Source organism: Erpetoichthys calabaricus, chromosome 13 (genome assembly GCF_900747795.2).
Source record: "Erpetoichthys calabaricus chromosome 13, fErpCal1.3, whole genome shotgun sequence".
NCBI lineage: Eukaryota > Metazoa > Chordata > Cladistia > Polypteriformes > Polypteridae > Erpetoichthys > Erpetoichthys calabaricus.
Window position 1 is genome coordinate 79,946,913 of NC_041406.2, and position 72,089 is coordinate 80,019,001.

Here is a 72,089-nt window from a genome sequence, read left to right on the forward strand (position 1 = left end):
TACTGATTCCAACAGATCCGCACAAATTCCTAGCGAAATGGCAGGGCCCTGCCATTATTGAGGAATGTATGGGGCCAGTAAATTACAAGGTTAGAATACTGGGCTGGCGCAAACCATTCCAGATTTTACATGTTAATCTCTTGAGGAATGGCATGACCCACAGGGGGGTGCACTTCTTTGGCTGCTGTCTCTCAGACCTATGTTGCCATTGGTGACAATTTGACTGACTTGCAAAAGACAGAGTTGTTATCTTTGATTGAATGGAACACTGATGTTTTTTCAGATTTGCCAGGCGTGACTAATCTTGCAGAACATAAAATAACTACTGAACCCGGTGTTAGGGTGCAGATGCGCCCGTATCGGATTCCAGAAGCATGACGGAATATTGTGCGCAAGGAAGTCAGAAAGATGCTGGCATTGGATGTAAATCGCGAAAGTAAAAGTGACTGGTGCAGTCCGGTTGTACTAGTCCCAAAGCAAGAAGGCTCGGTTTGCTTCTGTATCGATTTCAGGCGCTTGAGAATAAAGTCTCAAAATTTGATGCTTATCCAATGTTGACGAACTGTTGGAAAAACTGGGTCAGGAGTCCTATATCTCCACACTGGATCTCATGAAAGGTTACTGGCAGGTGCCTCTTGAGGCTGACAGTTGCAAAAAAACAGCATTTGCGACTCCTGACGGACTTTATGAATTTACTAGACTCCCATTTGGTCTTCATGGCGCGCCTCTAACTTTCCAGCGTATGATGGACCAGATCTTGCGTCCTCATTCCGAGTATTCCGGGGTGTATCTCGATGATGTCGTGATTTTCAGTAATGATTGGCAAACACATTTAGAATGTCTCCAGACTGTCCTTGAGAGCCTAAGACAGGCTGGTTTGACAACTAACCCCAAGAAGTGTAAATTGGGTATGTCAGAGACTCATTATCTGGGCTACTCCATGGGCAAGGGTTTACTCCGACCTCAATTCAGAAAAGTAGAAGAGATGCTTGCTTATCCACATCCAGAAACGCAGAAACAAGTACGAGCCTTTTTGGGGCTTGCAGGTTATTACAGAAGATTCATCCTTGATTTTGCAAATAGGGCTGCTCCTCTTTCAAATCTTACTAGAGGCAGAAAAAAACACCCTGTTGTATGGACAGACGTTTGTGAACATGCCTTTTGTGATTTGTCTTCTTATCCAGTTCTGCGGAATCCCGACTTCTCCAAGGATTTTGTTCTACAGATGGACGCAAGTGTATTTGGTGTTGGCGCCATCCTGTCCCAGGTTTTTGATGGGGAAGAGCACCCTATCACATTTTTGAGTATGAAATTGCTTCCTAGGGAGTGTAATTATTCGACTATTGAAAAAGAATGATTCGCAATAAAATGGGCTGTGGAAGCGCTTTGCTATTATTTATGGGGACGAAATTTCACATTAGTGACAGATCACGCTCCACTTCAGTGGTTATACCGTCAGAAAGAAACGAACTCTCATCTCATGAGATGGTTTTTGGGTTTGCAACCTTACAGTTTGACAGTGAGGTATCAACCCGGCTCTGAACATATTAATGCTGATGTCCTGTCACGCTTGCTTGAGCCTGGTTTGGAATGTCGCTTGATTCACAAAAAAGTGAATAAAGAGCTGAGGGAGGGAATGTGAGCTGGGGAGCTGTTCGCACCCCTACAGGTTAAAAAAGATGCTGAAAGACTACCACATTGCACCCTTGCTTGCTGCGCTTACTTGCGGCTGATCTATCACGCGATCCACACGGTACTTTGCAGACTTAAAAGTCCGAACAGCACCTATCAGTTTTTGATTGTTTGCTTGCTTCTCTTTCTCTCTCAGACCTTCCCTGCTCCTGATGCGCACTCCTTTGAAGAGGAAGATATGTTTGCATTCTTTTAAATTGTGAGAAGGAACTGTCATCCCCATCTTGCCAAGGAGCACGTTTAAACTTTTGAAAAAGAGACATGTTTGTTTGCAAATCTGTGACCCAAGCGTGACATTATACATGTCCATGAAGCTCATATAAAGCATGTGTTTCCCATAATGAACATCTAAATACAATGCACCCCTTGTGTCTCACGTAGGCACCACCTTTATCTCTTGTTTCGGTTACGTCCAAAATGTATGTTTAAGGTATATACACCCCTGGGTCTGGTTAGTTGTAGTACACAGCAATTTGAATCTCTGTCTTTGTGCATCTGTTGTCATGATCCAACCCTGGAAATCACTTGCTTTGTAAGTGTTTTATATCTTAAAGCTTTATTGATTAATGTATACTATCTGCTATGTACTCCTTTGTAAATCATTACTTCTTATTTATTGTCTTTGATTGTACATCTGTAAATACCTGTATGTTTCCTTTGTATATATTTCAAAAAACCAACCATCCAACCCACTATATCCTAACTACAGGGTCACGGGGGTCTGCTGGAGCCAATCCCAGCCAACACAGGGCGCAAGGCAGGAAACAAACTCCGGGCAGGGTACCAACCCACCGCAGTGTATATATTTCAGTTTGCAGCAAAGTATGTCCAGTAAAAACCTTCAAGAAAGCTCAACCTTGTCGTTTTCATGTGCATGTGTCAAATTGTTTAAGCTCTCTGCAGTTGCGCTGCACAAATGCCGCAGAAAAAATGGAATGGTTTAAAAATGGACTGATCTGATTGACTCAAAAAATTAAATGATGTGAGTAGCTTAAAAAAACACAAAGACTGAACTGAACATGAAATTAAACATTCCAACTAGAATACAGACCTGAATGACCATAGCTGATAAAAACTGAGCAACTAAAATGACCAAAGGTGGTATGCTGGCTTAGTACTGACACCCCACATTGTTGTGTTGGCACACAATTTCTCTCTTGTTTCTATATGTTTTTTCTGTGGATACTTTTGCTGCCACGTCCTAAGGGTGAGCTGTTTAATTTAACCAGAAACTGTAAAATGGCCTGATAAATGTGAAGATAAATTTGTGTTTTGTGTATCATAGCCTGGTGCCATATCTACTGTTGTCTCCTACTTTATGCCCAATACTACCAGTGTTTGTTGTGAATTCCAATGATGCACAATTTAATAATGGATGGATAACTTAAAAAGATGAGCCCCTGAGCTGGCCATTGGTGGCATAATGTTTCAGTGGTTATTGCTGCTTCCTAATAACTACAAAGACCAATTTCCTTTCACGTTTCAAAGAACCATTGGATAAGTTTAATAACAACTGTAAACTGGACCTGCATGAGTTACTATGCATTGTGTGAGTGGGTGCTCCCTGCATTGAACTTGTTTTCTCTCTAGGGCTGGTTCCTGCATTGTACCCTATACTACTGGGGTAATACCATGACTCTTTAAGAAAACAGTTTAATAGCTGTCTGATTGGTGAAAAAGAGAGTCGTCTAATTAAATTGATCCATTTCATTTGCCTGAAAAAAGAAGTGATTGGACAATTGAAAAAAAATTAAATAATCAAATGAGTGGAAACGTTTATAAAATCTGATCATTAAAAAAGGACCTTAAAAAAGGTTGGTTTGTTAATAACTATGTACATACAATCAATACAATCAACCAACCAATCAATCAATAAACAGAGTCATGACATCAACTATATAGAGCAATCCACAGTTTGAAAATATAAAAGGAAATAATTTAACAGTTACTTACAAAAGTTATTTTACAGTCTGTGATAATAACCCACAGATGAAGACCAAAATTAAAAGAATTAATAAAAAATTTAAATAAAAATCAAAACAGAAAGAGTGGAGGAGGCCTACCTATAAACATACAAAGTGCCAGTTACTTGCAGAGTTTGCAAAAATACAGTATCTTAAGCAGGCCTCTTTGTAAACATTCATAAACAAGTCCCATTCTTAACAACAAGTCCTTGATATAAAAAAAAATATATATATATACAGTATAATATATATATATATATATATATATATATATATATATATATATATATACAGTGCATCCAGAAAGTATTCACAGCGCATCACTTTTTGCACATTTTGTTATGTTGCAACCTTATTCCAAAATGGATTAAATTCATTTTTTTCCTCAGAATTCTACACACAACACCCCATAATGACAACGTGAAAAAAGTTTACTTAAGGTTTTTGTAAATTTATTAAAAATAAAAAAACTGAGAAATCACATGTACATAAGTATTCACAGCCTTTGCTCAATACTTTGTCGATGCACCTTTGGCAGCAATTACAGCCTCAAGTCTTTTTGAATATGATGCCACAAGCTTGGCACACCTTTCCTTGGCCAGTTTCCCCCATTCCTCTTTGCAGCACCTCTCAAGCTCCATCAGGTTGGATGGGAAGCGTCAGTGCACAGCCATTTTAAGATCTCTCCAGAGATGTTCAATCGGATTCAAGTCTGGGCTCTGGCTGGGCCACTCAAGGACATTCACGGAGTTGTCCTGAAGCCACTCCTTTGATATCTTGGCTGTGTGCTTAGGGTCGTTGTCCTGCTGAAAGATGAACCGTTGCCCCAGTCTGAGGTCAAGAGCGCTCTGGAGCAGGTTTTCATCCAGGATGTCTCTGTACATTGCTGCAATCATCTTTCCCTTTATCCTGAATAGTCTCCCAGTCCCTGCCGTCGAACAACATCCCCACAGCATGATTCTGCCACCACCATGCTTCACTGTAGGGATGGTATTGGCCTGGTGATGAGCGGTGCCTGGTTTCCTCCAAATGTGATGCCTGGCATTCACACCAAAGAGTTCAATCTTTGTCTCATCAGACCAGAGAATTTTCTTTCTCATGGTTTGAGAGTCCTTCAGGTGCCTTTTGGCAAACTCCAGGGGCCTCATGTATAAACGGTGCGTACGCACAGAAATGTTGCGTACTCCTGTTTCCACGCTCAAATCGCGATGTATAAAACCTAAACTTGGCATAAAGCCACGCACATTTCCACGGTAACTCATACCTTGGCGTACGCAATTTCTTCGATCGGTTTTGTAGACTGGCGGCACCCAGCGTCAAAGCAGTGCTACTGTTCCTGTGTGATCACCTTTCTTTCTTAGATCCACATTCCTGACGCTGCTTTATAAATACACTGAATGCATATTGTTTATTAGTGTAATGCATCTGATTGTAATTAACCTGCAGCAATATAATGGTCCAGGGAATAGCCATAGTATTCCAAATACCATAACTGCTTTAGCGTTGTAACTCTCACTGCATCTTCTTCTTCTTTCAGCTGCTCCCGTTAAGGGTTGCCACAGCAGATCATCTTTTTCCATATTACTCTCGCTGCACCACTCGGAGTATTTATATCACTGTATCTGAGTGGGGAATCACAGCAGCAGCTGATCGGAAAGAGAAATATCGGTATAAAGCATGAAGCAGACGCTGCCTGAGCCACGGCAAAACACTTTATAGAGACTTCCCAGTACGGACTTCGCGGTTTAGAAAAGGTTTCATCCCAAGAACTCTAAACGCACTCAATCAGTCCATCAAGTGCTCCTTGTAGAACTGTTTACTTATAAGTACAATCACCTCACTGTAAACTTGCACTACAGTTATAATATTGCACAACTTGCGCCACTTTATAAAGCGCGTATTTACATATGATGACGGTATTCATTTTTAAGATGAAATGCAGCAAAATATGCTGATTATATTATACAGATAAAACTTTAACTTCATTTAAATAATCTGTATTGTTTATAATTAAACATGTGAGGACACGGTGCCGCAGCGCTAGCTAGTTCAGGGATTGTTCCTGCATTGCCTTGTATTCTTGCTGGTGCTGACGCGACACTGGAAGGATAGACGGATAGAATAATTAAACATGTACTACGAAGATATTTCAATGTTCCTTAAAAGTTTGAAGAATCGGCGTTCTAAGCTTACAGATGGCTTAACGTCTATTACAGAGCTGATTGTGTGGCGATTGGGTATTTGGAGAAAAAAAAGTAAGGACAGGAATTGGAGGTTAGTACGTTTGAAAGAGACAGTACTTCTGTAATAAATTATTTCATCGAAGGTCACACATGGCACAGCAAGACTCTTGCGTGAGATATGAACAATCACTGCGCCACCGTGTTCCCATGTTTAATAACATGCTTTCATTCCTATCATCATGAAAATGATATCACATATACATCTCAGTATTTTAATTATTCAGAGAGCTGTAATATTACGAATGTAATGGACTCTGTGTCCTGTCGGAGAAAGAGAAAGAACGGCAGCACGTAGTTATTCACACACATAGAGCACATAGAAGATCAAATACAGAACAAAGCATTTAACGTGCTACTTGAGAAACTAGTAAAATAAACGATTTTAAGATGAAGTTTATGATGTTCTACTTTAATGGCAAAATAAACTACGTGATTAAAGTGGAAATTTTGAGATTAAAGTTGACATTTCGTGCTTTTTTCCCACTGTGTGCCTATTTGTTTTGTCTGTACCCTAATAAGCTTTCTCATATGACACTCAGACGGTGGGCTACGACTCGCCTTTTCACGGCAACTTTGATATGTGATTTCTTTTTTATTTCGGGCACTGTGCGACTTTGTGAACTTGGATCTTTCAAGTTTCTCCGACACTCTGTCACTCGATCAGCTTCCTTTTGTTGATTATACCACTGTTTAAACCAACAAATAGTACGTTTTTCCTTTGCCTCCACTTGGTATTCGCTGAAATTCTTATATTTTCCCCTGTGCTTTTCCCATTGTCTTTTCACAGAAGGCCATTTATATTGATTTGCATATTCAAAGAGGCGTAATTCTGGGAGGAGTTGGGGCGGGACAGAAGGCGCGTGCACGTGCGTTACTTTTCATGCTGATCGGGATTTATGTAGTGGAAGAATGTGAAAGTATGCGTGCGCACAGATTCCTGCATCTGGATTTTTCTGTGCGTACGCACAATCCCGCTTTTGTGCTTATGCCAGGTTATAGTGTGAGTTCTACGCACGGCGTTATACATGAGGCCCCAAGTGAGCTGCCATGTGCCTTTTACTAAGGAGTGGCTTCCGTCTGGCCACTCTACCATACAGGCCTGATTGGTGGATTGCTGCAGAGATGGTTGTCCTTCTGGAAGGTTCTCCTCTCTACACAGAGGACCTCTGGAGCTCTGACAGAGTGACCATCGGGTTCTTGGTCACCTCCCTGACTAAGGCCCTTCTCCCCCGATCGCTCAGTTTAGATGGCCGGCCAGCTCTAGGAAGAGTCCTGGTGGTTTCGAACTTCTTCCATTTACGGATGATGGAGGCCACTGTGCTCATTGGGACCTTAAAAGCAGCAGACATTTTTCTGTAACCTTCCCCATATTTGTGCCTCGAGACAATCCTGTCTCGGAGGTCTACAGACAATTCCTTTGACTTCATGCTTGGTTTGTGCTCGGACATGAATTGTCAACTGTGGGACCTTATATAGACAGGTGTGTGCCTTTCCAAATCATGTCCAATGAACTGAATTTACCACAGGTGGACTCCAATTAAGCTGCAGAAACATCTCAAGGATGATCAGGGGAAACAGGATGCACCTGAGCTCAATTTTGAGCTTCATAGCAAAGGCTGTGAATACTTATGTACATGTGCTTTCTCAATTTTTTTATTTTTAATAAATTTGCAAAAATCTCAAGTAAACTTTTTTCACATTGTCATTATGGGGTGTTGTGTGTAGAATTCTGAGGAAAAAAAATAATTTAATCCATTTTGGAATAAGGCTGTAACATAACAAAATATGGAAAAAGTGATGCGCTATGAATACTTTCCGGATGCACTGTATATATATATACTGTATATAGTATTGGCCAATCTGCAGATTCAAAGTTAAAAAAACAAAAAAACACCCTATTGTGCCCCTTTAATGGGAATCCCCACCTAGGGCCACCATGTTTCTCTCTCCTTTTTTTCCTCCAGCCACTCCTGTACACTTTTGTTAGCCACAATGGAGCAAAGGGATTCCACTCAAAGTGGATGTGGCAGACTTCTTTAGTTTTTGGATGGCCACAGCGCTAACAGATGAAGACCACCTCTACCTTCTTCCTTTGTTTGGGAGGAATCCCTTGCTGGCACACCAGCTCCTCTGCCTCCTGTTTTTTTCCTGTACCACCAGGCCGTGATGTTGGGCACAGGAGGTTCTGCCGGCAGTGGCAGTGACGTTGGAGGACCGACAGTGTTGGCTGGCAGGGGAGTGGCTGAGTGCTGCCACAATGGCCGGTGCCACTTCTGCAGGGCCAAGAGCCTGACAGGTAGCCTGACCAGACAGATCTGGTGGGACAGGGAGCTGGGAGTATTGGGACCTGCTGGTCATGGGCATGGCGGGTTGGGCTCTGAAGCCAGGGTCGAGGTGCTTTACAGGAGCACGATCTGTTCCAGGTCCCTGGTGCGAGCGTATTGTTTGCGGGGACACAAAGCAAAGGAAGGAAATCAGAGGGGGAGAAGAGAGGCACAGTGGACCCTGTCACCTCGTCTGTACCTACCACTGTGCCAGCCTGCACTGATTTAGGGAGAAAAGCTGATTAAAGGTCTGGGCCAGGAATTGCTGAGGATTTTCTTCCAGATGAATATGTAGTCCCTCATGAAGGCTGCTCAGCAGTTCACCCTTACACTGCAGATGGTGGTTCCCTTGGGGTAAATCCTGGACAGCTGGATGCAAACGGCCTCTACAAGGCAGCTGACATCAGGCATCTGTCCAGCTTGGCCGCCTTGGTCAACAATGCACCTGCAGAAGGGGAGAGAACAGAGTCAGTCCTGCAGTTGACGCCTCTGACCAAAAGGAAGGAGGTTGCCGAAAAGGTTGAGCACCTACTGTTGCAAGCTCTTAACTCCTGGGGTGACACTAGTGTGCGAGTACTTATGCCAGAACCTCCCCTTCACCAGTCTTTTCTGGTGGTGTGGCGGGAACTGAACAGGGACCCTGTCGCCTTCCGTCAATTATTCCCAGATGATATCCGCCACTTGGCACTGCATCATGTAGTGGTGGTGATGCAGCTTCATGAGACTACAGGCCAGGTTGACCACATACTGATAACCTGGGGTGCTGTCTGGTCCCAAACTATCCTGTTGGGGGAGAGGGAGATATAACGTGAGTGAAAAAGGAGTACTCATCAGATACTTCACGGGTGTATTGTGGTTCCCCAGTTACTCCATAGGGGAGACTTACCGGCTCATGCCACATCCTGAGAATGGCCTGGTTTCCAGGGGAGATCTCCTGGTTGGCTGGTCTGGAGTATGAGGTGCCAGTGGCAGGGTACGACTGGAACATTTGATGACGTGGGTTTGGCGGTTGACAGGGTAAAATCCTCCTCCAGACCAAAGATGGTCCCTCTACCACCTCCTCCTGGAAGTCCTCATTGATGCTGTCATTGTAGTCATCGGTCTTGGTCCCATCCGATCCCTGCCGATTACTTCCTCCAGCACCCAACTAGTCTGAGAAAACAGATACTGGATGCTGATGAGCTCCCCACTGGAAAAAAGGGAAATGGTTAAAAGGTGGGAGGGACAAACCGAATGGATGGACAGATAGACAGACAAAAAAAGACCAGCACAAGATGGAGCCAGATCGCCCTCTTCGTCAGTATATTTCACAGGCCAGGTGTAATCCTGAATCACCTTCATGCCAAGCAGACCTTCGCTCATCTGATTGAGGGGCTGCTGGAGTTGGCCAGTGTAGCAGACAAGTTGATGGTCTGCTGCCTCCACAGCCTGTGTTGCATGGTCCTCGTTCCACTGTGCCAGGCCTTCCAGGAGATAGGCCTGAAAATGGGCTTCACTGGCTGAAATGCCTGAAAGACAGGGTGAGACAGAGAAAGAAAGAGAATACAATGTTACCCCATACCTCACATAATACAGGACACATAGGACAGGTTTGCAGGTCCTTACCAGGTATGAAGTGGTCCAGGTGCAGGATGAACGACTGCAACGAAGTTGAGCCCCGCGCACACCTGAACAATGGCAGCGTGATCCCCCCTTTGACCAGCTGCCTGGTCAGTATGTACAAGTGCATGCCGGCTGGGTCCTGGATGCAGTGGAAGTGGTGCCTCTGCATCTTCCAGATGTCCTGTATTTTGTCATGGTCCAACAGCGGGATGCTGATGGTGTCTCTGGCATCCCTGAAGGCCTCCAGCATCTAATCGATGAGCCGGCCAGTCTACTCCAGCCCCCGCGTGTGGCGGTGGTAGTAGTGACAGCCTAGCTCCTTGAGAGGAATGTTTCTAACGTTAGAGCCCTGGGGTCCCATCACCACCTAGCCAGCCTTGGTCTGTCGCAACCAGGCAACATCTCCCCGGTCCAACTCAAACATACAAAAGGAGAGACATGCCATGAATAGGCTGTACAGAGAGGATGGCTCTCCGTGGTGACACACATCATAAAGTGTCGCACCAGGTGCCACATGTCAAGCAACACCACCAGCTGATCCTAGCGGAACATGAGGAACACTTTAGATGGCTCCCTGTGGGAACAGCAATCTTGGTCCACATAAAGGGCCAAAGGTGTGGACATGCCCAAATCCCAGTACCGCTGCGTCAGCATGGCAGCCATGGAGAGCAGGCTGGTGCCCTCAGTGGCAGTGAGGATGCTAATGAGGTTCTGGTCATGCTCATTCCCCATGTTGGTCACTCAGGCCACCATGCCGGTGGCGGCACCAGTGAGTATCTTGGTCACCTGGAAGATGGAAGGCAGAGTGACTGTGAGCTTGGAAAGAGGGAGGGAATAGAGGGGAGGATGTCAGTCTTGCTCTCCTTCTTGGTTGAGTCTATCTTCAAGACTGAGCCAAAGATAGAGGTGATCTGGGCCTTGGTCTCTTCTAGTTGTGAAGCCACCGCCCTGATGTAGGTAGACAACAACCACTTTGTGCCTGGCACTGGTGTCATTGGTGGTGGTGGAGTGAGTGTCATGGGTGGTTGGGTGCCCGGTGCCAGGAACTTGGCACATACCAAAATGAACTTTCTGGACTCTGACATCCAGGATTTGGTGTGCCCAGCGCTCACACATCTGCCGATGAGCTTCTTGTTGCAGTATATCCTGTGTTTGGGAGAGAGAAAGACATGAGGGCTGCCCATGGCTTGCACAGAGTTGCCCTGGCCGTCAGAGACCCCCATCTGACCTGTAAGTGAGGATGGCTGGAAACTCGCCTCGGCTGGTTGGGTCAAGTTGCTCCAGGACATCCTCTGACCAGCCTGCCACCTTCTTCCTGCAGCGCTGGCACTCCAGATACTCCATGGCCATGAAGTACCATCTGTCTGTGTCCAGGACCCTCCAGACGGTCCTGCAGAGTGTGGCCCCTGGCAACCTGTGGACCTTTCCTGCTGTTCTTTTGGTAGGGAGGTCCTCTAGCCCTCGGGGAAGAAGCAGCTGCGAGAGAGAGGGAGAGACAGAAAGAATCAGACAGGGCCTGTTCCTTTCCCGCAAAAAGCAGAGCCTTTTGACTCAACACCTCTCCTGGCTGCAGACAGCATTTGTGTTGGCTTCTGTGCCAGATCAGCCGTCGGTTGGGAGAACTGTGGTGGCATGGGCACTCCACTGGTTGCAGACTGGGAGGTGAAGGCTGGAAGGGAGAGGCAACAACAGACAGAAACCTGAGATCATCACAGGTCTTAAGAAAACCAAAGGTCTGAATAGCCGGCAAAGTCAGCGTGCATGTGTCTGTGGGCCACCGCAAGGTATTGGGGTTAGCTCCAGCAACAAAATGTGGATTGCAAAGCTCAACTACTGTGCCACAATCTAAAAGACGGGTGATGCATGTACACACACACACACACTCACACATACAAACACAAACACACACACACAGTCTTACACCACCTCAAACTATTGTGTCATGATTACAGATGGTGCCCAGTCAAGACCGTTAATTGTGCCAAACCACTACATGCACCACTCGTTTCATAGTTTTGAAAAATCCATCACTGCATGAAAAAGTCTAGAATCCACCACATGCCATGGGTGGCTGTCACTTACTGGCCTCAAACTACATGCTGGCAGACAGCAGGAGGCTGGCACAGAGGCAGAAGTGGTGGGGGCAATGTTGCTGGTGGTGGTCCTTTATCTGGTCTTGGTGGGATGATGGTTCTGAGAAGAGAGGAGGAGGAGGGAGGAAGCTGCTGTCCTTATTTGGTCTCTCCATCAAACATAGAGCTGGTTGAAGTGCCTCCATCATGATCCTGGTTTTAATAATAATAATAATTCTTTGCATTTATATAGCGCTTTTCTCACTACTCAAAGCGCTCAGCAATTGCAGGTTAAGGGCCCTGGATTTGTTCCTGCCTTGCGCCCTGTGTTGGCTGGGATTGGCTCCAGCAGAACCCGTGACCCTGTGTTAGGCTATAGCGGGTTGGATGATAGCTGGCTGGATAATGATTTACTGAAGTTGTACGTCAATAAGTAGCATAAGTAAAATTTGTCAGTTTCAGAACACAAATAAAAATAAATTTAGCTTGATTTGAAATATTGCTGCTTTAAGGTCTGGCGAAAACTATTAACCTCATATAGGTAGTGCAGCTGAGTTTGCTTTTTATAGTCTGAGTCACTCAATGTAATCTACTCCGTAGTAATCTGCCTACTACCATTGTTTCTTTTTATAGTTGTTTAAATCACTAATAACGCCTCATTGCGTGTGTCTTTGAGCAAATATTTATCACAAGATAATGATAAAACAAATCCAACTACAAACACAACGCCCAACGGTTAACTCCTGGAAACCTTAATCCTCAGAACTGCTGATAAAACAAGCTTTGTCTCGGGAATCACCCAGGCTCCGTTAAGAGGGCGGGGCGCGGGATTACGTCATCTTGTGTTTTGCATATGATTCGCGTGGAGGATAGGAAGAAAACTCGAGTGGGTAAACTGAAAGGGAGCTCCAGGAAAGTGTCGTGCAAGGACTGCATTTAGACAGCAGTTTGGGGTAAGAATATTATAGCTTACTGATCAGTATGTCGTTGGAAGACTAGAATGAGAAATGGTTGTTTACGAAGCTGAACTATTTTCTGCTTCAGTAACCCAAATGCCATTGGCAGAACCACGAAGGGTCTATGCAACCCTTTCTGACAGCCGTGCGGCCTGGCAGAGCTGCGACTTACTGCTATTGTTTTCTTGTGTGTTTGTGTTAAATGTTTTATAATGGAAACGTGGCGCTTAGTACAGTACATGTCAGGATATCAAATAGGGCACCCAGAACATCCTTTTTACGTATAATAAATGCGTGGTAATAAGGGTAGGAACAAAAGTGGGCATATTTGAATGACAGTACCCGGTTATGTAAATCGAGGAGGACACAGTGCATTTTGTTTGAGGCCGATTGTTTACATTTGGTATTACATAGTGTTATTTTTCAAAAATATATTGTGGCATATTTAAAATGGCAGCAGTTTCAATATACAGTAGTAAACATAATCTGCGGCATGTTCGATAGCTGGTGGTGCCGATTTAAGTGATTTAAATGTTGTGTACACCTAACAGTTTATTAAATTGTTCCATAAAATTTGTTTTTAAACGAGACAAGACGAGACAGCCTCGCGATTGAGTATTTTAATGTTCATGTCTTCTGCTTTTTCTTCTGCATTTACGTGCTTTGCGTGCAGACTCGGCTTATCTTGAAGGAATGGATTTGGCCTGTGGATACTGTGCGGTGGAGTAATTTCAAGAAGAAAAATCAGCTTTTCCTTTAGAATTACCTTAAAATGATCATCTCATTAGTTTCATCGCTCTCTTTTTCACACTCACTTTTTTGATTTTTTTTTTTTTGTTACTAACGTTACTTAATAGTATCGACACATTGAATATTTTGACTACCTCAAACGGAGCTGTTAAAATTATTTTCAACCTACTTTTGTTTTAAATAAAGTGATAGTGCCCAGTACAAGTGACGTCTAGTTTTCCTAAATAATTATTTGAGGAAGAGGGTTCAGAACATGGATGGCAAGAGTACAGACATCGAAATTGTATATCTTGTTTTTTTGTGGTGCATGATGTCCTATCATGTTCGGACACAGTTACATATAAACATACCGTACACACCGGCTCCTGTGCGAAATCAACGTTATTCAGGTAAGTGCTTGAGCGTTGCTCATTCAATACAGGGTCAATCCACGTGGAAACATCAGTCATTCCGGTTAAGTACCTCCAATTTTCTTCATACTTTATGGAAATAATGTTGTAACCTAAAAGTAGTGTGCACAATTTTAGTTCGTATCTTTGTTAGTGTCAATGTATGGAGGCTTTAAAAAGTTAATGTAGCACTAATACAGTATATAAAAAGAAAAAAAAAAACTACTAATAAATCACAATGTCCAATAAGGTTGTAAACTGTCAAGGCTAGATGCATGGAATGGTCAGGGTTTATTCTTTAATATTACTTGACATTAAATTTTAAAATAGTTGGTTCACAGTTAAGTATCTGCCTATTTATGGCTTGCTGAAATTTGTATAAAAAGTTTTATTCATGCTGTAGAGAAACTTTAGCCCTCTATATCTCAACACTAAACCACATAAGATCTTTCAGATTTTGTTAGATATTATTCCTGTTATAGTTCTTCTTTAGCAACAAGGTGCCCATCTGAAGAAGTCAAACGTTTTGATTTATGAGGCATTAAAAATGGAAAAAATTATTTCATGTTTATATTTCTATGTATATTGGCCAAGTATGGCAAAGTCTGCCCTAAAAAGAATTATACTACTGGAAAGGACTTGCTTTACTTAGCAAATATACAAAAGCTAAAGTTGGTACTGTACCTTGAACCAAACTGTATTTACTAAGGTATCAAACATGCGATATTGGAATACAAAGAAGTATGCAAGGAACAGTGAGGCATACTACTTATAGTCGCAGACCCATGTAATACAATTTTAAAAAAATGTATCCCTGTGTTGGCTGGGATTGGCTCCAGCAGACCCCCGTGACCCTGTGTTAGGATATAGCGGGTTGGATAATGGATGGATGGATGAATTCATGTGTGTGTTTTATGAATAAATAGTCAGTGTTTATATTCTGCCATATTCTGCTGAAACCAGTTCTATAGTTTAATCAAGCTGCAAAGAAGTGTCTAATGTACTTTAGGACTGCACAGATGTCCTTTTCCACATCATTTGGAAGTTTAAAATATGAAATTGAGGATATGCAGAAGAGGAAACCAACAAATATCCTCTCTCATGGGCCAACTGTAAGCCTTAGAGGGACCATGAAGATTCATAAATTGTGCATCTTATTTCTCCTCTGATGTTGCACAAATTTTGCCAAGTCTACTGTTGGTCATAGACATACACAGCATATTTCCCAGGAATTGTATCAGTTTGGCGTGAGTGGTTGTGTCATGTTCCAGGAATGGTGGCTGACATTTTTTTCTACTCTGTGACACTACATCCTTACCCACCCAGATGAAATGCATGTTATTGATAATTTGCTGTAAGGTACCAAGTTCATAATTTGTGCATTTACTAATTAAACCATGCTGTTTCCAGTACTGTGTTTCTTTCTGTGGTAGAATTTGCATATATGGGTAATGTGCATTTGAAATATAGATGTAAAATTATTTTTTCTATTTTTAATGCCTTGTGAATCAGAAAGTTTGATTTCTTTGGGACAGGCATGTATTTGCTAAATAAGAATTATAACATGAGTAATACCCATCAAAATTTGAAAGATCTAAAGTTGCTGTAAAGTATGGAAAATGTTACTTTTTTTTATACAATATTCCACATGCCATAAATTGGCAGATATGCAACAATGGACAGACTATTTTAGATGTTACAGACATCTAATACTATATAACAAACCCTGAAAATGTAATGCATCTAGCATTAACAGTTCAAAAGTTACAAGTTATGGAACATTGCCACTTTTAGTAGCATTCATTTTACAGTAAAATGGGGGCCATACTCCCTTTTTAAAGCCTCCATATCTCAGAAACTAGTGAACATACAAGCCTAAAATTTAGCACACTGGTTATTAGGCATGAGTACATAATTTTCATCAAGTATGAAGCAAACTGGAGATGGTTGGGAGCATTTTCTAAAATTTGTTGATTTGCCATGTATTAACTCGTACATGTTAAATGAAGGGCATTCATAAAAAGGTGAGAGTAGGGACATCAAGGTTGTTTTCATTCTTCAAAAGTAAATGAAAATTCAGGAACAAACAGTAACAAGTAATCTTGGGATGGATACTTTTTGAATGTACACTTATATGTAATGTTGAATCTTTTATACTAAATTTCTGTTTTAAGGATTTGTGTTTTATGTAGACCGATATAAAGATATTTTACATTGTTCCACCAAAGTGAAAAGTAGCAGAAAATATGAACACTTTTGCATATTCACTTTTGAAAATTGAAAACTGTTTATTTAATATTATGTCAATAACTGAGACAACATTGTAAAGACTGACGTGTAGTACTTGTAGTTTGCTACTCATCTCACTAGTGGCTAATTGAGTTTTCTTTTATCAATAGCTTAACAGAAATTAAAAAGAAGGAAAAACCTGTTACTGGTTTCTACTGAACTATTTAAAAATCCTTTGATACTACTTAGTTGTTTGCATTAAACTATCCTATTTTGTGCCATTTTTTGTGACCTATGCAGATGGCTATTTTAGTTTAAATTAGATGTATTTGGCCTTTATGATTTACTTTGTATTTTACATGTTAGTAAAATTAATGTAACAACAAATGTCATTTAACATACTGTATATACATACTGTACCTGCAGATTTCTTGTACTTTTTAGTTTAATATCAAAAGACACTTTGATAAATTAGCAGCCAAATATCAGATTAGTAGATGGGATAAACATACTTCTGATGCATTGGTTAGGACTCCTTCTGGTTCAGGCCCTGTATCTGACACTCTATGACACCGTGCTCCACCTGTGACAAACACACATGTAAAAAGTTGTACTGGGTCCTGATTTTGGAATCGGCCTTGGCTAAAGGCGTTTCCCAGATATACAAAAAGTATATCTTGAATTCAGAAAGTATTCACACTTCTTCACTTTTTGCACACTTTTATTGTGTTGTAGATTTAATTTTAAAACTGATGTGGTCATTATTCTGCATATTTGACCTTAATGTGATGATCAGTATTTTAGTAATAATGTCATACTTGATCAGTACATTGAGTGTAAGTTTAAAAAATAAACTAACAGTGATGGCAAGTCATTTTTATTTTAATATTTTGAACAAATTGTTTTACTGCTTAGATTTACAGTTAAATTCATATGATTCTAATTCTAAGTGACTGAGTCTTGTGTGCATTAGCCACCAATACATGGTTTAGATTCAGTAATTTAATTTGTAAAATATTAGAATCACACAAATTATATAAACACCTACATATACAACAACTTTACGTATTTTGGAGGCATGAACATTCTTCGACTTTTGTATACAGGAAAGGCTTCTAGCTACAGTACTTGCAAAGGCAAAGCTATAGCTTTTAGACAGTGTTAGAGACAACACAATTCATCACAGGTTTTGTAACACTTTTTTTATTCCCAAAAGAACATTCAAGATAAAAAGCTGACTTTAGAAAAAATTTAAGTAATAAAATTTGGAATTATGTTCATATACCTTTCTTACTAATTACGTGAAAATAGCATATATAACTTGAATGGTCTAAAATTCCTGAGAAGTTAAAAATCAAATAATTCAAAATGTAAAATTCAAGTGTGTGTAGTTTTTGTTGAAATGCATTTACTTTGAACTCTCCACAGTGTAATTAGTGTTTTTTGAGAACTGCTTGCCTTCACTCCACTGACCATTCAGTTTTTCAACTAGCTGCTATATTAAAGTGTCAGCAAATCACACTTTAAATATATTTTTGACTTCATCTGTAGTATATCATTTTTATTTTTTGCTTTTTTTCTCCTGTTTGTAGTTGTAGACTTGATTGTTATTTTTGCTGTCCTATTTTGTTTTTGTGCTGGAATGTCTGTTGCAGCTCACAGTTTGTTAAATAAAATTTAGAGCAAGTAGTTTTTGTCTATGACTAATTCTGTGTCATGTTTAAAACTGAAGACTTTATAGAAGTGTTTTTTGTTTGTTTCTAAGTTGTTACTTGTGATTCTGTATTGACTTTTGATCTGAAATTATTATTAAAAATAATTTATTTGCCTAGACAAGTACAGTGTACATGACCATATGACTGGAGTTTGTTGATTTCTTTTATTGTCTTTAGTGAGTTGTAACTGGTACTCAGTTTTCTGTTCTCACCATCAGAAAGATGTTCATGTAAAGTTAACTGTTTAAAATAGCTCATTATAAATGAAACAGTAGAAATGGGTAAACCAGATGATCCTCATTTGACATTTACTGCAAAGTAACGTGTACCTAAATCTAATTGGAGTCTGAAAGAGAGATAAATTGAAAAATAATTTATGTTGCCATCAATCAGACTTCGTGAGTACTTTGAATTGCACTATATGATTGTTAACACAGTAACAATATTTGATCTGCAACATTTATTGTATGTTTTTGTGGTAGTGTATGTTGATTAGTGATGAGTGAATCCTGTGGAGTTTGCTTTGTGTTCAGGATCTTTGTCAAACTCTGTGAAATGCATTGATGTCAATGAGGAGGAACTGTGGAACTGAGAAAACTTTGAGTGGCTTATAATGGTGCAATGGTGTTTTAACTGTTTGAGCTAGATAAGCATCTGCCAACTATGCCAGACTGATTATTGTGGCCAAAAATGTAATCTAAGCTGTGAGTCAGCAGTCCAAACCACTGCGCCACAAAAAATGCAGATGGAATGATAACCACAAATAAAATGCAACAAAATCACACAAAACTAGCAATAAGTAAAATTTTATAATAACTAGGGGGCTTCACCCCCTGCTCGCTTCGCTCGCCAACCCCCGTGTTTGGTTTTCCGGATACACACTTTTAAGATTTTTTTTCCTTGAATTGTTGCTATTTCATTAGTTTCACTTTTATTTCATAACTTCTGTAAAAACAATATTTGTAATCTTGCGAGTCCCACTATGCTGAATCTTTTTAATGAGGTCAGAATAGGTTTCTCTGTTTGGAATTTCATCACAGACAAAACGATCTACATCATCAGCAGTTAATAATTTTTTTTTTACAAAGTAAAAAAGTAAGTAGAGTTCTGCATTGGACTCCTGTCTGTAAAGTCGTGCTATTTTCCTCTCACAGTTCCAAAAGTACATGGGGTTACCAAGGTGATACCCCAGCTTTTTTCTAGGTTTTTGTACTAGGGCTAGACAGAACGTTTTTGACTCCTGGGGTAAATGTAGCTTTTTAAATAAGTAGACAGATAAATATATATACATGAACAAAGTAACCAATAAATGCATGTGCGGTTAACTCCATTTTTGAAATTCTCAAGATTCTTTATTTGTCATATGCATAGTTATACAGGACAACATGCAGTGAAATGCATCCTGATCCGCTTATCAAAAACTGTGCAAAGTTAGAAGAATATCAGTTAGATTAACAAAAAGTCATAGATTGAAAGGTAACAGTATAGTAGAACATAATAAATAAGTACAATTATGTGAATAAAATAGAATTATTTATTAAGGTGCAATAGTGTAGTAATTATTGTGCAAAACCAAAGTTAGACTGGTGCATAGTTAAGTAAGGCAGTTTGTTTGTTTGCGCTACTGCGATCTTTACTTTCTTTTTTTATATTTTCTCATTTTCGTACTTTCATATTCTTTAACTTTCTCCACGTGTGTATAGTGCCGTTTGGTTTTTTTTTTTTTTTTTTTTTTTTTTTTGAGCCTTTCTAATTTCACTGGTTTTATAGTCTCTAACCTGCTCTGCATGTGTTTAGTGCCAACGTTTGTAAATGTCTTTATGAAGTTCTACTTTCTTTTACTCATTGTCTTTTAATTCTGAGCCGGATTGGACGTGCTTTTTTTTTTTTAATTCTCTTGTTCCGGGCTGATAATTTCTTTCCTTATTTTCTGAATTTGCACCTCGATTATTCTTTTTTGCTCTTTTTTTCTGTCCGGTGTATTTGAGTCTCTCTTCTCCGCGCTGCTCTCTTCTTCGTTTAGATGTCGACATTTAATTTATAACGTACTGTCCTTATACGCTTTATATGCGCTGAGAGCCCTGGATCTGTGTGTGCTCAAATCCTTCACAAGACTGAATATTTTGCTGCCTATTGTCCTATTTGATAGATTATAAGTAGGGCGTGTCTTTATTCTCGCGGTTCTTTAAAATGTCTTAGGAGATTATCACATATCGTAGCCTTGCATTTGCTTTCCGTTCCAGGATTTTCTTTTATATATAGAGAGATATATCATTGGACTCGCAGAGATCCAATCTTGGGGTACACATTAGTTGTGCAAGAAAATGCTGGAGTGAGAGTGACACATTCCATTGTCTGAAGTCACGGCACAGGGTGTAGTTGGAATGTCTTTTTTTGTTTCTGATCTCTGTGCAAATGCTTTGCACTTTTTCTTCTATGAAGAAAACAACTCTTCGTAAACAGTAATAAGTCTTTCGTTATTATATCACAGGGTCACATGTGTTTTATTTTGTGGAGAAGGGAGAGGGTTAAGTCTTGCTTTGGATTGTATTATTAATTATGTTTGCCCATTAGCCAGGTGGAGCACAACACACTGCGATCAGTGTTATATATCTGGTGGTAGTATTCAGTCAGCTAATATACCCCTCAAATGAAAAAGTTTTTTTTAAAAGCAGGAAGAGTAGAAGGCTGGAGTACATTTGGATAATGACAGGTGATATTTTTGAAACCCAGGGCATTAGATTCCCTCTTCAGTGAAATATTTGTTGGCATTGTCATTATAATTAGTTTGCTGAAATTTTAGCTCAATTATTGCTTCTATAATTTCTTGAACTAAAGTAATTTGAATCTGCTTTTAATGTTACATGGGGATAAATTGGTGTTTTTTATCTTAGCTTTTGGGGTATTCATTATCAACATCATGATTTTCACTCTGCTTTTCCTGACATTCTGGTTATTCAAGAAGTTATGTATTAATTAACATAATTAGCTTCAGCTTTTCAGTATTGTTTGCCCTGATGTCTCTCAGTATTGTTTGTACTGATGTCTCCTCTGTTAGTTGTTTGTGCCATTGTCATGTAACATTTAGAGCATTTACAGGAAAAAAGGTGAAGTAATAGAAAAATAACAAAAGAGTTAAGCATTTAAAACAATGTCAAAAATACAAAGATTTAAAAAATGTCTATAAATGTAAATACTAGACTTCTAGGAGTGCAGAAGAAAAGAAAAAAAGACCAGTTAATGAAGCAATAAGATGAAGTGGAGGCAAGATAAGTTGATTGATTGTGAAACTGACTGGAACCAAAACCTGTAGCCGCAGTGGGTCAACTAGAGAAAAATCTAACAACTGTACAGTGAGGAACATAAGTATTTGAACACCCTGCGATTTTGCAAGTTCACCCACTTAGAAATCATAGAGGGGTCTGAAATTCACATTGTAGGTGCACTCCCACTGTATATATACAATTATTTGCAAACAAAACAATGAAAAGTAATTCTAAACATATAATATGTACACCACAAAAGCTACCACCATGTAATGTACAGTCCAGAAAATCTTACTGTAAATGATGGGTATGGACCCTGAAGTGCAAAAACAATTACTTGAACAAAAGATGTGATGGAATTTCTACTTTCTAAACTGCTTCCCGAGTATAGATGGATAATGTGATACAGAACTATCACCAGTGTCCAGAAGGTGTATAATCTTCTTTGGGGCACCTCTTTCATGAAGAGCAACTGAAGACAGGAATGAGAGACATGTCCACCACACCATCCCTGTATCTGACTGTAATCCTCTTCTGCTGAGATAGATAGTACAACAAGGTTTTCTTGCTGCTGATGATCAAGTGCATGGAAACTGAAAAAGTCAAAAAGTCCCGCCATATCCATCCATTATCCAATCCGCTATATCCTAACTACAGGGTCACGGGGGTCTGCTAGAGCCAATCCCAGCCAACACAGGGCACAACGCAGGAAACAAAAGGGTGCCAGTCCACCGCAGCCCACCATATCCTTATCTGATACTTTTATATATACAGTGCCTGCATTTACAAACTACAGTTCTCACAAGCCCCACTGCATCTGTGTAATCCTGTTTTACCATTTATTTACAAGGTAGTGTACTATACAGTAAACCCACAAGTCACTCCAATGCAAAAATGGTATTTTTACATACACAAAGGTGTCTTCTTTGAAATAAATCAGATATTTCCATGTTGTTGGCTCTTTCATTTTTAAAGTATGTGATTTTCACACATGAGGCAAGCAGCGTGACACAGCTTAGTTATACCTGCTTTTATCAAATATTCTACGTACATTGAGCCACATACAGTGAAAGGCTTATTACCTTTGGATAAGTGAGACTAAGAGCATTCTAATGATGTATAGTTGTCTATGATTGGTTATTGTACTACGTCACAGCTGCGCGTAAATGGCAACAAGTATAATGCCTATGTAACTGCTCATCTTTATGCACTGTTATGCATCATTATGCACAAAACTTGAGTCAAATTCTGAGCAAAGTTTTGACTTTATTGAGAAAGACATATTTGATGAAGTACTTGAAGCTATTCTTGATTTGTAAGTACTGCTTAGAATGATTTTTATGGGTTCGATTACCATACCCAGAGGCTGTCTGCTGCATGTTTTTCTTGTTAGTATACTGATGAACAGTTATTATGCTGTACTTGTGCCTCATGATCTTTCACACAAAGACCCACAACTCTCCTCCCACTCATTTTTTTTTTTTTTTTATCCCATTTCTAATCGTGCTTGCTTCATCCCTGGCTCCCCCACCAATACCTACCCCAGGAAGGGGTAAATGAGTGCAATTACAAAAAGGAAACAAAATTGAACAGCGGTGGAGAATGTTGGAGGGTTGCAGGAATTGCAATTAGAAATGGGATATGAAGTCTTGCAAAGCCGTGTCAATCCCTTCGGTGGGAAAAATGTGGCAGATTATACTGTAAACAAGTCTCGTATGCTAGCAAAGTGGTGACACCATCCTGCAGCTCAAAAATGGCTGAGAAACATTGGTTTACAGTAGGTGTATGTGTCTGGATAAGAAGCTCTGTGCTCACTGCTGTCTGTTTCCTGCCCTGTTACCCAGAGATACCATCAAAGGCATTGTTCACACTTCCCTAACCCAGCACTGGAAGAAATTGGTATGAAATGTATGTATGTACTTAGTTTATTCCAAATGTAAAATGCAAGAAAAAAGCAACACCACCAAAAAAATAAAGAAACAAACCTTTGTGGGGCAACTGCAAAAGAAGGCAGGAGAAGATGGGTGAACTGCAACACAAAAACCTCAATCTCGTGTACAAAAAGTCAGCTTCCTCTGTGTTGAATGGTAAACAAAATTGTTTCAAGGACTGGCATGAAAATAATTTTGAAAGTAAAGGTTTGGATGAGTACATAATGTATATAGTTACAAATTGTTTACTTGTTGCTTTAGAGTTATTTAAAGTGTATGTGTGTGTGTATATGTATATTTTCACTTCAGATAATTATAAAAGAACTTCAGCCAATACTAAATAATGACAACACGCTGAGAGATGTATTCCTAGAACCTTCCCTCCTGGCATACAGACAACCACCAAACCTGCAGCAACTAATGGTAATGGATAATGGTACATCTCCCTGCCTACAGAAAAGACATAGAACATGTGCTCATATTTATAATACAGATTATGTAATTCTACTACACTGCCGACAAGAACATTGCATAAAGGGATCATTTTCCTGCAGATCATTTAATGTGGTCTACCTAATTCTTTGTATGAAATGTCCAAACACTGCACTCTATGTGGGAGAAACTGTAAAAACACTCTGCCAAAGAATGAATTTACACAAGCATAGTCACAGTGCTTAAGGGCAACTTCAAGACACAGCAAGAGAGAAAGAAATAGGAAGTTAAACTGATGCTAAAAGTTGAGACATTACAACCTAGTTTAAACAGAGACAAGAGCTTTATTACCAGATATGAGGATTCAAAATATCTTTATTGTCATTGTAACAAATACAGTGAAATTAGGTGCAGTCCCTGCGGTGTCAAAATGTAAATAAATATACAGGTGCTGGTCATAAAATTAGAATATCATGACAAAAGTTGATTTATTTCAGTAATTCCATTCAAAAAGTGAAACTTGTATATTAGATTCATTCATTACACACAGACTGATGTATTTCAAATGTTTATTTCTTTTAATGTTAATGATTATAACTGACAACTAATGAAAGTCCCAAATTCAGTATCTCGGAAAATTAGAATATCAATTAAGACCAATGCAAAAAAAGGATTTTTAGAAATGTTGGCCAACTGAAAGGTATGAACATGAAAAGTATGAGCATGTACAGCACTCAATATTTAGTTGGGGCTCCTTTGGCCTGGATTACTGCAGCAATGCAGCGTGGCATGGAGTTGATCAGTCTGTGGCACTGCTCAGGTGTTATGAGAGCCCATGTTGCTCTGATAGTGGCCTTCAGCTCTTCTGAATTGTTGGGTCTGGCGTATTGCATCTTCCTCTTCAGAATACCCCATAGATTTTCTATGGGGTTAAGGTCAGGCGAGTTTGCTGGCCAATCAAGAACAGGGATACCATGGTCCTTAAACCAGGTACTGGAAGCTTTGGCACTGTGTGCAAGTGCCAGGTCCTGTTGGAAAATGAAATTTGCATCTCCATAAAGTTCGTCAGCAGCAGGAAGCATGAAGTGCTCTAAAACTTCCTGGTAGACTGCTGCGTTGACCTTGGACCTCAGAACACAATGGACCAACACCAGCAGATGACATGGCACCCCAAACCATCACTGACTGTGGAAACTTTACACTGGACCTCACGCAACGTGGATTCTGTGCCTCTCCTCTCTTCCTCCAGACTCTGGGACCTTGATTTCCAAAGGAAATGCAAAATTTATTTTCATCAGAGAACATAGCTTTGGACCACTCAGCAGCAGTCCAGTCCTTTTTGTCTTTAGCCCAGGCGAGACGCTTCTGACACTGTCTGTTATTCAAGAGTGGCTTGACACAAGGAATGCGACAGCTGAAACCCATGTCTTGCATACGTCAGTGCGTGGTGGTTCTTGAAGCACTGACTCCAGCTGCAGTCCACTCTTTGTGAATCTCCCCCACATTTTTGAATGGGTTTTGTTTCATAATCCTCTCCAGGGTGCGGTTATCCCTATTGCTTGTACACTTTTTTCTACCACATCTTGTCCTTCCCTTCGCCTGTCTATTAATGTGCTGGACACAGAGCTCTGTGAACAGCCAGCCTCTTTAGCAATGACCTTTTGTGTCTTGCCCTCCTTGTGCAAGGTGTCAATGGTCGTCTTTTGGACAACTGTCAAGTCAGCAGTCTTCCCCATGATTGTGTAGCCTACAGAACTAGACTGAGAGACCATTTAAAGGCTTTTGCAGCTGTTTTGAGTTAATTAGCTGATTAGAGTGTGCCACCAGGTGTCTTCAATATTGAACCTTTTCACAATATTCTAATTTTCCGAGATACTGAATTTGGGACTTTCATTAGTTGTCAGTTATAATCATCAACATTAAAATAAATAAACATTTGAAATACATCAGTCTGTGTGTAATGAATGAATGTAATATACAAGTTTCACTTTTTGAATGAAATTACTGAAATAAATCAACTTTGTCATGATATTCTAATTTTATGACCAGCACCTGTAATTAAAAAAGGACAAGAAAGGATAAGAAGAAATAAAGTAGAACACAAACATTCAACATAAGACCTTAATTGCACATGAACACTATTGCACTGCTGCATTGGAGGTGATTAGGTGGCATTCAGTGCCCTAATAGCAACAGGGTAGAAAGTGTTATTCAGTCTATTAGTCTTGTTTTGATGCTTCTATATCTTTTGCCTGATGGCAACAGTTGGAATGTGTCATGAGTGGGATGTGAGGAGTCTAATAAGATATTTTCTGCTTTCCTGAGGCAGCGAGAGCTATGCAGCTCATCCAGAGAGGGTAAAGCGCAGCCGATGATCTGCTGGGCAGTCTTTACGATCCACTGAATTGTTTTCCTCTGTGCTGTTGTGCAGCTGGAAAACCACACACACAGGCAGTAGCACAGGATACTCTCAATAGAGTAGCGATAGAAGGACACCAGCAGTTTTTGGGGGATGTTATTTTTCCTGAGGACTCTCAGGAAATAAAGTCTCTGCTGAGCCTTCTTTGCCAGCTCAGCTTAGTTCACACACCAGGACAGGTCTTCCATGATGTGGACTCACAGGAAACGGAAGTCTGACACCCTCTCCACACAGTCCCCTCTGATGTAGAGTGGTTTGATGTCTCTTTTCTTTTTTCTGAAGTCCACAATGAGCTCCTTGGTCTTAATTGTGTTCAGGAGCAGGTTGTTGTCACTGCACCATGCTGTCAGCCGCTCCACTTCGTCCCTGTAGGCGGACTCATCCTCCCACCTCAGTGGTGTCGTCTGCAAATTTGTGTTGTGTTGATGTGGTGGGTGGGGGCGCAGTCATGTGTGTACAGCGTGAAGAGCAGAGGGCTCAGCACATAGCCCTGAGGAGTGCTGATGCTGATGGCCGAAGAGATGTGAGAGCCCACCCTAACCCTTTGTGTACGGTCTGTCAGGAAGTCTTTAATCCATATACAGGTGGAATACAGGAGTCCCAGGGCTAGCAGCTTGCACACCAATCTGTGATGGAGGATGGTGTTAAAAGCAGAGCTAAAATCAATAAAGAGGAGACGTGCGTAGCTCCCCTGGTACTCCAGATGGGACAGGGTAGCATGGAGAGCAGCAGCAACAGTGTCCTCAGTAGACCTGTTAGCCCTGTAAGCAAATTGGTGGGCATCAAAGGTGGGAGGGATGAAGGACATGATATGACTCCGGACCAGTCTCTCAAAACACTTCATCAACAACAGGGTGAGCGCTACTGGCCGATAGTCATTCAGGCAGGTTATGGGCGATTTTTTTGGTAAAGGGAGTAAGATGGAGGATTTCAGACATGGAGGAACAGAGGCCTGGGACAGTGACAGGTTAAAGATCTTTGTAAAGACCCCAGCCAGCTGCTCTGCACAGCTCCTCAACACACATCCAGGGAAACCGGCGGGACCTGCTGCCTTCCTAGGATTGACAGCCTAGAACGAGCGTCTCGCCTCGGGTTCCTCCACCCTAAGGGAGGGGGTGATGTTGTTGTGAACTGTGTGTAACAGCTGCCTCTAGTAGTTCCATCTCAAAGCGAGCAAAGAAGTGGCTCAGCTCCTCTGCCATTGAGGTGTCACCTTAAGCAGCTCCATGGCTGGTCCTGTAGTTGGTGAAGTGCTGGACTCCCTGTCAAACCTACCTGCTGTTATTACTGGCCAGGTGCTCCTCAATCCTTCTCCTGTAGTCCCTCTTAGCCTTTCTGATGCCTCTCTTCAGGTTGGACCGTGTTATGCTGTAAAGAGCCATGTCACTGCACCTAAAGGCAGTGTTCCTTTCCTTTAGCAGCTGCTGAACCTCTCTTGTCATCCAGGGCTTCTGGTTTGGATAGACACGGATACGTTTCTCCACTGTGACAGCGTCAATGCAGGTTTTGATGTAACACAATACACTATCGGTATAGAGTTCCAGGTCTGGACTTTCAAAAATGTCCCAGTTAGTCCTGTTGAAGCAGTCCTGCAGCTACAGAGAGGCATCATCAGGCCAGATTGTGATGGATCTTGTGGTGGTGGCGGAGAGAAGTGTATGCAGGAATCATCAACAGTGACATGTGGTCAGACTGGGCCAGGTGTGGAAGCTGTTTAGCTCTGTAGCCCAGCTTGATGTTTGAATAGACCTTGTCTAGTGTGTTGGTTCCTCTAGTAGCACACTTTTTATGTGCTGGTGGAGTTTGGGGAGCACTGCTTTTAAATCCACGTGATTAAAGTCCCCTGCGATAATGAACACTGCATCAGGGTAAAGGCTGTGTTGGCTGCTGATGCTGCTGTATAAATGTCTCAGAGCCAAGTTAGCATTAGCAGCTGGTGGTATGTAAACAACAGTGATCATTACCACATTGAACTCCTGTGGTAAATAGATAGGTCTACATTTCACAGTCATATACTCCAAGTCAGGGGAGCAATGGCTATCCACTATCACTGCATTCGTGCACCAGTTATTATTGATGTACACACACACACACTCCCATCCATCCATCCATTTTCCAACCCGCTGAATCCGAACACAGGGTCACGGGTCTGCTGGTGCCAATCCCAGCCAACACAGGGCACAAGGCAGGAACCAATCCTGGGCAGGGTGCCAACCCACCGCAGGACACACAAACACACCCACACACCAAGCACACACTAGGGCCAATTTAGAATCGCCAATCCACCTAACCAGCATGTCTTTGGACTGTGGGAGGAAACCGGAGCGCCCGGAGGAAACCCACGCAGACACGGGGAGAACATGCAAACTCCACGCAGGGAGGACCCGGGAAGCGAATCCAGGTCTCCCTACTGCGAGGCAGCAGCGCTACCCACTGCGCCAGCGTGCCGCCCCACACACTCCCTCCTTTGCTTTTACCAGAGTCTCTAGTCCTGTCGTAGTGCCGCGATGTATAGCCTGTTAGCTCAATAGCCAAGTCCGGTATGCATGAATGGAGCCAGGTTTCCGTGAACACAAACAAGCTACTGTCTTTGATCATGCGGTCTGATGCAACCTGAAGCCTCAGTTCATCCATCTTGTTGACAATAGATCTGGCTTTAGCGAGGAAAAGGCTTGGAAGTGGAGGTTTGTGAGTGTGTCTCTGTAGTCTAGCTAGCGTGCCGGCCCTGCATCCTCGCTTCTGCTTCCTCTCTCTGCGCCGCCTTTGTCGCCGGCAACTGGGATGGTAATCCACGGGGAGCCGGGTGTCCTGGCTATATCCACCGGAACGCTGTGTGAGTGAATGAATTCCGCCTTAACACTCCCCTCACAGCAGACTCCGATCTTAAGAAGATCATCTCGGTTGTAGTATATGTTCGCCCAACGAACTAAAATCAACACACACACAAAACAAAACTCCGAAGGGGAGAGCACCGAGCCACTGCAACTACAATTAGGTCCATAAATATTTGGACAGAGATGACTTTTTACTAATTTTGAATTTTAAATGAATTATGAATTTTAAGTGAAACAACTCGGATGCAGTTGAAGTGCAGACTTTCAGCTTTAATTTGGTGGGGTGAACAAAACGATTGCATAAAAATGTGAGGCAACTAAAGCATTTTTTAACACAATCCCTTAATTTCAGGGGCTCAAAAGTAATTGGACAAATTAAATAACTGGAAATAAAATGTTTATTTCTAATACTTGGTTTAAAAAACCCTTTGCTGGCAATGACAGCCTGAAGTCTTGAACTCATGGACATCACCATATGCTGGGTTTCCTCCTTTTTAATGCTCTGCCAGGCCTTTTCTGCAGCGGCTTTCAGTTACTGTTTGTTTGTGGGCCTTTCTGTCTGAAGTTTAGTCTTCAACAAGTGAAACCCATGCTCAAATGGGTTAAGATCAGGTGACTGACTTGGCCATTCAAGAATTTTCCACTTCTTTGCTTTAATAAACTCCTGGGTTGCTTTGGCTGAATGTTTTAGGTCATTGTCCATCTGTATCATGAAACGCCGCCCAATCAATTTGACTGCATTTAGCTGGATTTGAGCAGACAGTATGTCTCTGAACACCTCAGAATTCATTCGACTGCTTCTGTCCTGTGTCACATCAATCAATAAACACTAGTGTCCCAGTGCCACTGGCAGCCATGCACGCCCAAGCCATCACACTGCCTCCACCGTGTTTTACAGATGATATGGTATGCTTTGGATATTGAGCTGTTCCATGCCTTCTCCATACTTTTTTTTGCCATCATTCTGGTAGAGGTTGATCTTGGTTTCATCTGTTCAAAGAATGTTTTTCCAGAACTGTGCTGGCTTTTTTAGATGTTCTTTAGCAAAGTCCAATCTAGCCTTTCTATTCTTGAGGCTTATGAGTGGCTTGCACCTTGCAGTGCACCCTCTGTATTTACTTTCATGCAGTCTTCTCTTTATGGTAGACTTGGATATCGATACGCCTACCCCCTGGAGAGTGTTGTTCACTTGGTTGGCTGTTGTGAAGGGGTTTCTCTTCACCATGGAAATGATTCTGCGATCATCCATCACTGTTGTCTTCCGTGGACGTCCAGGTCTTTTTGCGTTGCTGAGTTCACCAGTGCTTGCTTTCTTTCTCAGGATGTACCAAACTGTAGATTTTGCCACTCGTAATATCGTAGCAATTTCTTGGATGGGTTTTTTCTGTTTTCGCAGCTTAAGGATGGCTTCTTTCACCTGCATGGAGAGCTCCTTTGACCGCATGTTGTCTGTTCACAGCAAAATCTTCCACATGTAAGCACCACACCTCAAATCAACTCCAGGCCTTTTATTTGCTTAATTGATAATGACATAACGACGGACTTTCCCACACCTGCCCATGAAATAGCCTTTGAGTCAATTATCCAATTACTTTTGAGCCCCTGAAATGACGGGATTGTGTTAAAAAAATGCTTTAGTTGCCTCACATTTTTATGCAATCGTTTTGTTCACCCCATTGAATTAAAGCTGAAAGTCTGCACTTGAACTGCATCTGAGTTGTTTCATTTAAAATTCATTGTGGTAATGTACAGAACCAAACTTAGAAAAACGTTGTCTCTGTCCAAAAATTTATGGACCTAACTGTATGTGCGCCACGATGTTATGTTTAAAAAAAAATTGACTTAGACAATTTGACTACAGGTCCACATTGTATGAGAAACTCATCAAAAACTTCAAATGAGTTTGTTGGACAATTAAATTATCAAAAGGTCTTGACTATACATTGTTCTCCTTTCCTGCTAAATTAATCTTAGGCTGGAGAGGTCTGTTCACTTTTTACATTGAAGGATGATCCACTTAAAGGTTTTCCATTGCTGTCTTTGTCCTTGTGTTAATAAAACATCCATAAAAACACAGGCAACTCCAGTTTGTGTATTATAACCTGCCTGAAGAAGGAGACTGAGGTGCTGCAAAAGCTTGCATATTGTAATCTGTTACCCAATAAAGTATGTACAGGTACTCGTCGATTTACGACCGCAATTGGTTCAGACTGACTGGTTGTAAGTTGATCTGGACGTAAGTCGGCCTATGTTAAATTAAGGTAAGAATATTAGACTGGGTAATGATATTGTAATCATCTTAAAGTAATATTTTATCAACATTTTCTTACTTTCTAAGACAAACACAGCATACTACAGTACAATTTGTTTAATATGTGGAAAACGTACAAAATAAGAAATGCTGTACTGTACATTTAATTCCTGGCACCACTGGTGCTTGGCTGCGGGTTGTCGATATCGCCTTCATCAGGCGAGGCTGCGGACGGGGTGATGGGAGGAGTTGCTCTTTTCATAAACATAGTGAGCTTCGTCTAAATTGTTTTTTTTTTCTCTTCATACATTTCGCAATAAGGACGAAGTGTGTCGCGTGCCATCCGTTCAATCCTTGCAAATCGTTCAGTATTATACTGTTTCCAAAAGTCGCGTAGTGATAGTTCCGGGTCGGCATCTATTGCAGCTATGGCTTGGGCGAAGGTGGTTCTGAGATAGTTTGCCTTTATTGTAGCAATCACACATTGGTCCATCGGTTGAATAAGTGGAGTAGTGTTTGGGGGCAAAAAAAACACTTTCACATTGGGCTAGAGATCAGCTAAGTGACGTGGATGTCCAGGCGCATTATCGAGCAACAGTAAAATTTTGAAGGGAATTCCTCTCTCCAAACAGTACTCACGCACTTGATGAATGAAACAATTACTGAACCAATCCTCAAATAAAGCCTGGTTCATCCAGGCATTACGGTTTGACCTATAATAAACTGGCAAAGTGTGCTTGTTCACATTCTTAAATGCATGTGGATTTTTGGAATGATAAATTAAGAAGGGCTTCAGCTTGAACCCCGCGATATTCCCGCCAAGCAGCAGAGTCAGTCTATCCTAGTGTGCTTTAAATCCTGGCATGCTTTTGGCTTTTTTGTGGATGTAAGTGTGTCCTGGCATCTGCTTCCAATATAACCCTGTTTCATCCACATTAAAAATCTGCTCTGCGAGATAACCCTCAGCCTTAATTATTTCGTTTAAACTATCTACAAACTTACTAGCTCCTTCCTCATCCGCACTTGCTGCTTCTCCAGTCACTCGAACATTATGCAACTGGAATCTTTTCTTAAACCAACCAGTACTTGCCACAAATTCTTGACTGAAGTCTTCTCCGGCACATTCCTTTAAAGTCGCAAACAGGCTTCTAGCCTTCGACTGTACTGTAAAGAGGCTTAACAGCGTCCACTTTTGAATCTGATCTTCCATCCAAATGTTTAACAATTTTTCCATTTCATGGATGGGCCCGGTACGTTGCTTCGTAATCACTGTTGATCGCAAAGGTGCAGAACCTTTCACAGCTTCACAAATTCTATTTTTGTCCTTTAAAATAGTTGACACAGTAGAGTGTGATAACTTCATATCACATGCGATCGCATTCACTTTCTTTCCTCCTTTATACTGTTTTATTATCATCATTTTGGTGTCTAGATCAATGGCCTTTCTTTCCTTTTTGGCAGGCTGAGGAGTGCACAGAGACAATTTCCTCTTGGTAGACATGTTGGGGTTATATTATTATCGAAAATTGCCAAAACAACAAGACACAAACACAAATGGGGCAACACTGCTGAGTATATTTTTACTGCTGCGTAGCGAGACTTGAGAGTGCGGGAAACTGGCGCTGCCAACAGCTGGCGGGGGAAACTGTCGAACGCGTCGTAAAGTCGAACAGTCGTAACTTGCATAGGTCGTACGTCGACGAGTACCTGTAATTTTGCTTGACTTCTCATTGCATGTTAAAAATATAACTGCAACTGCACTACCTGTTTTGAGAGATTGTTTAGGTGCAGAAGACTAAATGTTCTAAGCAGGGATACTGTGCTTCCAAAAAGGGAGACACCTTCTGCCAAAAATTATAACTTTGCAATGCTAGGAGATATGACATCCAAACTTGATATAATGATAGCTGACAGATTGGGGCACAAATGAAAATCAGTTCCAGTGTTGTGCATCATAAAATGTCTAGGTTATATACTGCAAAATCCAGGTTTTTGGAGAGAAATCCCTAAAGCATCAAAATACTTTTTTGTGTTTTATTTAGTTGATATTGGTGTAAACAAAGGTTTTTAATTATATAAATGCTTACTTTTAAGAATTTGAAGTGTTGTTGCTAGTACTCGATACTCTTCAGCCAGTTGAAGCTCCCTTGTTACAAAGTTGTTTTGCTATTTTTTATGTAATTTAGGTGCATTAATGCCAAAAACACTTTGTGCATAAGAGGTTAAAGCTACAGACTCTGTTTTTACAACCCATGTATATATATCGTGAGTATAGTTACTGACATATAACTAACATTAAACAGGACATACAATACAAAAAAAACTGTATATGACAAAACTACAAACTACTATGCTGCAATTCTCAATATTTGCACGCAGTACTTCTTTATATTCCTTGCTTTGTACCCCTATAAATACAAGATATCACCAATATTCTAATAACCCAATTGTGCTTCACTCAATCAGAATATGGAACCAATGTAGGAAGTATTTTAAGATAGAGAAGCTTTTGTCTGTGCCACCTCTGCACGAGAACCACCTTTTCCCACCCTCTCAAACGTAAGCAGTTTTTAATACCTGGAAAACATCTGGGATTAAATCACTTAGAGATCTGTACATAGACGTTTTTGCATTCTACGAACAATTACATTTCAAATTTAACTTACCAGCAACACACTTCTTTCACTACCTTCAAATTCGAAACTTTATTAAACAGAACCTGTCCAATTTTCCTCACCTCCCACCTACCTCTATATCAGAAAAAATATTGCTCAGTCATGAGGACTCGGACAGCATTTCTGTAATATATAAAACTATTTTACAGTCCCTCCCTTTCAAAGATTCAAGAGAAAAGTGGGAAAAGGATCTCTTACTCAATATTTCAGAAAAGGAGTGGAAAGAAATAATCAATGCACAGAATTCACTCGAGCTCTATATGCACAAAGCACGCAAAGCATAGAATTATTCAACTTAAAATTATATATCGAGCGCATCTCTCTCATTTAAAATTGTCCAAAATGTTTCCAGGGCAAGATCCAACCTGCGAATGCTGCAATCTAGCTCCGGCCTTACTGGGTCACATGTTTTGGACCTGCACCAAATTTAACATAATTTTGGACCAAAGTCTTCAAATGCCTTTCAGACAGTTTGGATGTCACAATCCCTCCTAATCCACTAACAGCTGTGTTTGGTGTATTTCCAGACAGGCTTAAAGTAGAGAAGGACAAACAAACTGTAATTGCCTTTACTAAACTATTGGCACGTAGACTTATCTTGCTCAATTGGAAGAATCCGAACTCTCCTTTTCTAAGTCAGGGGGTAACTGATGTTATATACTATTTGAAACTGGAAAAAATCAAACTTGCACTTAGGTCCTGCCAGATTTTGTATAGATCCTCTAATCAATAATATTTTAGAATAAGCATTTAAATTGGGGAAGCAGGTTCTCTCCCCTGTTTTACTCCATTTATCTCCATTTATTATTTTATCTATTCATTTGTCTTTACTAGCATAAAGTTTTACACTACTGGCCTAGCTCTCTTTCTCAGAGGTGGGGGTTGATTTGTTTTGAACCTTTTTCTTTTTGTAAAACTTGAGTTATGTGTATGGAATGTTATTTGATTTTAAAAAATTCAATAAAATTAAAATATATAATATATAATATATTTGCACGCTGACCCATGTATTTTGACAATTTTTTCTTCAGTGCTGTTGTTTCCTAGTATGCTTCTAGTCACTTGTTGTATTTGTCCCTTCTCTTTCTCTTATTCAACACATCATCATATTTGCCCCCCTGTGCAGTCCAATCTATATTGATCATTACAAAGGTCTTCTTATTACATTCACTTTGATGTCAGCCTAGAGTGTCTAAACCTCTTGTGGAGTCTCTTTGTTACTCATGTAGGAGTAGTAGTTTGGCATAAAGTTTGGCCAACTTTCTTCTTTAACAGCAGTGTTTTTTTTTTTTTTTTAACCTAACTTTGCCTTACCTCTTTGCTTTTGCTCCTTACTATTTATGTAACCTGTTTTTTCCTTTTCATTCCAATGCCTTATGAAGGACCGCACAGCTGAAACATCGAGTCTCGTCACATTTTATTTTCATTGTGAAAATAACCTTTACCTTTTGTTGTTTTTTTTTTTTTTTTTAAAGCTTTGTAACTATTTAAATATCAGAGTTGGTGATCTCACCACACAATCAGTTTATGCTGGATTAAACATTATATCTGATTGTTTTATTCTGTTATCTTTTTTTAAAGCCAGTATTAACATATTATTTTTTTATTTATTTTAGAAAGTCATGGGGAAGTCATTTTCTCACTTACCACTGCATAATTTTAAAGATGAGTACCATGATAACCGCACACATCATTCTGATGTTTTGGAAAGAAATGGAATAGTACAGCCCGATTCACACTGTGAAGATGGCAGAAATGGTGATGTGTCCCAGTTCCCTTATGTGGAGTTTACTGGGCGAGATAGTGTAACTTGTCCCACATGTCAAGGAACTGGTCGAATTCCACGAGGTGAACACTTTTATTTTTATTTTATATACATGTAAATTATGTTTTATAGAGAACACCTATAAACTTGTGTGTAGTGATTATTTTTTATTACAATTGCTTGATTTATTTCTTGATCATCTAAAATGGTGAAAAATATTTACGAAAAACATTATCCTGCCCTGCATTTTTTTCATGAGTCACCACTTGGGGTTTACAGAAAACTTCTACACTTCATCAAGTGGGATTGAAATTGGATGGATGGAAAATCACTATCTTATCCACTAAGCTAAACTTATCATGTGTCTTTGTGTAGAGCGTATATTTCACTGCTAATACAAAAGGTTATCACCTTGATGTTTGTTAAGTGTGCCTTTTTAAGCTCTGCATGGATCCTATAAACTGGAACTCAGGGTCATACCACTAAAAATTTGTCTGGTGTGTTGAAGAATTAACCTGCTTGTATATACACTCCAAGAGAAGGGGTTGGGGAACAGTTATCAGACAACTTTATTTTGCCTCACAGTGTGGAAGGCATTAAATTGCTGCTTTAAACATGATCTGGAGCTTTGGCTGTAAATGGGAGTCAGTTAATTGGAAAGTCTTTGGCAGTGCCACGTGTTGTGCCAAAATTACATTCTTTTGGGTTGATACTCTGTGGAAAGGGTTATTATTAGTATGTAAGAGATTATTAGGACAGCCAAGATATCATGAAATCTGATTCATCTAATTTCATTCTCAAACCCATCCAAATATTGGTCACAGAAATTTGGAAACTATCCCAATAGCACCGGGAAATGGCTGGAACATGTAGCCTACTCAAGTACATACCCACAATCGCAGGGCTAATTTGAACAATGATCAATATAAATTAAAAATATCCTATCTATCTGCCTGCCTGCTTTGTTAATTTTGAAAAACAAATCTGTTTGTACAGAGAAAATAAAACATTTTTTTTGACAGCATCTTTTGAAAAACTGATCTTTATGCAATCAATCTATAAATGTTGTTTTTTTCTGTTTGCATTAGGCCAGGAAAATCAACTTGTTGCTTTAATCCCATACAGCGACCAGAGGCTTAGGCCTAGGAGAACGTAAGTAAACTAATATTTAGTGTTGTATGAAACTGGTAAAACTCTGTTAACAAAACCTAAACATCAGCTTTATTGTTAAGTTTTATATCTTTTTTTTATTTAACACTAGGCTTCTCATTCTTATGTGAGGCACCTCGAAAAACCCTTAGGCAACCCCCAGAAATTATTTTAAAGCTAAATATCTGTACAGTAAGTGTTTATTTGCTTGTGAAAATATGATATAACATTGGAATAAACACAGAATGTTAACATTTTGTGTGATCTCCTGTAGAAAGTAAAACTGAAGCAATTATATTTGGTACACTGCTTTTTCTTTGACTTGCCTTTTTTTTTGTTCTTTTCCCTATCCAAGTGATTTCACACATCTTTAAACACATTGAGGTCAGAGTTCTAAGATCTAATCCAATCTAATACAGTAGTGTTAGTGTAAATCTGCAGACTTAATTGCGCTTGCAGTTAGTTTGGGATCAATCCTATGCCGAAAAGATGGAGTTTTAGCCAATATGCAATTTTCCTGAAGGTACAGCATGATAGATCAAAATCTATTTATATTTCTCACTAGTCATCATTACATTGATTTTTTTTTTTTTTTTTGACCAGATCTCCTACACAGCTGGCTGAAATGCTTCCCCCGGGCATGATGGAGATGCCACTGTGTGTTACAGAGGGCTGCAGACACAGCTCTTTTTCTGATATCCTAAATATCATTGTGATCCTGAAATTTGAACTACTCTCCCCATATGATACTCTTTCTGTAGTTGCCACTCCAAGAACTATGATTTTATGTTTGTAAAAGTGTATTAGATAAGCTATTTTAAAACCTCCTTGAAGGAGAAGTTACTATCCAGTATATGCATTTACTTGTTAAATAACACCACTAGTACAGCTGCTTTGGCTTATCACTGCTATATTAATTTGCGAGATGTGCAATTGGTATGATCTACTAAATAGGGGTAATTTGTAGTGTGCAGGGGTAATTTGTAGTGTGCCCAAAGGAGAGGTATAGAAACCAAATCTGTGGTGTTCTCACCATTTCACAAAATATATTAGTACGTTATGGAAAAATAAGTTCATGTTAATTTGCATTGTATCAATGTTTATCTATATTTTAATGTAGTATATTGTTTTTATGATCAGTAAAGCACTTACTTCGTGGATATCTGGGTTTCTAAATAATTTTTTCGGTGGCCTATGATTTTTGCACTATACTGTATATGCTGTGATCTAATTGTGAACAACTTGCTAGTCAGTCTAAAACACTAACAACATATTAAACCTGCTTAATACAATTATCAGATGAAAATCAAAAGAATCATTTGAGAAATTCTATCTTAATTTGTGCAGAATTGGAAAAATATTTAGTTGTAGTATATCTTATAAAAATATACAGACAACACTGGTTTGATTACATTCTGTTTTATTTTTTTTGTTTTTTTGGTGGGGTACAATGGATTAATGAGGAAGTAGTTTTAAACACTACCACTGTACCAAATATGCACACAATGTAATATATACTTAAGGCAGCAGCTTTTATACTGTAACAAGCAGTTTGCATTCTTACAGCTTTGACCATAGAATGGATATTGGGATTTAAAAATAGAATGTTAGATGAGAATCTCCTTATCAAGTTATACTATACAACTTTAAAATACAATTTACAAGGAATCCATCGTCCACAATTTCAAACTGCCAATTAAAAACAACAACAACATTTATTTATATAGCACATTTTCATACAAATAATGTAGTTCAAAGTGCTTTACATAATGAAGAAAGAGGAAAAAAAAGACAAAATAAGAATTAAAATAAGAGAACCCTAATTAACATAGAATAAAAGTAAGGTCCGATGGCCAGGGAGGACAGAAAAAACAAAAAAACTCCAGATGGCTGGAGAAAAAATAAAATCTGCAGGGGATCGAGGCCATGAGACCACCCAGCCCCCTCTAGGCATTCTACCTAACATAAATGACATCAATCAGTCCTCATTGTATTCAGGGTTCTCATGAAAGGACTTGATGATGGTGGTCATGTGGACTTTAATCCATCAATGTAGGACAACCTAATGATTTATAATGTTATGTTTTGCCCAGGCCTGTTGAGAGAGTGGATTCAGCAATAGACGTTACTTCACTTAATCATCCATCCAAACATGTAGCAAGCAATAATGGACCCAAAACCCATCCTAATGGCACTGAATGTCGTTCCACCAGAGAATGTTCAAACTACACATTAAAGGAAATGGGTTACATTTTAAAACTAGGCTTCTGGAACAGTGAGGCAGCAGTACTTCATGACTTCAGTTGTCAATCAACTCACAAACTATTTTTCTCATGTAGCACTTCTTGCTATTACTTTGTTTATTCAGTAATGCTTGCCTTGTCAGAACAGTGAATCTTCCTTCACACCATTCCATACATTTTTCCAGCCTTGAAAATGTATTTTTACAGGGGAATTGTTACTTTTAAAAATGGTTAAAATATCGACAAGAACTAAGTTGTTAAAGTAGAGAGTAAATGGCTTGTTGATTGCAGATAGTCTGTTATTGGAGAAATTGTGTATTGTGACCTGACACTTTTTTTTTTTTTTTTTCAATTGGATACTTATTTTCTGATTAGACAATGGATGATTGACTAGTGGTACTCCATCCATCCATTCATTTTCCTAACTCGTTTATCCAGGGCAGGGTAGCATTGCAGCCTGTATAAGCAGTCATTGGGTGCATGGCAGGAACAACATCCTGGACAAGGCATCAGCCAATTGCAGTGGTGTGACTCCTAGGGGTGCATGGTTAATTGATGATTGATGATAAATAAAATGTGATGACTTCTGTTATCTGACTTTGCTTTCAGTAGCCTGCTATATACAGACATGCATTAGTGTAAACATGTAACAGCTATCTGTATTGCAGACGTAACGTCTCTGAGATTTGCCGCTGCCTGCTTAGGTTTCATGCACTCTCCATAATCAAATACAGCATGAGTTTGCATTGTTATAGTTTGAACAGAACACTTTATAAAACAAAATATTTCCAAGTTATGATTCTCATCATTTTGTTATTTAAACATAAAAAAAGTGTCAGGTAATCTAGATTCAACATTGATTACTCTAGTCTTCTCATTTTTTGTAGAAGCTGATGCGAGCAGAAAATGAATATATTCACTTTTTTTAAAGGTGTTGCTAGGGATCAGACTCCTAAAAATGCATTTTGTAGTAAGTCCTATGATTGTTAGTGCTTGTAATTCGTCAGTGCAATTGCATTTAGTGAATGTTTGTACATGAGTACAATATTTATGCATGAATACAATACTCATTTTTTAGAGCAGTCTGTAACAGGAGAACTTTGATTCCTCACAGAGCATGAGTACTAATGCAGAATGCAATGATCATCACTTTTCATAGTTAAAATATTGAGGCAGTCATAATTGTAATCACTAAAATACCATTAATTGTGCAGCCCTTGGTAATGCTATTGCTATAGCTGAATTCTGTCTGCCTCAAGCTTGAGCAATATATAACATTATAAATCATTTGGCAGTTTGAAGTTGTCCTGGAATAAGTGTGCATGCATGCGTCAATTTGCTGTTCTACAAACTGGCGACCCATCTACAGTTTCACACTGTGTGGCAAGTACTACAGGTGTATTGGCAACAAGAGTCTCTTGAACTTTGTGCCTAATTAATAGGACTCTTGTTTCTTTTCATTTCATCTGTATAGACTTGCTTCTGAATTGACAAAGTGGGTACCTAAGATGGGTAGATTCTCATTATAAATGCACTTGATTTGTGCATGCTTGTTTTAGTTCATAATTCATGCCAATAATAACTAAATATTTTTCTGCAAAACATGTTATGTCTTACTAAACTTGGACTAACCTTGCAAATGTTCTTTTTCCTGGCAGAACCCTCCTCACCTTTGATTTTGTGAATTACATTTTATCAGTGCCTACACACATGCTGATGATCTCTTTATGTATTCCCGTTGGGCAGAACTTTACACATGCAAGTGAGGCCATAAGAAAGTATGATATGCAAAGCTATTTAGGCAGTATGGCACCCAGGAATCAAACCTGGAAGGTATGCTTGTATACCACTAGGCATACTCCTACACCGTTTCTCATAGCATTTAACTACCTCAACACAAATACTGTATCTAAGATGCAAATTAAACCTAGGCCCATAACAAAATGTCTACAAATCTCTCTGTACATAAAAATAGTTTTGTTTTCGGTCTTAGCCACAACATCCATATTGAATCTTTTTCTAATTGTCCCTAGAAGTAAAAAGCAGTATGAGCAATATTACTTATTGCAAAAAGGTAATACATTTGCTAAATAATCCAATCATAATTATGAAGTAATGATATTATTTTTTAAGTGGTGAGAATAGGCTCCCATAGTAAAAGAAAAATCAGTGTCTTAAAATTAATAATGCTAAGACTCTCCATAGTAAGCCTGAGAAAGTGATTGTCCTGGGTTATCAAACGAACTGATTCACCTCCCAGATGGTTAATTTTGGAACTTCATTACCTGCAGCACATAATGAAATGTTAGCTTGAAGATCTACTCATTTACATTTAACTAATGGTATTGTGTATTCATTTTTTTATTACCTAATACTGTATCTGTTACTCAGATATGAACATTCTAAACATGCTTTTATTTAAGTGTAAAGATTGGTATTCTTTGACTAAAATAGTTTTGTAATGCATTTAATTTCACTTCTTCATATTTCTTTTGTTTTTTTTTCCAGTTCCACTTGTTGATTTGAAAATAGAAAAACTTGATTGTATTTAACCTCTTCATCTTAGATCAAAGTACTTAATTTTAATAAGTTGTTTGCAAAGCATCCAATGTATGAATGCAGAAATAGGTGCCTATGAGAATTATTTTTTCTTTAAAGATTGTTCACTTTTACCTGCCTTTTCTGCTTAAAATGTCTCCTCGTAATTATTTAAACAGCTGAAGTAAAAACTTAATGTGTTTCACAGTAGAATTCATTCTGCCTTTCCCTACACATGTTCATCAAAATAATATAGTGTGAAATGATCAGACTCAGCACACTTAAAAGGTTTGGAGTAGCCACCTGTGTAATTTCCCTGGCTGCAATGTGTCCTTGATGGAGTCCAAAACAAGGCAGAGGGGTTCTAGGAAAAAAAGACTGCTTTAAATGCCAAAATGAGGAAGTGATGTAGTGGAAGTGATGTGTTTCTGGGGCTGGAACCGGAAGTGGCATGCTTCGGGGCGTCTGAACCGGAAGTGACACGCTTCTGGGCACTGGAATTGGAAGTGACGTGTATCCGGGCACTGAAACCGGAAGTGATGCTCTTCTGGGCACCAGAACCGGAAGTGACGTCTTCAGAGTTGAATCAGACCGGTTTTCCCCGTTTCTGTTCTGCAGAGACAACAGAAGAACAATTAGCCTACCCCGGGGCCTGGCATGGAATTACCTTCACTTGGTCCATACAGCTCCCTCCTATTATCACGTGTCTGACAATAGCTAATTTTTGAATGAAAGAATGTAAGTTTACAAGCCTTCTGTTATGATCTTAGATCTCTTTGTCCATCCTTCCATTTTTTATCACAGTTTTTTCTTTTGCTGGTTACTAGGAGTTAACAGATTTAAGACAGAAACCAGTTGTACACATACAGTACCTGTATATGATTTCAGTTTGTCATATACGGCGCTAGTATAGAATTAGTTATACAGGGCAATTCAGAGAGCTTATTTACAATCGTGTGGATGATTGCATAAAAGCAGTACCTTTAGCAGAGGGAATGCTTGTTGAAAAGGCATCATAACCATGAGAACATGATGAGCACTTGAGTAATAATATAAAATATCTGAGTAGGAAGGACTCACTATCTTGTTGCTTTCTTTTCTGTCCTTTTAGAAAGCTTTACGTGACAGCTTCAGTGATCGTTTGCCTGCTACTTTCTGGGCTAGCTGTGTTCTTCCTTTTTCCAAGATCCATTGATGTTTCCTATGTTGGTGTGAAGTCTGTGTATGTCAACTATGACAAAGACAAGCGTATTGTGTATCTCAATATTACAGTAAGATTTAATTTTTAAATGTATTTTTTCTCTTGTTTCTGGATGTTTATTTACCATAAAGTTTCTTGAATTACTGATGTATGTTGACTCAGTTTTTAGTTTATAGAGCTCACTTTTTTCCTTTTTCTTTAAATACTTTTTGCAAATATGATATCCTAATTCCTGTATTTTATTGTAGTGGATATGATATCTGGTTAAATAATAACAAAAGGCATATATATTGTATATAAATATATATAGACACATTTCCAGTATTTTCAGGATTTTCTGAAATGAGATATGAACATGAATGAATATTATGTTTCACTTCAAGATTGTAGATTCGATTCCACTTTGTCTCTAATGTAATTTCTGTCAAATCACTTTCCCACCCAAGTCAAGTTTTTTGTAATGTGCGGAGGACTGTGTGGCATTAGGGCATCTAAGTAATATATTTTTAAGTGACACAATTGTATTCAAAAATGCATTAAAAAGTAAAAAAAATATTTTTTTCTTGTTATAAGATTTTGTTGGTCATGTGTGACTAAAAGTAAAATTGTGAAGTGCCCACAAAAGTTAATTTAATAAAATTAAAATGCATAGATTCTTTAAGTGATTACAAAAAATAACTCATACAATTTGATATTATAACCATTATCCTACATACCGTAATCCACTTTTATATGATATGTCATTTTCTTCACATAGTGAAACTGGTTAGAAATTTCCCTATAATAGAATGCATTTTAATTGAAATAAATTAATTATTTTATGGATGCACCATGATTTTATTTTTAGTCACATATGACCAACAAAATCTTAGTATAAGAAAAAAATCATTTTTTACTTTTTAGTGCATTTTTGAATAAAATTCTGTCCCTTAAAAATCTTTTTTAATGTATATTTTTTTTAGATCAGTGAGAATAGTAGCCATTTAAAGAGCCACCTGTAATTAAGAGCTTTAATTGTATTAAACCATATTTAAACATGTCATAAATAAAATTAAAATATGGAGCATTTTTTGTTTGAATTACCAAGCTCATAAGTAATTGGTGCTTATGCGGATTAGAGTACTTGGTTTGTGTACTAAATACTTTGCCTGAAGTTGAATGTATCAGTGTGTTATTGATATGGTTTTATGTTTTTTTGGTAGATTATGTTTATGTTGTGCTTTGAGCTTGAGCAAAGAATATTTTAAACTTATGGTATATTTAGCATAACAAGTGTGCCACCTCGGTAGAGTGTTCTTTTATTCTGCTCATACAGGTTGATCATCATTAATCTGAAATGCCTGTAACCAGAAGTATTTTGGATTGTTGAATATTTGCATATATTACATGTTTGCATTTTCTTAAAACACCTCCTGTCTGAGCATTTTAAACCACCAGGGACACAGCACAAGAAACTACCAAATACTTGACGCTGTGAGAAAATAAAAAGCTAACATAGCTAATATTCATTGAGGATCTCAGTACCACAAGGTAACTGAATGTTAGTGATTAATTAGTACATTTTGAAGAGCACAGTTGCAGAAGACAGACAGACACACTCATAGACCAGTGCAGCTAGTTGGCTCCACACTTTTGAGAAGTGCTTCTATCTGCTACAATATCTTTCTCTCATTTTGGATATTGCATCACTATATGACATAAAAACAGCAAGTAGAATTTAGATATACATTGTGGTTTATGTATAAACTATGTGTTAAAAACTACAGTTACGTTCTGGCATGGCATGATTGCATTTGCATTTAGATGGTAATGCTAACTTCCTTTACTTGTGCATTTAGACATGCAGTCAGAAAGTAGATACTATGCTCGTGTTAGGTGCATTTACTGATTTGGGTATTTTGAGTAATGAAACAGTAGTCCTTTTCAACTCTTGATCGGTTATTACACATCATTTACTTTGAATGCATATTTTACAATTAAAATTTTTACAAACATAGCTGCTAATTCTTTCAGCCTTACATCTGCTAGTACACTCATCATAAGTGAACAACAGTGGTTTTTAGTTTCGCATTTTGGAGCATTTCAGGTTAGGGATGCTCATCATGTACAAGCTTCCATTATGGAATATTGGATGTTTGGCAACACTAATTGTCCCAGTCTCTAAGTTTGTCATATGTTTCCATTCCTTGTTTGGTTAATGCTTTGTTCCCATTATTGCAAGGATTGGCTTGTCATGCACCAGTCCTGTACTTGGAAAAGAAAGCATTAAATATAAAAAGTAGTTTGCAAATATTATACCAAAGGTTGATTTTTTTAAATGCTGAAAAATGAAGGTTCATGCTGATTATCTGTAGGATCACGGTTAGTGTTAATGATGGGAAAAAAAGTTAATACAAAGAAATACGTTTTTGTAACTAAACTGCGGTTCAAGAGTATGATGGGAGGCAGAGACCACATTCCAGATTTTGTATATAAACCTACAAATAATTAAATTTTAGTAATTAGATTCACTTTGTTCTTCCATTCTTAAACTGTAAATTCTCTAGCCAACGTTTTGGAAATCCATAACTTGTCGACGATCACCACGTTGCCATTCCTACGCCTAAACGCCTTGAGACAGAAACATTAGAAGAACAGAAAGAGGAGCACATGGTGAGGTGAGCCATACCACCATGACTTCTCCCTGTTTCAGTGAGCCAATCAACTGTGCCACTGTAAGAGAAACCGATGATAACAATAAAGAGTTGGGATACCAGCCTGGTCACTCTGTATAATTGGTTTTAGAAAAATAAACAAAACTAGGCGGCTTTGCTCCCTGCTCGCTTCGCTTGCCAACCCCCCGGCCTGTGCTACGCGCCAGCCACTTTGCAACTCTGTCGCTCGTGTATGTGGATTTCACTTTCACCAAATGACAAATCTTTTAATTCTCACGGATACGCCTCTTCATTGGGAAGAAACACTACTTTTCCTTGATGGCAACACAAATTAGACGATCTACAAGTCTCCGACTCAAAGTTTAAATCCGAACAATATATTCGATTGCTTTTAGCTGTTCTGTTATTTCACCAAGTAATAATTTCCGTTTGTTTGAACTAATGCGATCTTTACTATCACTTTTTTGAGACTTTCGAATTTTAGTACTTTAATGTGAATTTCCCCTTGGGATTAATAAAAGTATCTATCTATCTATCTCTAACCTGCTCTTCATGTGTATCGCGCCAACATTTTTGAACCTCTTTACGACGTTCTACTTTGTCATCTATTCTTTGTCTTTTATTTCCTGTCCCAGGCGTGGTTAAATCTCTTGGCTCAAAGTCTTGTCTCGCGGTACTTGAAAGTATCTCTTTGAAAATGTCAAGTCTTTTCCCAGGCTAAAAAGTCTTACATTTACATTTACATCATTTAGCAGTCGCTCCTATCCAGAGCGACTTACAACAGTGTTTGTTAGTTTTTTTCGCATACCCCTTGGGGTCAGAGCGCAGGGTCAGCCATTGTACAGCGCCCCCTGGAGCAATTACAGGTTAAGGGCCTTGCTCAAGGGCCCAGCAGAGTAGGATCTCTTTTGGCACTGACGGGGATTCGAACCGGCAACCTTCGGGATACCAGCGCAGATCCTTAGCCTCAGAGCCACCACTCCGCATGTGTCTTGTCTCGTCCCAGGATTTTTTTATATAATAGATATGCACAATTGTTGTGGAGATGTCTTTTAGAACACAAGTTCAGAAAAGAACTGCTCCAAGATAGCAGAGATTCCAGTTTTGTGTCCTTCTGACAGGAAGAGATGGGTCCAGGTTGACAGACACTTGAACTGATGTCAGAGGTATTATAGCCATTAATCATCCAGTTTGTAGAGGGAGGAAGAGAGAAAGGCATTAGGACATAGCACCAACCCTTAGAACAGTGGCAGAATTAGAGTAACTAGAGCCCTTCAACTGTCCTCTATGTGCATGCACGTGACACCGCATATAATAATAATAATAATAATAAATTATACCATAATATGTGGTTTAGCCTGATTGGTGATTTGACGCTAGTTTCAGCCCCCTGTGAATTAAATATTGAATTAATATAGATTTGACATTGTACATATGTATGTACAAAACCAGCTATTTGGAATTGGGAAAGAAACAAAATCATGTCTTGTTTTTTGGCAGTTCCTGAGTGAGAGTCACAAAAAAAGCTGGCATTTTCATAGGTTCAAGCTGTCAAATCAGTTTGAGTAGCAGAGCCTTAACAAGTATATTGATGGATAAGAGACATGTCTGTGTGTACAGTTTATCATCAGTATATTTTTTTATTTGATTTGAAAGCTATACTAAGGTCAGAAAAATATACACACAGCATTATACTGGGATGTATGTATATGTTTTCACATTTTTGGCTATATTGCCCGCTCCTACTAATTACAGTTTAATATTTACTGTGCCAGTGCTTTTATTTTCCACTTGCTTCTGTAATGCATTAAGAGTCATGCCTTAGTTTATAAACTTTGATGAAATGTAAGAATGTTTTTATAAATTTTTTCATAACCGATAAAAGAACATATATTAAGAACAAATATTAGAAATTGTTATATTTAACTCATAGCTGCAGAAAGATTGCAGTTTTTTAGCCCTCTATGCTTATGATTAGATTGAGTTGTCTGTGTAGTGTAAAATTGTAATATTACACCTCTTGTAACAATTTCTTCAAATTTGTACCAGCACTATACCAGTGAGCTACAGTATTTTATGTATGGTAAATTAAATATTGCCTTACCTGTCTGTTTATAGAATGAATGCTTTTATCTTAATAGTAATGTATTTTTTCTTTTTTTTTTAATAAAGAATACATTGAATATAACAAACAATAACTATTATTCTGTGGAAGTTGCAAACATCAGTGCACAGGTCCAGTTCTCAAAAACTGTTATTGGCAAAGCCCGACTGAGCAATATTACATCAATTGGTCCCCTTGACATGAAACAGGTACAATTTCTTTTTCATCTTTTTTCTGTTTTGGTTGGTGGGGGGACTGTGGATTTTACATTAATTTTTGACTCCGTATTTGAGAAAAATTCTAAGATTAGTCACATTCCTGTAGTAGTATTTCAATCAAGTACAACAGGTGGTAATAAATGTACTTGGTAAGTAATATTACTAATATGAAGATTCATGCCAGCATTCATCCTAATCTGAAAATTGTGGATTTGTTTCAAGAACAATGTGAGATCAGAGCTACATTCTGGTTTTCCCAAGATAGTTGTACCTACAGTTTAAGAAATTAAGGATTTTGCCAAAATAAGGAGATTTCCTTAACAACATTCTGTCATCTAATTGGATGGTGCTACAGAAAAAGCACTTTATCGGGCTTGTATGTTGTCAAACCACTGGACTCGGCTAACCCATCCCTATGTTGCATAGATTGAATCCTCAGTTATTGACAAGTTTTCAATAAGTGAGGTTGAGACAATTTTTTTTATTGTTGCATTTTTGTTTTACACTTCAGTCTGTTTCAGATATTTTATGTCAATTTTTAGTATTCTTTAAGAATAAGTTTGGTATTTTTCAGGTGAAATCTGTTTCTTCACAAACATGTTACATATGCATTTACCACACAAAATTGAGTTCAAAAGTTAAGCATTTTCTATAAATTAAAAAAAGTATCTTGCCAGCCCTGGCACAATGAAGGCTATGGGGTATAGGACACCACCAGAAAAACCAAAGCATAAAAACTTACTAATGAAGTGGCATACGTTTCGATATATGAAAAAAAGTCTTTGGTGTTTGTGACAACAAAAGTGTTCTGGAAATTTTATCACATATTCCTGGTAGTATTTTTCTTGTGATAAGGATGTGTTTTCTGTTCACTTTTGTTTGTTTTTACATAAATACAGAACAACAACATTTAACTCATTTTCACATATGCCTTTAACAGCTAGAATTATTTTTGAATTAAGAAATTGCCTGGATCAAAACGTGCAGTCACCCGTTGCTCTTCAGTTTAAGAAATGTGCCGTAGAATATCTGGCAAGTAAAATGTAGTAAACAAATGCTTATATTGATAAAGTTGTACATAATATTCAGTCTGTTTATTATATTTAATAAGAGTTTTGGATCTTTTACTTCTGTAGATCGATTACATGGTACCCACAGTAATAGCTGAAGAAATGAGTTACATGTAGTAAGTATTTTGTTTATTCATATTCCAAACATTTTTGAAGGTGATCAAAATTTTAAAACCATGTTTTATTTATTTACAAACAGTCAGCATTTCATTTAGAGTTGGACCCAACTAAACAAGCTTGGAATACTGAGAAATGCATGGAGTGAGATATTAATGTAGTGTATACCTTGTGGGAAACAGGCCGGACACAGACAGGCAGTCATCATTTTGTCACCCAACACATGTTTATTTACAATACTATTACTGCAGTGAAGCACACAACCCAGTGCCGCAGCACCAATCACCCTCAGTCCAGGCCCTCTACACAATGCCTTTCTCTTCTCCTGACCACCTCCACTCCTCTCCTCCGAGCTCTGTCCTCTTCCACTCGACTCCAGCCATCGAATGGAGGGAGGTGGCCCCTTTCATACACACCCGGATGTGCTCCAGGTGTCTTCCGATGAGCTTCTGCCAGCACTCCCCAGTGTGGCGGAAGTACCGGCTCCACACCCGGTACACGCACACTCCGGGTGTCCCTGATCCTCTTCCTCCCAGCACTTCCGGGTGTGGTGGAAGTGCTGAGGTTCAGGGCTCCAAAGGCATTGGGGCGCCCCCTGACAGTGACCACGGGCCCCTACAGTGTTGAGCTTCAAAGCTCTATACCCGTGGTCCCCATAGCCACCAGGGCAGTCAACCCCATGTGGTCTGAGGAAGGCGTAAGCCCTCTTCCGGTCCTCCGGAGCATCCCGGCCAGGTCGCCAGCCACCTGTGACAACCTTCTCTAGGTTTCAAATGCCAATAATCCTGTAAACTTTTAAAAGAGTGAGAAATTTATATTTGTTATATGTACAGATGATTCCTGCAATAATTTTATACAACAGTAAGCTCATGTGAATATTAGATTCAGAATTGCCAATATGCCTTTCATTGTTTTTGACTCTAATTAGCTGTCTGACCAACCCTTCCATTCTTTATCACACGTTGTTCATCTGGATATTCAGTGGTATGATTTTTGGTCAGTTTCATGGATCACACAGGATCCTTCTGTAGGGGAGAAAAGGAAGTCGTGTTTGTTTTCTTAGATAAACACATTATGGTGTTAAAATGTAAAAGACTTAACACTTTGCCCACCCCCCAACTTTGCATACCTAGTTAGCAAATTCTGTCCCATTTATCTAGTGATGCATTTTTTATCAGTTAGCATTACAACATCTGAGGCTAATTATCATTTACTGTAGTTTTGGCAGAGAATTGAATTAGGCCAATCTCAAGAAAGTAGTGCAAAATATTGTCTTCTATCTATTATAAATTTATATCGCTTTATTCCTTATTTAATTTTTCCTATTCTTTCCTGCGTACAAACTAAGCTGAAAAATGAACAGACACCGATTAGGTTTCTCCGAACAGACTTTTCTGTTGGATTTGTTGGAGCTGGTGGTTGGGCCATATTCAAAGATTTTATCACCAGATATATGGGCGTTATTTTGCCATGTTTACTGCCTAGTTTGTAACTTGGGATAAACTGTGAAAGATCATTTTCATGGCATGCATAGTCAAGAGAAATAATTCATGTGACATGAAAATATACAAAGAGTAGGCATGATTTGTTTTTTTAACTACTAGACAAACCTCTTCCAGTGTGCTTGAGTGTGGTAGGGCTTACAGACTGTTAAAAACATTAAATCTGATATGATTGAAAGCACTACCATTGATGCCTTCCCCAACTGTATATAATGTATTTTATGTTCATTTTAACTATTTAAACATAGATCCACTGAAGGAAGCCTGGGCAGTCCTAGTAATTTTGTCTCTTTATTGTATGCGTAGAAAGCCTTTCTGCAGGTTAATTCTCACAAAGGCTGCAGTCTAGATGGACTTCCCAGACATGACTTTACAATCTGCACTGACATGTAGGTAGCTATATTTATGGATGTCTTTTAGCCTTTTATTAGTTCAGTGCACTCTTATGAATTTCGGTTTATAAAACCAGTACTCAACAATGACAAGGTATGTACCTCAATGACTGTTGCCCGAAAACACTTCCATGAGTACTTTTGGGAGTTGGTGATATTTGTAACACTTTATTCTAAATGCATATACCCCACATTATGATTGTTTCTTGAAGGAAATAGCCAGATTACTGCATTTAAAAAAACTAAAATTTAAAAAATAAACTGACCTGTCCTCGACTTCAAAAAAAGGGCCAGGTTTTAACCCGTATAGCCGTGTCATTCTCCGTGGGCGCGATTGCACAACCGCGGGAAAGTTAAGGAGGTAGTTGGAGCGTGTCGCACCTGCACAGGTGGGCTGTGATTGGGAAGAGTGAGACTGCATTTTTAACCTCGGATTTTATCAGATTTATTTATTGTTGTTTTTATCCCCACAGAACACTTGTTTTTGTAGATATTTATTAAATAATTATTTATTGAAACCAGATGTTCTGCACTTTTTGTTTGGACACTGATTTTTGTTTTAAATAAAAGCACTTGGCATTCTTGCACTATCCCCTGGCTTCATTTGAGAATTGTCCTCATTTGTCAGTTCATCTCGGTGACATTACCTACGCTGTCAGGTTCAGGACTGCCCGTAAGGATGTATGGGAGCGTGGAGCGGACCTGCATCATCACACTGCACGCTACCCTACACTGCCCACGAGTGTCAGTACGCCAGTTGCTAGCATTCAGTGAACAACCCACGCTATAACTCTATGTGAATTTTCACATGCTTTTTGTGTTTTTTCGCGTAAATTTGAATTGATTGTTGAAAAGTATGAAGGTGGCATGCGTATCAGGGACATAGCTGCTGCATACTGTATGCCGAGAACGACAGTATCTACAATTGTGAAAAACAAAGACCTTATTAAAAAGTAAAGTGAGGTTAAATTTTAATTTATTTCATCTAATTGCTTTTGTATTTATGTATTTTAGTATTAAGCAGTGTTTAAATTATTTTATACAACCCCATCAATGTATAATATGCCAATAACAATAGCATTTTTTTTTCATGGGAACAGATTAATCATTTTCCCCTTATTTCTTATGGGAAAAATTCGTTTGGTATATGTCCTGTTTGGTATAAGTCAAAGGATCTGGAATGGATTAAGGATGTATACCGAGGTACCATTGTAATTCGCTTCCCAGACATGTAATAGTTCTATATTTAAGGCAGTATAAATTTAACAAATATCAAGTCACAAATCCAACGTTAAAGTTTTACATGGTACTGTGAGCATTTAAATTGTTATTGCCATATAATTATGTATTTTGTTATTAGTTTTTATTTTAGAACCTTTTCATTTCTACTTAAATCCTGCCTGAAACTGAAAATGACTTTATATATAGAGTATATAATACATATGATTTTTTTTCCCTTTCTTTCAGTGAATATTGTACCTTGGCTACAATAAAAGTACATAATATTGTAGTGATGATGCAGTAAGTAAATATTTGTTATATTTTACATATGATATTTATTAGCAGAATTTACAAAATATCATAGTTGTTCATGAAAGTGTGTCAGCCCATTGCATTAATTTCATTTTTTTTGTTTTTAATCACACAAAATAAAGTTAATTAGAATTTTTGTTACTTCCTAATTGAAAAAAGTATAAACATTCACCAATTTAAGTGTTGTTGAAAGAAAATGTCCATGCAGCAAAATAATCCACCCAGTATTAAAAAACGATGCAGGTGCAGAAATCGGCGAACCCTTAGTTCTATGACTTGCATCAGAGTAAAGTAAGTTTGGGTGGGTCAAAGACAAAATAAAAGAAATAACCAATTAAACTGATGATTTGAAATGATGTGTTAGGGATGAGCAGACATGAATAACTGTGAGGAGGTAGGTTGTTGTTTTTCCTTTGAGTCTAGCATCATGCCCTGAACTAAGGAAACATCAGTAGAACCAAGGTGGAAAAACCTTGTGGATGCTCATCAAGCGATTTCAAAAAGGTTTGGACTCCATGAATCCACTGTTAGGCAAACAGTATGCACTGTATTGAGAAGACATTTAAAACATATTGACAGCCATGCCAACAAATGGACATCCTCAACCAGGACAACAAGAATAATGATAAAAGAGGGAAAAAGTAACCTTAAAGTAACATCCAGACATCTATGAACCCCAGTAGCAAACTCTGGAATGTTCCATAGATCAACATTCATTATAATTTACTAGAGGGGACCCAAAAATTCCTGGAAATGGATAATAATAGCATGGGAGTAGAGCGTAGTTATCTACTGTGCTTCTAGATATCATGCCTAGAGTCTTGTTATTCAGCCTGCTAAGTGGCATTGTGCTGATTTGATCAAGATGCCAATTTCTGACATTTATTCAACAATCACTCGGGTGACTTGCGAGATTTTTATTTTGTTTACAAAACAAAAAAATGCAAGTCCAGTTCATATTGACCATCAAGACAACAATGTCTACAAAACATTTAATTTGGTAGGGGTGTACAAACCTCTTCATGAAGATGTAGTCCAAATGATACACATTTGCCATTTCAAATTACTGGTCAATCTTCTTTCAACTTGAGGAACCCGTTGAGTAATTTTGTATAGAAGAAATATTATAAATACTGTAGCAGTCTATAAATATGCAAAGCTGGTCAGCACTTACTCTGAAAAACCAAAGGTCCAAATCTGTCCCAGGTTTATGTGTTTTTTTTTCCATGCTCCTCAATAGCTGTATTTAATGATTCAAACAATTTTAAAGACCAAGTCAGATTTGTTTAATATACAGGCAGTGCACATACACATTTAAGGTTTAGTTTCTGTAGTATTAACTTTTTCTTTTTTCATTTAATTTGCAACAGAGTAACAGTGACAACTGCTTACTTCGGTCATACTGAGCAAGTTTCTCAGGAGAGATATCAGTATGTGGACTGTGGAGGGAATACTACCTACTTGCATGGCCATTCTGAAGTTTTAAATATACTCCAGCCACCACAGCAGTAATGTGTTTAGAAGGTTAATTTTAAGAGATGGGGGAATACCAGTGTTTTTTTTTTATTAGTACCTTTTAGGTACTCCAACTTGTTTGTACTTGAAGATTGTATAGCTGGTCTCACTGTGTTATTTACCTAGTTTAATTAAATTTTTATTTTGTTTTATTGTTTACGAGTTCTATCTTTGATAATCTGGTAACCTAATGTACAGCTCATGTATTACTGTAAGCACAGGTTAAAAGGAAAATTCTTTTACTTACCAGTTTGTGTCAGATACTCTTTTTATGTTGTATATAAACGATCCAGTTAATGTTACCATAATACAAATATATACTCCAATGTTGCACACTGCTTTGTTTACATTTCATAATTCATCTAGGAGCCCTCTTATGCAAGTACAAGTTGATTGTTTTAAGCTTAGTATTGTAAAGGAAGGAATTAAAATCCGCACAGTATGGATTAAGAAATGCTGTTTAATTCATGAAATGAAAGAAATGATTACTATTTCTTATGAAATTTGCTAATGCTTACACTTGAAATATTTTGAAAGTTTTTTTTTCAACAATTAGGAAACAGTATCTTGCATTGTGTGTATTAACTTGATGTTTGAAAACACATCTGTAACCATTTATTTTGTCATTTACACTGAGATATCAGACATTTATGCATAATAAATAATACAATACTGCTTTATCAGTAAAGAAGATATTCAACACATTACCTAAAAACCATGTTCATTTGTTTCGAAATGTTACAGTAGACTGCTAACCTGATGTCCGCATCTTGCAGAGATATTCTGACACATTAAATGGCATGTTTGTTAAAGCTAAAATAATGTACATTATGCTAGAAATGTATTTATACAGATCAGCTGTTTATATAAGGTAAAATGGTTCTAAACATTATTCTGCTTAAAATGTTTGCAATAGTTTTTTGAGATATTCCATATTATCATTTCCTGGATTTATTAATGGTTTGCTCAGAACCTATGGCATTACTGTATTAGTTAATCATGTTATTTCATGTATGCTTGTATTATTACCTACAGATCAATTTTGGTTTGACATAAGCAGGGAATATATAAATATTTTCATTTAGGTTTTTTTTTTTTTTTTTTTTAATTTTTCAGCAGATGACACTTTAACAAGTACCACAGATTTTTATTACTTTATAAAATATGTTTTCTGAAACGTAAAAACTTTTAAAACATGTTACATAATGCTTAATGTTGATGAAATTTTGAGTACTTGTTTACTCTGGATAGATAAGTTGCTGCTTCCAACAACTTTGCCCTGATAAATTTGTGTTCAACAAGTGGATGAATGGAAAGACAATAGCAAATGTGGGATCATCTGGAAAATATTTTTTTTGCTAATCATCAAGTTACTTTGTAAAATGAAGATAATATCTCTTAGAAGTGATATTTAAATAGTTAAAAGAGAAAACCATTTTGTGTTTTGAAGAGCTTGATAAACACTGTTTACTCAGCAGTCTTTTTAATTAGGTGACCAAAATGTAGTGATTATATGGAATATTTTTTTTATTGAACGGATACTCCAGGCTACCTTATGTGAACAAGAAGTCCAGTAAAACTGCAGCATAACTAAACATATTACCTGGCTGCATTGTGCAGACTTTACTGTCAAGCATTTGTCACTTTCTGTGCCCAAGAGATTTTCAGTTTTGTATGCACAAATACAGCACTCTCAGGTTTTTTTGAAGTTAAAGACTGAGCATTTTGAAGTTTAATAACCCCTATTTCTTTCTTTGTGATAGAGCATTAAGTATTTATCTCTTTAGAAATCCTTATTTCTTTATTGTGCAGTGAAGGTGCTGACTTTCACACAGCTTTTTCCTAATAGCTCAAGAGTTCCCGTAGCATGCCTTTGTATCTTTATAGCCACAGCAAAGAAATGGGTCCCCATTTTTGTAAAATGCTGTTTAATTATTCAAAACCACTTTCATGGAATCAAAAGTTTTGGTTTGACTTGCTATGGTGTTAATGTTTTACCAATTATAATGTTACTTTATAGTTTTTTAAAAATTATTGTGGTAAGTCATAAAATATTTGGAAAAATGTTTACTGAAACTAATGAAACTGCAACATTATTTTTCTGAGCAACTTTTTTTTTTTTTTGTACACAGTGCAGCATTGCACATGCTTTTTGTATGCCGGCAGGAACAAATGTTTCGGAAAGATGGCAAGGCACAAATGCACTTCTTCTTTAAATTTGCTTGTTTTCTGCCACAAGCAATCTTACTGTATCTATGGGAGCAGACCCCTAGGTCAACTGTGCTGCAGTGTCCTGCTTTTGAATCTTATTTTCTGTCCTAGTATTACTGCATATGTTTGAAATACTCCACTGACTTTGAGATCTGAAAATATCCACCATGTGGTGTTGATATTTTAGTAAATCAGTACAAATTGTTTAACTCCAGTTAAGTCAACATAATTTTTAGTGGTATTGGTATTCCTATATACAATTAATGTTTTTGAGGATTTTAGTACACTTACAGTTGTGCTTTGCTATATTTTATTCAACTTCATCTATAATATTTTTAATATGAGCTCATCTTTGTGTGATTTAAGTTTATTTTAAAGGAGCTATTTTGATATCTTGGGTTGATTAAATTAACATAAGTGATATTTATGCTATTGTATTTGACTAGTGCAATAGGTTTATTTTACAATAACTCAGTATTTTGTGTATTTTCAATGTTGTATATTTTTAACAGCCTATTTAAGTGTGCAGTTGCATACATTTCATTTACTTCGCTTACTTAAAAAATATTTTAGGTTTGCACCCTTTTATAATTAGGGAACACTTAATAAAACAAGACAATATATGTAGGTTCTACATTTAAAAGATGATTTCTGACATAGACCCAGGTTTGCTTCCCGGGTCCTCCCTGCGTGGAGTTTGCATGTTCTCCCCGTGTCTGTGTGGGTTTTTTCCCACAGTCCAAAGACATGCAGGTTAGGTGCATTGGAGATTCTAAATTGTCCCTTGTGTGTGCTTGTTGTGTGGGTGTAGTGTGTGTGTACACCCTGTGGTGGGCTGGCGCCCTGCCCAGGGTTTGTTTCCTGCCTTGCGCCCTGCATTGGCTGGGATTGGCTCCAGCAGACCCCCGTGTTGGATAATGGATGGATTTCTGACATGCATTGGTTAAATGCAAAATAGAAAGGCAAATGCACAGACTGTGATACCTTTTAAAAGGGTCTTTTTAGTTCTTGTTTCTAAGACATAAAGTCAAAAATTACCTTTCAAAAAAGACATTTGCTACAGTGACTAATTGATCAATGTAAGATATGTGCAATATAACATAAAATTATTCAGGCATTAAGGTGACAGTTGAATTGATGATCAACTGTCAGGAAAATATTATTTTGCTTTGAGCTTGTTATTAAAACCTCCAGACTTGCCTTATAATAAATGAGTGCATTTGGCTGTTAGAGACCAGATGATTTTTACTTTAAATTCATTTGTTTTATTATTTCAGCAAAAAGAGTGTTCCACTGTTTAAGCTATGGAAAGGTGTTAATGAATGACAATTGTAATAACATTAGAGTAGCATTTCTAATTTTGCACTGTTTAGAATAATGTATTTTTAGTAATTACCATAATTCATATGATCTTATAGCAAATTCTATTATTTTTGTCCACTGGTCCATATTTTTGAACAATAAACAATCGCAATTCAGACATGTAACTGTTGTTGTTTCTTATGTGTTTGTGTGTGTGTGTGTTATAAATTATTTTTTATATATTACACTTCTCTGTGTTTTAGTATCTGCTGTGTCTCAACATTCTCAAAGCTAGACTCCATCCCTGCAGCATTGTGTGCCAAATTGGGCAAGTGATTGCAGGGCCTGCTCACACACACACACCTACCCACGCAGATGATTCTGAGTGGCACATTAGCCCAACATGGCATGTCTTTTGGGGAGGATAACGACAGCACCCAGAGGACTGTTCATGATCAGTGAGTGACCTGGGGCCTCATGTATGAACGGTGCGTACGAACGTTTCCACGCTCAAATTGCGAGGTATAAAACCTAAACTTGGTGTAAAGCCACGCACATTTCCACGGTAACTCATACCTTGGCGTACGCAATTTCTCCGCTCGGTTTCGCAGACTGGCGGCACCCAGCGTCAAAGTAGTGCTACTGTTCCTGTGTGCTCATCCTTTCTTTCTTAGCTCCACATTCCTGACGCGGCTTTATAAATACACTGAAATTAACTGCATATTGTTTGTTAGTGTAATGCATCTGATTAATTAACCTGTAGCAATATAATGGTCCAGGGAATAGCCATAGTATTCCAAATACCATAACTACTTTCGAGTTGTTACGCTCACTGCATCTTGTTCTTCTTTTTGCTGCTCCCGTTAAGGGTTGTCACAGCGGATCATCTTTTTCCATATTACTCTCACTGCACCACTCAGAGTATTTATATCACTGTATCTGAGTGTGAATCACAGCAGCAGCTGATCGGAAAGAGAATTATCGGTATACAGTTTCAAGTACACACTACCTCAACCACGGCAAAAAGCGTCAAAGCCTTTCCTGTACGGACCTCGCGTTTCAGAAACCGTTTCATCCCAAGAACTATAAACGCACTCAATCAGTCCATCAAGTGCTCCTTGTAGAACTGTTTGTACTTATAAGTACAATCACCTCACTGTAAACTTACACTACAGTTATAATATTGCACAACCTGCGCTACTTTATAAAGCGCGTATGATGACAATATCATTTTTAAGATGAAATGCAGCAAAATATGTTGCTTATAGTATACAGATAAAACTTTAACTTCATTTAAATAATCTGTATTGTTAATAATTAAACATGTGAGGACACAGTGCCGCAACGTATAGCTAGTTCATGGATAGCTCCTGCCTTGCGCTGTATTCTTGCTGGTGCTGACGCGACACTGGAAGGATAGACGAATAGAATAATTAAACATGTACTACAAAGATATTTCAATGTTCCTTAAAAGTTTTGAAGAATCGGCATTCTAAGCTTACAAATGGCTTAACGTCTATTACAGAGCTGATTGTGTGGCGATTGCGTTTTTGGAGAAAGAAAAGTAAGGACAGGAATTGGAGGTTAGTACGTTTGAAAGAGACAGTACTGCTGTGATAAATTATTTCATTGAAGGTCGCACATGGCGCAGCAAGCCTCTTGCGTGAGATGTGAACAATCACTGCGCCACCGTGTTCCCATGTTTAATAACATGCTTTCATTCCTATCATCATGAAAATGATATCACGTATACATCTCAGTATTTTAATTATTCAGAGAGCTGTAATATCTCGAATGTAATGGATTCTGTGTCCTGTCGGAGAAAGAGAAAGAACGGAAGCACGTAGTGATTCACACACATAGAGCACATAGAAGATCAAACACAGAACAAAGCATTTAACGTGCTACTTGAAAAACTAGTAAAATAAACGATTTTAAGATGAAGTTTATGATGTTCTACTTTAATGGCAAAATAAACTACGTGATTAAAGTGGAAATTTCGAGATTAAAGTTGACATTTCGTGCTTTTTTCCCACTGTGTGCCTATTTTTTTTGTCTGTACCCTAATAAACTTTCATATGACACTCAGACGGTGGGCTACGACTTGCCTTTTCACAGCGACTTTGATATGTGATTTCTTTTTTATTTCGGGCACTGTGCGACTTTGTGAACTCGATCTTTCGAGTTTCTCCGACACTCTGTCACTCGATCAACTTTCTTTTGTTGATTATACCACTGTTTAAACCAACAAATAGTACATTTTTCCTTTGTCCTCCACTTGGTATTCGCTGAAATTCTTATATTTTCCCCTGTGCTTTTCTCATTGTCTTTTCACAGAAGGCTATTTATATTGATTTGCATATTCAAAGAGGCGTAATTCTGGGAGGAGTTGGGGCGGGACAGAAGGCGCATGCACGTGCGTTACTTTTCACGCTGATCAGGATTTATGTAGTGGAAGAACGTGAAAGTTTGCGTGCGCACAGATTCCTGCATCTGGATTTTTCTGTGCGTACGCACAATCCCGCTTTTGTGCTTACGCCATGTTATAGTGTGAGTTCTACGCACGGCGTTATACATGAGGCCCCTGGTGTGAGATTCAAAGTCAAGAGTGCTGGGTCCATGAAGCAGCAGCACTAATGAATTGACCTTTAATTACATGCAAGTCAGTTCTTCTCAAGAATATATTTTCATAGGAAATACTGATGTAGCTGTTGAATTGTGCTACTGAATTGAATTGATGCCTCTTGGGAGTCTCATAAAAATAACTGGATGATGTTTCAGCTTGACTGTGAAAATAATCATTTTTAATGATTATCTCAGAATATGTTTGTAATTTATTCCAGATATTTTCCAAGTGCCCATTTATTGTCTATAAATTAATTTTGTAAATAAATATTTTATATGAATTATATTTTGTATTAACTTTATTGTAAATAAATGTAGTTCCCAACTAGACACAATAAAGCACCTTAATTATATACTATATTTACATTTTGTGAGTATTGTTAATTATAGAAGAACAATGCCAGTTTTTAAAAGTATGTTAATTAAACCGTTGCTGCAGATAAAAATAACACTGTATGATAAAAATGAGTACTTTTTCTCTTTTTGAAGTTAAGTAATGTGATTTAAGTTTAAAACAAGAAATACGTAAATAAACTATTTGGGTACCCAGTACAGACAATCACACACACAAACACATATTCAGCTTCATATAGGAGACTTTGGAGAGGTGACAACAATGAAACTGCTTTATTCAAAGCATTTATAATGACTGATTTTTTAATTTGTGTCTGAACATAAAAGATTGAATTTAACTGCAGTAATAATTGATTTTTTTTCCCTCTTAGCATTATCACCGTAGATCCATAGCTCAGTGGGATATTTGTTGAATCATTGCACTTTTTCTACTAACTTCTTCTTCTTCTTCTTTCAGCTGCTCCCGTTAGGGGTTGCCACAACGGATCATCTTCTTCTGTATCTTTCTGTCCTCTGCATCTTGTTCTGTTACGCCCATCACCTGCATGTCCTCTCTCACCACATCCATAAACCTTTGCTTAGGCCTTCCTCTTTTCCTCTTCCCTGGCAGCTCTATCCTTAGCATCCTTCTCCCAATATACCCAGCATCTCTCCTCTGCACATGTCCAAACCAATGCAATCTCACCTCTCTGACTTTGTCTCCCAACCGTCCAACTTGAGCTGACCCTCTAACGTACTCATTTCTAATCCTATCCATCCTCGTCACACCCAATGTAAATATTAGCATCTTTAACTCTGCTACCTCCAGCTCTGTCTCCTGCTTTCTGGTCATTGCCACCATCTCTGACCCATTGTGATGGATGGCCGGCTAAATATTCCGGCCTAAACCTCCAGGGCGCCAGGTGGAACCCTCCCAACAGCATGAAGGTTCCCCGAATTCCAGCAGGGCCTTATGGACCTTGTAGTTTGTATACCCAGCCCTGCTGGATACCATGGGGACCACCAGGAGCCGCTGTAGGGAGGCTTGGAGAGTGCTATGTGCCCTATAACCTGGAAGTACGTCATGGTCACATGAACAGGAGAAACGACGTGCTTCCGGGTTGAAGAAGGGAGCTTTAATCCGACCCGGAAGTGTTCACGGTCACATGGACAGAAGAGAGAAACGCTTCCGGGTCATGGACTACATAAAGGACTCTGGGAGACCAGAACACTGAGCTGAGCTGGGAGAAAGGGTGGCTAAGTGTCTGGTAGAGGAGGATTGGTGTTGGATTATTGGATTATTGATTATTGTATGTGTAGTGTGGAGTGGAGGGTGCTTAGTGCACAGTATTGTAATAAGAAAAAGTATTGCACTTTTACCTGGTGTTTTGGCGTGGTACCTGAGGGTTCAAGAGGTCGATAACAACCTCTACTGCTACACCATATAATATAGCTGGTCTTACTACCGTCATGTAGACCTTCCCTTTCATTCTTGCTGATACCTATCTGTCACAAATCACTCCTGACACTCTTCTCCACCCATTCCACCCTGCCTGTACTCTCTTTTTCACTTCTCTTCCACAACCCCCAGTACTCTGTACTGTTGATCCCAAATATTTAAACTCATCCACCTTCGCCAACTCTACTCCCTGCATCCTCACCATTCCACTGACCTCCCTCTCATTTATACACATGTATTCTGTCTTGTTCCTACTGACCTTCATTCCTCTCTAGTCCAACCTCTCATACAACTCCTCATACGCCTTTTCTTTAGCCTCTCTCTTCACCTTGCGCCTTATCTCCTAATCTTAATCCTAATCCTTATCCCTCCTTATCTCCCACTAACTTCTAATACTGTCAAAAAATAGTAAATTTGAATTGCTTCATTAATCTATTATTTTTATGCCTTCTGCCCGGATCTGAAATTGTAATATTGTTAACACAAGGTTTATTACAAAACTCAAACTACATTTAATTGATTTTTTATCTAAATTGTACATTAAGCAAACATGACTTTCACTGTTTTATTATGTAAGAGAAAAGGGAGTTGCTATTTTTGTATTGTATAATATACAATGTTCTATGAGCCATCACCCAGAATGAAGGTCTTGTTGGCAGTCTTGATTTGTCCCGAGCGTGAAAACAATACAATTTAAAATCAAAAACATAGCAACTTTTGAGTGATTCGTTTAAAATCCATTGTAGTATTGAAGTATTTTTACTTTGTGTGTGATTTCTTGGGAGTTACACAAGGACACATTGTTCAGCACATTTTTTGGGATTCTTTGCCACCCTGGTTATTTATTTATTTTTAACATACAGCTCTAATAGCTGCCTGGAATGCTGTAGTATACATTTGAGAACTGTAACTTTTTTTTAGGTTGTTTGAAAATGGATGTGTGATCATCTCTTGTTCTGAATATCCAAAGTAGTTTATTTCATTTGCGCGCAACACTTTACTGGGATTAATATCATATTTAAAAACCCCTCTAACACACTCGGTCACTGCCTGTTAGAGCAAGGGGTACCCTTTAAGTTTTTGTTTCCTTATTGGTGGCTAAAACATCATGAATATCCAAAAGTTACATTTTTTCTTAAACATACCACTTTTATTGTTCTGTAAGGTAACAAAACAGATAACTTTGTTCACTCTTAATGCAATTTTTAGGTGCGTTTGCATATAGTGTGTGAAAGTCCGTGTCTGTCTGTCTGTCCACATGAAACAACTTAACATTTATCTTTCTTCCTCAATGTACAAGTCTTACATTTTTTTAAATGATTCTGAAAATGATATTATAAACAAGTTCACTAAAACTAAACTGTTTTAGCATTGGCAGAGCAGACTTGAGAGGGAGAGACGGCGGACAGGCTTCTTGTGTTTTGGGGTGATTAAAGACCGACCCCTGAGGTTACAACGTACTCTTTCATAGAAATCCAACAGTCTTGGCATTTACTGTAGTTGTTGGGCCATCTCCATTCTATCACAGATTGGTTCAAAGAAATGGGGCGTGAGAAAGGGAGCTGCATGGGCATGAAATGACATAGATGGACACCAAATAGGAGAATGAGGTCTGATGAGAGAGACAGCACTTGGAGACTCACGGCAGGGTTGCGGAGAGCAGGAGCAATGGAACTAAAGCACAGCCTGACCCCAACATGTACTCTCAGGTTCAGCTGCTGTGTAACTAACGGCCTTTTTTAAGCCCCCACCTTTTATGGTGTTTCTTCGCATACCACCTGACATATCTCTGCATATACCGCATTTGCTGCAGCACTTGTCTATAACTACATTGAGTCAGTTATGTTTATTTAAAAACTGCATCAGGCAATTTATAGACAATTTTCAAAACTAAAATTGTTTTTTCTTTAACAACTTCAACCTCACTGGGGCCTCATGTATAGGGTGTGTGGCGGACAACTGGGTCCCATGCCTGGCAGGGACGCCCCTACTGCATCTGTTCCAGGGGAGCAACCATGGGCAGCTCAATACCTTCCCCGGGACGCTTGGCGGCAGCCTCCTTGGTGGACGGTGATCCCCCAACCTGTCGCATGGCTCCATGATAGATGGAGTCCTCCACAGCCTGGTTGGGGGCTCGGATGGCCACTAGGGGGGAGATGCATGGAGTCAGCAGCCCGGCTGGACGAATCTTCAGCCCCACCCAGAAGTGCAATTAGGTCCAGGTGGTCAAGCACCTGGAACGCTTCCAGGTGGGCTATAAAAGGGCCAGCCACCACCACTCAGTAGGAGGAGGAGGAGGTGGTGGAGGTGGAGGTGGAGGTGGAGGAGGAGGAGGAGGTGGAGGAGGAGGAGGAGGAGGAGGAGGAGGTAAAAGGGAGAAAACTGTTGGTGTGTTGTAATAGTGCTTGTTGGACTGTGTATTGCCTGTGGGCCACGGGGAAGATGTGCGCCCACGGGTGAAGAAAATAAGTCTTGTATTGTTTCATACGTGCCTCTGTGTCTATCTGTGTCGGGTCAGGTGCCTATATAGCGCCTTTGTTACAGGTGGTCCAGATCTAATTATGCAATTTTCATTACGCTATAACTTATTAAGTTTATTACATAGAGGATTCACAGCACCAGCTCTGCACATAGATATTTACTTAAAATTCTTTTTGTTGCCGATAGATGGCAGCACCTGCCCTGCATTCCAAAATGGTGGGGAGACGGTTGTCAGTCGAACAGCTGCATAATTAGATCTGGACCACCCTGTATAAAACTTAAACTTGAAACTATGCGTAGGCCATTTCTTATGCAAAAGTCAGGACTTATAAAACTTGATGTGGAAATTAGTTTGAAGTTAAACAACATTGCAACAATCTGTAAGTCCTACACCAGCCTTTTGGTGGCAGCAGGACAATGAAATGAACCTTAAATCTCATTTTGTTATGCATAACAATGAGGTGCACATCACACTCTGATGTTCTTTTACTAATTATATCACAGTTAACTGATATGTTTTCTTAATATAGCTATCATTAATGTTAGTAATAATGCCTAATACACATGCTTAATGGTAATTGCCTCAGTGTGTAGCCGATTCATTTTGTCTATAAAAAAGGCATGCTTTGTGCTGTACGACATAACTGGCAATGACAGCATTAGCTCTTTTGGGCGATATTGCTAATGGCAGGATACACAAGATTTTGGTATTTGGTCATCATGATGATGACTGGCTAATAAACAGATTTAGATCTCCAACAGCTGTGCTCGTGGAGTTGTGTGATGAATTGGAGCCTATATTACAGAGACCATTGCACAGAAATCATGTAATCCCTGTTCCATTGTAGGTTTTAATAACCTATTTGGCAATTGGTGAATTTCAGGGTGAACTCACTGACTGGTCAGGAATGTTGCAATCATCGCTGAACCATGTAATGCCATCTGTGTGGGTTGGTATAATTAAGATGCTACCCAGACACATACAATTTTCTTACAGTCAAGGAGCAACCTGAGATCAAAATGCAATTTGCAGTGATTGCTCATTTTCCTAATGTAATTGATTGCACACTGTGAGGAATGGCCGGCCAAATATTCCGGTCCATACCTCCAGGCCACCAGATGGAGCCCTCCCAGCAGCATGGAAGTTCCCCAAATTCCAGCAGGGCCTTATGGACATTGTAGTTTTTATAAACAACCCTGCTGGATATCATGGAGACCACCACGAGCCGCTGTAGGGATGCTTGCAGAGTGCTACGTGCCCTATAATCCGGAAGTGCGACCTGATCACATGACTGGAAGGAACGACATGCTTCCGGGTTGAAGAAAAGGACTTTTAATCTGACCCGGAAGTGATGAGGACTCATGGATTGCAGGGCTGGAACCACTTCTGGGTCAGGGACTATAAAGGACTCTGGGAAACCCCAGACGAGTGAGCTGAGCTGGGAGGAAGGGTGGCTAAGTGTCTGGGAGAGGAGGATTGAGGATTGTGTATTGATTATTGATTATTGTGTTATATGAGTAGTGTAGAGCGGAGGGTACTTTGTGCACGTTATTATTATAAAATAAATAATAATTGTACTTTTACCTGGTGTTTGGCGTGGTACCTGAGGGTTCCAGAGGTCGATAGCGGCCTCTACTGCTACAACACGTGTTTGTGATAAAGGCACCAAAACTGAATGAATTTGTTTTCATAAACAAAACACTGTCTATTAGCATCCAGCTAATATGTGATTCTCAAATACGTCTAACTAACATTGTCAATAGAGTCCAGCTGCAGGTGAGACGTCCTCGGACAGATTCAGCAACCTGAGACATTCTGAGGCCAGTAAGATGGTGTCGCTGTCAGTGGCATCTCATTTGACATTCCAGCATTCTGTTTCACTAGTGTACTGATTGCTATATTACATGCCCCTCATGTCGATTTCAGCTCCTCTTAGTTCTTGTACTCAAAACAGTAGACTCATTTTTGAGGCCTGTGTATTCAGCATTTATTAAACTTCTAAACTATCAAGGTCTCTCAGTTCCAAGTTTTCAGAAGTCAATGTTTTTTTTTTTTTTTTGTGGGAAAAAATAAAATGAATCAATTTAAAGCAGCACATAGCATTAAAAGTGTCTACTGGATTCAATTAGTAAATTATTTAATTGTTATACAAGATGGTAAAAATAAATGCAGTCGTGTTTCACGGATGTGTTTTGTGTCGGTAGATTTCTATATTATTCTACTTTCCCCTTTTGTATTATTAATGTGTAGGCTTTGTCAGAATGACTCGAATCCCATAGACCTTCCCTTCTACATCTATACCCTCAGGCAATTACATAGAGTAAAGGACAAACAGGAGTTAAGTTACTTTAAATAATGTATTATTTTTAATATTCATAAAATGATAACAAAAAATAAAGTACATTTGAATATTGGCAACCATACAACCTGATAAATGCTGATGTTTATTTTCAGGTGGCACATAGACTCGCAGTTAATTTAAATGGCTCTAGTTAAGTCATCATTTTATGGCCTTCTTCAGGACAGGCCGCATGCCAATCTCAATATGGCTGCCAAGATGTGCTTCTCAGTGTGGTGGTCTTTTCATGGTAATGGTGAGAGATGCTCCTTCATGATGATGGTGAGAGAGAAATAGGGAGTGGTAAAGTAACCAAATTTATACACTCTTTGTTCAAATCCTTACACCAATAGGGTGTTAGAATGGCCTTTGATTCAAACCAATCCCAAAAGCCATACTTTAGACCAATGGGAGCACACAATACCTTACACACCTGCCCCAAAACTATTTGTTGAGCTGATGCTTGCCAGCTAGGTAATTTGGCTTTCCTGTGGGGGTTGATTGAGAAAGTCCTGCAGAGAATCACTTGTCAAACTGGTTTTAGGCACTTCCCCTGACCCTGTCATAAAATAAGTCCTAAAGTGTGTGTGTGTGTGTATGTTTGGGGGGGGGGGGGGGGGGGGGGGGTTTAAAACATCAAACCATGTTCTTATCAATGATATAGCACTAATATTACATTGCTCTCTCTAAGTTACAAGTAAAGACATAACAAAATATTTATCAAATTATATCCATAATTTCACACCACAACAGCATGAATACAAAGAGGTTGTGGGCCTCATAATGTGTGAAGTAATTGGATCGGCTGGAGGCAAAAAACTGCTCTGACTGCAGCTAGGTTGCAAGGTCTCACTGTTGCAAGGTCCTTCATTTTATCAAATGGTAGGGTGGGATGTAGACTTTAGGGTCATGATGTGTGTGATGTTTGGATTCTTGGTAAGTAATTGATATGAGTGCAGTTAAGAGTAGTCATTGCAGAAAAGTTGTATTATCTTGCTATCAGATGATAGTGGGTTACATGCACTTTTAACCTGGCACTATCATGGGATGACAACTTTGCCACAAGTCAGTAAGTGAAATTTCTGCTTGCTAGATCTGCCTGAGTCAACTGCGAGTGCTATTATTGTGAAGAGGAAGTGTCTAGGAGTAATAACTGCTCAGCCACAAAGTGGTAGACCAGTGGTTCCCAAAGTGTGCGCCAGCTTCCTTACAGGGGCGCTGTGAAATATTACAAAATTCTGTGTGATAGGACACAACATCTGGCAGACCTGCCGCAAACCAGTAACTCACTTATTAAAGTAATAACTGTTTGCGGAAGCCTCTCCAAATGGTTACTAGATGGCGCTCTACAATAATTAAGTTTCTCGATTGTTTTAATAGTTTGTCGAACTTTCTCGGTACTTTGTGTTCATATATAAATAGCTGTCGCTTTTGCATGGTCTTAGTGTTGAACTAGTTTTCAGAGATTGTATCAACTGTATATTGTTGTGATTAAGTCAAGTGAAGTTTTTTAAGTATTTCTTATCATATTTTTAAAAATGGATCGGTTTTTACTAAACAGTAATAAACTGCAAAAGTATCACTGTTGGTGCTACGGCTCAAGACTTGTTTGAGATCCTTGATACTTTTTATATCCGAAAATAATTTGGAGTGGACTAAGTGCATTGGTGTCTGTACCGATGGTGCTCGTTCTATGTCCGGCTGTTATGGAGGATTGCAGGCACTTATTTGAAGCAAAGTCCCTGATGCACTTTGTCCCTCAGATCCCTAGGGCGGACTCCTTCACAACTGTACTCACTCTCCCATTCAGTGGGCACGATCCGTCCCATGAGTGCCAATCCTTGGCTCGTTCCGAGACTTCTGACCGCGTTGACTTCTCTCATTCATGCTGGCTGACTGGCTGGCTCGTCCTCTTTCTTTCAACCCAATGCCGCACTCTCGCTCTCAAAGCCTTTCTCCTTTCCTTTTTGTCTCTTTTTTTATTCCCTCTCCTTCTGTGCCAGCCGGTTCTTATATGGCTCCGTGGGCGCAGTGTCTCAATCGTACACTGCAGGAAACCGATTGAGCAATTGAGAATGATGGCATCCTGACGTGCAGGTGTATCTCGCCCCAATTACTCCTTCAACTTCCCCAATTTCCCACGGAGATTGACACGGCAAATGGATTATTTAAAAGTCACCAATCTTTCGTAGCCGCGGACCCGCTACACCACAATCCCACTAATTATAATTAGTTGAATTTGTTCAATTAAATTTTTTTGTGATCTTAAATACGTGTTTTATTTATTTTTACTTAACCCTTTAATTAAAAAAAATGATTGGCTATTTCGGAAATTAGAATTTGATGGGGGGTTGGGGGTGGTGCATCTTGGGAAAACCGGGATTCAGCAAGGGCGTCGAGAATCAAAACAGTTTGGGAACCACTATGGTAGACCATGCAAACCCAAAGAGTGGGCCTCTATGTGGAGGAACTCAAATGATCCACATAGAGCCCTGAACCCAACCCTAATTAACACCTTTGGGATGAATTGCAATACTGATTATGAGCCAGGTCTTCTTGTCCAGCATCTTTACCTGACCTCACAAATTCTCTTTTGGCAGAATGGGTACACAAATTCCCAGAGATAGACTCCAAAATCTTGTGGAAAACCTTTCTAGAAGAGTGGAGACTGTTATAGCTGCAAAGGGTGTGCCAACTAGATATAAATGCCCAATGGTTTGACGCGAGATGTCCAACAAGCTCATATAAGTGCAATGGTCAGATGTCCACAAACTTTTGGCCATATAGTGTATGTGCAATAAAGGAAATAGGAGAGGTAGATAGATAGATAGATAGATCTTTATTGTCATTGTCACTTTTCCAAAGGAACAATGAAATGTAGTGGAGTGTGGTCAGAAGGATGGACGAGTCCTTGGCTGCATAGTATGGGCATGTATGTGGGAGCTACACTGGACATCTGAAAATATGTAGAAGGCACAGTAAAGAAAACAATTTGGTTGCTGACTGTTGCAAAAGTCTGAGTCAAAATTGTCAAAATGTTCCAAAAGACTGTAAAGAACATGTGACTTATAAATAGATTTAAGAGCTTCACTTTTCTCAGAGAATTAAAATGTAAACTGAAAGGGAATTTGTAACAAAGTAGCTCACTCACAGGACCAGCAGAAGAAAGTCTAATAAAGTAGCACATTCTATTCACCCCAAGGACTTGTTCTGGTTAAGAAATTATCAGGTGCCACTGTGTCACTTCAGGACCAGGATTAGACCCCCCGACATTATTGACCAAATGCTATTCATACACACTAACCCTGCTGTGTTCCCTCGGGGGATTTTCCCCTCTTGTAACAGTTCAATCAATGAGTCACTTTATATTTCCATTGGAAAAAGAAAAAAATAACGAGTTACTTATTGTGACCAGTAGATGGCAATAATGTAAACATTTTGGGTCTCTACTGCATGAGAAGGGATTTTTAAAAAATAAGAATAACACTGGAGGAGGAAGTTAGGAGCACACGCTGTTGCAGCACATTGATGCACACACCACATGACAAACCACCTCAGTATCCCAGATTAGCAACGGGTGACACCTCAGCACCACAATAGTTCAGACGGAATGGAACAGTGTGAGGGGTTTTATGGTGGCTAGAGTGCCAATTCTGCCACTAACCCCCAAGTTTTCCCTGCAGATTGGAGGGCCTTCTAAAGTAAAGAGGTTATTAAAGTATCATGTAGTCTAGCCTTAACGAAAAAACATTAAAATTAAGGATGTTTCATTCTAAATATATTTAACTAGCCAACCCGCAGCGTAGCATACGCCGCATAATTATGTATTGATGGGTGAACACTTCCTGAAAGACACAGTTGTCCAAATGGGGTGGATTTGAGGATACGACTGTATGTGAATGAAAAGATGGAACTCTGGAGAGAGCAACATTCAATTGTCCGTGACTGAAAACTGGAGGACCGCCGCTGCACCCCCACCTCCCAGAGCGATGGACGGGACTGGACAGCGGTCGTGCGTGGCGGGCGGAACGGGGGGAGAGGGGAAGGACGCCCAGGGAAGACACCATTTCTGCCCCCTCCACCCTGGCCCCCCACCTCTCCGGAGAGAGGGCGGGGAAGTGGGCCTGAGAGGTTTCGGGTCCTAACCGTCCAATGACGGTTCAGCACAACCGGTAATGATCCTGCTGCAGGTTCACCTACAGAAACCTTGTTACGACTTTTACTTCCTCTAGATAGTCAAGTTCAATCGTCTTCTCTGCGCTCCACCAGAGGCCGCGAGCAACCGTGGCAGGGCTGATCTGAGGACTTCACTAAACCATCCAATCGGTAGTAGAGACGGGCGGTGTGTACAAAGGTCAGGGACTTAATCAGTGCGAGCTTATGACCCACACTTACCGGGAATTCCTCGTTCGTGGGGAACAATTGCAAACACCGGTCCCCATCACAAAAGGGGCTTCAACGGCTTACCCATGCCTCTCGGTGCCGAGTAGACACATGTTGATCCATTCAGTGTTGCGCGCGTGCAGCCCCGGACATCTAAGTGCATCACAGACCGTTTGTGAGTTAGCAGCTGTGATAGTTTTACACTCCAGTACATTGCGGTGAGTGCTGGTAATAGTCAGGCCCAGGTGTTCTCGTCCCATGGTCTTAGAGTTGGTGGGTGTGGCTCTGTGAGTTGTTGTCGTATCCCATGGTCTTAGAGTTGGTGGGCGTGGCTCTGTGAGTTGGCAGGCGTGGCTATGTCGTGCGTATCCCTTGGTTGTCTTGCATGCCCTGGTCGGCTGCCACTGAGGCGGTGTTTGGTGAGTTGTTGCGTCCGGGCACATGAGCAGGCAGTGTGAATGCCTTGAGAGAGAGGGTGGACGTGGGCTGGGGAATAAGGACAATTTGTGAGTTAGCAGCTGCGATAGTTTTACACTCCAGTACATTGCGGTGAATGCTGGTAACAGTCAGGCGGGCGGGCGGGCAGGCGTTCTCGTCCCATGGTCTTAGAGTTGGTGGGCATGGCTATGTCATGTGTATCCCATGATTGTCTTGCGTGCCCTGGTCGGCTGCTTAGTGAATTATATATATAGATACCAGTAACGGCGCACTGCACAATAACATGCAGTGAATATACTTGACTTGAGTGTTTATAGTTTTCATCCTCTTTCTCTGTACGTTTAGTATTCATTTGCTCAGAGATTGATGTGCTTGCTGCTTCTTGAGCAGCTCTTCTTTTCTCCACTCTAGCGGCACGCTTCTTCTCTTATTTCGTCGCCATCTTTTCATGTTAAAACTGATTAAGTCAGTGTTTGTGTTGCAATTACTTAGTATGTTTTCTTTAACTTTTCACTTAAACTGGCACTTAAGTCTTCAATCTGCCTCAAGAATGATTTAAGATATGAAGAGACAGGGGAAGTAACGGTGAAGGTGGTAGGGATAAGAACGGCGCCCATACGCATGCGCCACACGGCTGCTCTGCTGGTTGCTGCCGAGAGTTGATTCTATAATAAAATAAAATTAAAATAAAAAGAGAAATAACCTTGGAGGTCAATCATCACCCCAAAAATGGACAGTAGATGTCATGTAGTATATGTGTACCAAATTTCAGG

The 72,089-nt window shown here is 39.1% G+C and overlaps 1 protein-coding gene across 2 annotated transcripts; it reads left to right on the top strand.

Annotated features, from left to right (window-relative positions):
* Positions 1–12,733: 12,733 nt before the first annotated feature.
* On the top strand, positions 12,734–57,443 carry tmem106ba (transmembrane protein 106Ba). Of its 2 annotated transcripts, none has more exons than XM_028817155.2 (8): positions 12,734–12,850; positions 35,361–35,592; positions 36,598–36,661; positions 42,551–42,710; positions 47,467–47,607; positions 48,753–48,802; positions 52,165–52,218; positions 53,601–57,443. In XM_028817155.2, exons 2-8 carry the CDS (start codon positions 35,367–35,369, stop codon positions 53,740–53,742), a joined length of 837 nt encoding a protein of 278 aa, XP_028672988.1. In that variant the 5' UTR covers positions 12,734–12,850; positions 35,361–35,366; the 3' UTR covers positions 53,743–57,443. The 2 variants fall into 2 exon arrangements, with proteins under 2 accessions (XP_028672988.1, XP_028672989.1); XM_028817156.2 differs by lacking the exon at positions 12,734–12,850 and adding an exon at positions 13,926–13,992.
* The last annotated feature ends 14,646 nt before the right edge of the window (positions 57,444–72,089 follow it).

What these genes read in the sequence shown, in the direction of transcription:
- tmem106ba (XM_028817155.2), top strand. Translation starts at nt 35,367, where the DNA reads ATGGGGAAGTCATTTTCTCACTTACCACTGCATAATTTTAAAGATGAG. An exon ending in AACTGGTCGAATTCCACGAG is followed by an intron (nt 35,593 to 36,597) that starts GTGAACACTTTT and finishes TGTTTGCATTAG; the next exon opens with GCCAGGAAAATCAACTTGTT. An exon ending in GTCCCCTTGACATGAAACAG is followed by an intron (nt 47,608 to 48,752) that starts GTACAATTTCTT and finishes TTACTTCTGTAG; the next exon opens with ATCGATTACATGGTACCCAC.